The sequence below is a fragment of the Primulina eburnea genome, chromosome 11 (genome assembly GCF_022965805.1).
Source record: "Primulina eburnea isolate SZY01 chromosome 11, ASM2296580v1, whole genome shotgun sequence".
NCBI classification, from domain to species: domain Eukaryota; kingdom Viridiplantae; phylum Streptophyta; class Magnoliopsida; order Lamiales; family Gesneriaceae; genus Primulina; species Primulina eburnea.
In genome coordinates this window covers 5,840,515-5,912,603 of record NC_133111.1, presented here as the reverse complement: position 1 = coordinate 5,912,603, position 72,089 = coordinate 5,840,515, and the positions used below count along the sequence as shown (strand labels likewise).

The 72,089-nt window shown below is 35.2% G+C and overlaps 4 protein-coding genes, 1 long non-coding RNA gene and 2 pseudogenes across 16 annotated transcripts; 5 read left to right on the top strand and 2 right to left on the bottom strand.

The window, feature by feature from the left end:
* The first annotated feature begins 19,110 nt into the window (after positions 1–19,110).
* On the top strand, positions 19,111–26,221 carry LOC140804861 (calcium permeable stress-gated cation channel 1-like). 5 transcript variants are annotated; one of them, XM_073161022.1, is made up of 12 exons: positions 19,111–19,500; positions 20,276–20,519; positions 21,324–21,482; positions 21,721–21,856; positions 22,357–22,458; positions 23,101–23,220; positions 23,374–23,454; positions 23,883–24,223; positions 24,712–24,957; positions 25,048–25,372; positions 25,451–25,684; positions 25,768–26,221. In XM_073161022.1, the coding sequence occupies exons 2-12, from the start codon at positions 20,449–20,451 to the stop codon at positions 26,005–26,007; spliced, it is 2,055 nt and encodes a 684-aa protein (XP_073017123.1). In that variant the 5' UTR covers positions 19,111–19,500; positions 20,276–20,448; the 3' UTR covers positions 26,008–26,221. The 5 variants fall into 5 exon arrangements, with proteins under 5 accessions (XP_073017123.1, XP_073017119.1, XP_073017120.1 ...); XM_073161018.1 differs by having other exon boundaries at positions 20,179–20,519; XM_073161019.1 differs by having other exon boundaries at positions 20,176–20,519.
* Positions 26,222–26,466: 245 nt separating this feature from the next.
* LOC140804862 (transcription termination factor MTERF4, chloroplastic-like) lies at positions 26,467–29,324 on the bottom strand (annotated as a pseudogene).
* Positions 29,325–31,959: 2,635 nt separating this feature from the next.
* LOC140804860 (C2 and GRAM domain-containing protein At1g03370-like) lies at positions 31,960–40,330 on the top strand. Of its 7 annotated transcripts, XM_073161013.1 has the most exons (10): positions 31,960–32,859; positions 33,168–33,245; positions 33,333–34,523; positions 37,257–37,439; positions 37,564–37,847; positions 37,954–38,070; positions 38,338–38,600; positions 39,027–39,267; positions 39,466–39,738; positions 39,836–40,330. In XM_073161013.1, exons 1-10 carry the CDS (start codon positions 32,511–32,513, stop codon positions 40,028–40,030), a joined length of 3,174 nt encoding a protein of 1,057 aa, XP_073017114.1. In that variant the 5' UTR covers positions 31,960–32,510; the 3' UTR covers positions 40,031–40,330. The 7 variants fall into 7 exon arrangements, with proteins under 7 accessions (XP_073017114.1, XP_073017116.1, XP_073017115.1 ...); XM_073161015.1 differs by lacking the exon at positions 33,168–33,245; XM_073161014.1 differs by lacking the exon at positions 33,168–33,245 and having other exon boundaries at positions 33,285–34,523.
* Positions 40,331–42,894: 2,564 nt separating this feature from the next.
* LOC140805195 (uncharacterized) lies at positions 42,895–43,740 on the top strand. Its single transcript, XR_012112289.1, has 2 exons — positions 42,895–43,111; positions 43,520–43,740. It is a non-coding gene; the product is annotated as an uncharacterized lncRNA (long non-coding RNA).
* LOC140805194 (ATP-dependent 6-phosphofructokinase 2-like) lies at positions 43,297–47,224 on the bottom strand. Its single transcript, XM_073161424.1, has 3 exons — positions 46,563–47,224; positions 44,077–44,930; positions 43,297–43,604 (listed from the first exon to the last, which is right to left on the bottom strand). The coding sequence occupies exons 1-2, from the start codon at positions 47,148–47,150 to the stop codon at positions 44,085–44,087; spliced, it is 1,434 nt and encodes a 477-aa protein (XP_073017525.1). The 5' UTR covers positions 47,151–47,224; the 3' UTR covers positions 43,297–43,604; positions 44,077–44,084.
* Positions 47,225–48,748: 1,524 nt separating this feature from the next.
* Positions 48,749–58,536, top strand: LOC140804574 (probable galactinol--sucrose galactosyltransferase 2; annotated as a pseudogene).
* Positions 58,537–61,760: 3,224 nt separating this feature from the next.
* LOC140804358 (probable galacturonosyltransferase 4) lies at positions 61,761–66,094 on the top strand. 2 transcript variants are annotated; one of them, XM_073160323.1, is made up of 10 exons: positions 61,761–61,810; positions 62,123–62,265; positions 62,438–62,472; positions 62,575–62,616; positions 62,712–62,838; positions 62,931–63,175; positions 63,619–63,890; positions 64,191–64,548; positions 64,792–65,367; positions 65,541–66,094. In XM_073160323.1, exons 2-10 carry the CDS (start codon positions 62,157–62,159, stop codon positions 65,814–65,816), a joined length of 2,040 nt encoding a protein of 679 aa, XP_073016424.1. In that variant the 5' UTR covers positions 61,761–61,810; positions 62,123–62,156; the 3' UTR covers positions 65,817–66,094. The 2 variants fall into 2 exon arrangements, with proteins under 2 accessions (XP_073016424.1, XP_073016425.1); XM_073160324.1 differs by having other exon boundaries at positions 61,773–61,810; positions 62,094–62,265.
* Positions 66,095–72,089: the final 5,995 nt, after the last annotated feature.

Here is a 72,089-nt window from a genome sequence, read left to right as displayed (position 1 = left end):
GCTATTAATGCAAATAATATCTTGCTAGAGTAAGACATATAGATTGTGGAAATTTATTTTCTTAGCTACACATATCATGTCACTATTATTACTCAAATATACATCACATTGTTATTAAATTCATAAGCAAGTCTTGATATACCAATTATTGTAGATTCGATTGAGATATATAAGTAAAAATGATCGTACTGTACGATAACCATAACTTACTGGTTATGTAGGCATTATCAGTAATACCTAGGAGATCATGTGGTGATTCTACTACATGTTCTTGCCATGATCCGATTGGTGTAATTAGACTTGAGTTCTGATGTTCTTGATCAAGTGTTTGATGAAAAGAAAGAGGCTAATTAGGATAAGCCTGAATAAGAACAAATTTTGTTCTTAATCATATGATGTTGTGAACTCACAACTAACTGTATCTCTGAACTATTGAGGATCACACAAGTTTGGATTATGTGTTCCCGTTGAGATAGTTGAATTCAATGAATTGAATTTGAAGATTGTAATTTGATGGAGAACGAATATATTGCTTATAAAGAAGTTTATAAGTAGATTATGGAAATTATCTTAACTATTAATTAAGGAGGATAGAACTGTCCACTTTAGTGAAAGAGTTCACAAAACTGACATCTCAAAAAATGAATAAATAGAAAATTTTGACCTCCGAAATTTTCGTTTTTTTATATGAACAAGATTTGTATCATCAACACATTGTCACTGTCTGATCATTGATCGAGATTATATAAGTTCACAAATATTTATTTAGTAAATTAAAATATATTAATTAAATAATAAATTTGTGATAGTGACTACTAACTATAAGATTCTCATTGAATATTCCAGAAGGGTCTATTTTAATTAATCTTGGTGGGATTAGAATATTGTTTTTATTAAATACATGATACCAAACGGTTGAAAAAAAATAATAATTAACACAACAAGAAAATCAAGTCGAGATTTTCTTTTATCTTCTATTTCTACCATACGATACTCTACCACCACCTTGTCCAAGGCTCACAGCTGAGCACCATCAATACACTACCACGACGTTGCCACTCTGTCGCCATAGCGCTGCCGTTGCCTCGCTGTGTTTTCAATTTATGACAATTGGTCGATTTACTCCCATGGCATAATTTCGTGTGAATTTCTAGTGTAAACCACATGAAAAACAAAGTTTCTGATCGTGGATCTAGTTAGAATGTTGAAGAAAGGTTACAGGGAGTTACAAGAATGACTCACTCTGTTAATCTCGGAATGATTTGGTTTTCAACATTATTAAACACAAAGGTAAATCAAATCTCAACACCATCTGAATAGTTTAAATAATCTGACGCTCAAGAAAGTTTTGAATGTCAAAACAAAAAGAAAATTAAAATTTTCGTTATGTCTTAGGTTTTAGAAAACGGTATTCCAACAGTGATATTAGAGCCTAGGTTTCTCAATCCTATGATTTTTCTATTGTTTGAAATAATGTCGAACAAATATAAGAAATCCAAATGAATTCCAGGGTCCTAAAAATTTTTGAAACAAAAAAATAAATTAAATGCTTTGCCCGGAATAGTGCACTAAGAAACCTATGATTTTTCTATTGTTTAAAATAATGTTGAACAAATATAAGAAATCCAAATGAATCTCAAGGCCTTAAAAATTTTTGAAACAAAAAAATAAAATAAGTGCACTGCCCTAAATAGTTCCAGGCAATGCACTATTCCGGGCAGCACACATATACAACGACTGCCTGTGGGTAGCCAATGCACATATGGAGATTAATTCCCAAAAGTTTTAATTAAAAATTTTAAAAAATTAAGGGTTGTTTCGAGCAAGGTAGTGTGTTGCCCCTAAGCGAAACGCAGTTGCTAAGAGAATTTCGGGCAGCGGGTATGGTAAAAACATGGCTGCCGAGATGATCCCGAGCAGTGTCTGTCCCATGGGCTCGAAAATTTTGGGTTCGAATGGGATTTTGTGATTTTTCAAAATTATATTTTATGAAAATTTGATAAATTAGCCAGTAAAAAATAATTTTTAATGAAATCATGAGATTTTCTTATAAAATAAATTTAAAATATGATTTTTATTATTTATAATATAAGGTGTTTTAAAAGAATTTAATTATTAATAAATTGGATAATTGAATAAAGGTATTTATTTAATTTTAATTTATTTTTTATTATGACGGTTAGTGACATATTTGGAACATAAATGATTTAATAATATATGATATTATGTTTTTATATAATATATGAAATTATATTGTAAAAATATGATCGAGAGTTATGATCAATTTGTTATGTGCATGTTATGTTATTTTACTTATAATATTTTTAATTATTTGATAATTATTAAAGTGGATCTTTTTGTACTTCGTTCCTACCACTTAAATTTGTATTTCAATATGTCATGAAAATTTAATGTGAATATTAAATTTAGTGGGAGATTAAGATTTAAAGATGGTGGGCACAGATCCTCAAGCTTTTTGAAGTTCGAAGACAAAAAATATTGGAAGCTTATATAATATTGCATTTGCATCTATACATTTACCTAGATTTCGGATTTGGATCCATGTATTGCTCTCACAAATAAAATAACTCTTGGTTATCGATCATCATTTATTATTTATAATGTATATGATATATTATAAATAATCAATATCTGTGTTATTATTATTACATTAACTAAAATTACATGAATCTCACAAACATACAAACAAACTTAGCACAATTTTTTTATTAATTGAGGAGACAAATTTTCGAAAATTAAAATCCTTCATTTTTTAATAAGATTCGAAATTTATATCAATCTCATTAAAAATTTAAAAAAAGTTTAATATATTATTGTATTTCATCAACAGTGGTTTCATGATGAATGTTACTCGCGATTAATACATGGGTTAGATAATTGAGGAAGTCTGGATGCTGGAAAGATGTGATTTCTACTAACAACTTGATGTGATTACGTGAATCTTCCATGACTTCGGCCTAGATAATTAGGGATCTTATGATGATCGTTCACAAATATTTGACATCGATGGGTCGGGCTCGACATGTAAAGATAAAATCATATTATCATGCCCTTATCAAACGTGAAGCAAAATACCTAAGGGTTGCATAAGGTTGCAATTGAACTCTATCTTTTTCAAATTATGATTGGCCGAGATAATTCGAGATCATAATTTGGCAATTGAACCCTGCATACTCACTGAGGAAATATGATTTCTCGTTTTCACTAGAGGGTGATGAAAATGTCAAAATAGAGGAAAACAATTCATAAAACCAAAAGTTCATATTTTATGTCTTATAAAATATTTTAAACAGTCGGTATCATTTATCTTTTCATATTCAATATATTTACAATTTTGTCACGTAATTCACTATCTATTACACTCGATTAAAGACAAGTTAATCAGATCTAATTTTCAAGATTGGCTAAGAAAACTAAAGATTCTTCAGGCATTAGAAAGAAGTGGCATACACAATTATCGGGTCTTCTCCAAAGAGAAAACCTGAAATGTCAGTCTTGCTGAACTGAAAAAACATGCGAGATAGTGGGATTATTGTTGCGATTTTTGCACAGTGGACTCCACCAACCACACCACATTTGAATGGTGTGTTAAACCGTTGTAAACAAACATTGATGGATATGGTTCGATCTATGAAAAGATTCACTGAATTGTCGATATATTTTTGGGGTTTGCGTTATAGACTTCGACAATGTTGTTGAATGATGCTCATACAAAAACAATGAATATCACTATACTATATATGGGTGGGAAGACCTCCCAAATATTCTTTCCTAAGAATATTGGGATGTCTTGTTATGTATAGCAGACTATGAAAGATAAATTGGATAGAAGATTCAATTTTTGCTATTTTGTGGGATATTCAAATAATTATGTTGGATATTATTTCTATGATCACAAAGAAACAAAAGTATTTGTTTCAAAGAATGTCACATTTTTGGAGAAGTTTTTATTAGATAGAAAAGGATGGATAATAGAATTCGAGGATATTCTAGAAACACTTACCCCTGAAATAATAGAACTCACACACCAACAGCCAGTCGAAGAGTTATAAGATCATAGGAGATCCAAAAGGGTCTCAAGTTCACCCAATAGGATAAGCCTGCTATTTGAAGATGGCCAAGATGAGCTCGTTCCTAAACGTGATCCAAGAAACTTCAAAGAAGCATTGTCAGATGCAGATTCCTCCAAATGGCTTGAAGCCAAACAGTCTAAAATTGGCTCCATGTATTCGAAACAAATTACCTAAGGGAATTTTTCCCAAAAGAAGCAAATATATTTACAAAAAGAAGCTTGAAGCTGATGGGAATGTGAAGATCATCAATGCTAGATTGATAGAAAAATGATATACTCAAAGGTAATGAATTGACTATGAGGAAACGTTTTCTCCAGACACGATGTTCAAGTCTATTAGAATACTGATTGCCATAGCAGTATGGTATAACTATGAAATATGGCATATGGATGTTAAAGACAACATTCTTTAATGATGATATTAAAGAAGATATTTATTTGTCTCAACCCGAAGGATTCATATCAGTGGGAAGTGAGCATAAAATATGCAAACTTCAGAGATTCATTTATGAACTCAAACATGCATCGAGGAGTTGGAACCTTAGATTTTACAACAATGTCGAAGAGTTTGACTTTGTTAAGAATCCTGAGAAACCTTGTATATACAAGAAGGTTAGTAAGAATGCAGTGACATTCTTATTACTTTATGTTGATGACATACTACTCATTAAGAATGATGTAGGAATGCAGCAATCTACTAAAGTATGGTTGGCTAGTAAATTTACCATAAAAGATAAGAGTTAAGTATCATATGTATTAGGAATACAGATCTATAGGGATAGATCAAAGATGATGCTAATGTTCACCCAATCCACTCATGTCGATATCATACTGAGGAGATTCTCTATGGAAGATTCCAATAGAAAATACTCAAAATGTATCATGGTGTGACTTCATCCAAGTCTATGTAGTAGCCCGAATTCCAAATTGGGTAATTAACGGATTAATGGTGATTAAGAAGGTTTAATGTGTAATTTTGACCGTGGTCATGATCGGACGGACCGAAGATGGTTCGGTAGCACCGAAGAGTTCGGACGATCCGAAGTGGGTTCGGTGGATCCGATCATGAGGTGTCAAGAGTTGATCGACACGTCAGTTACATGCAAGTTCGGATGATCCGAAGTGTAGGTTCGGTGGATCCGATCATGAGGTGTCAAGAGCCGATGGACACGTAGGAGTTCGGATGATCCGAAATGGGTTCGGTGGATCCGAACATAGCCTATAAATAGTGCTCGGATTTCCTCATTTTGGATTGCAAATTCTTGAGTTGTGTCTCATATTTGAGAGGTTTGGAAGGTTTCTAGGGTTAGTTGTCGGTCGAGCGATAGCCAAGAGCTGCCAGGATTGGTAGCGTAGCGACGCCTGAGTTACGAGGCAATCGACATCAAAGGGCTGTCGACGGACGAAGGTAAACCCTAAACCTTTGGTAGTACTGGTTTTGCTAGTTGAGCATGGTAGTATTGTTCATTGGGTATGCTTTTGATGCGTAGGCTTGTTCTAGACCTGATTAGCGGTGTTGCGTAAGGCTAGGCTTGCTGTGATAGAGGTACGAAAGTACTATCCGAGATATCCTGGTCGAGTATACATCCTTATATGTGTTGCATGCTGGAATATATATTTTGAGTTGTTCTGATTGGGTTGTATAACTATTGTCGTCGGCCATATTTCCGTTGTTATCTCTGATTATTATTAATTAAGTTAATTGCATGCTTAGTTCTTGATTAGTAGGTGATTCTGGAACGGGTCACTACATTTATGGTATCAGAGCATGCTTACGATTTTGGGATATAGATTCTGTTTTGGGATTTTCGTTGACCATTTTACCATTTTCCCCATTCTATCTTGTAGCGATGGCTGACCACTTTGGTGATGAGAGTAGTCAGGGAAGTGTAGGTCGTTGGGGTGACCAGGACGATCGTAGGCGTCATCGTGAACATCGTCATCGTCAGGATGGTCCTAGGCGTTTTGATTTGCACCGTTTCATTCAGATGGGGCCTAAGCCTTTAGTCGGCGGTGAGACTCCCGATGATGCTGAGGATTGGTTAGAGCGCATGGAGAGTTGTTTCCGTGCATTCCAGTGCACCGAGGAGCAGAGGATGGAGACCCTTAGTTTTCTTCTCGAGGGCCGTGCGCGCAAGTGGTGGCGATCGACTTCTGCGCCGATAGTCCAGTCCCAGGGTAGGGTGACTTGGGCCGATTTCCGTGCAGCTTTCATGCAGCTGTATTTTCCTCCAGCCCTTCGCCAGGCAAAGACGATTGAGCTCCTGAATCTTAAGCAGGGGAGTATGTCTGTTGATGAATATCAGCAGAAGTTCTTCGAGTTGTTACCCTTTGCCCCTCATATCAGTGGCAGTTCTGAGGCCAAGTATGACCATTTCCTCCAGGGTCTTAACCAGGAGATTTTTGATCGAGTCACTGTCTGTGATAATCCTACTTCTTATGATGGGTTAGTGAACCGGTGTCGCCAGGCAGAGATCAGTCTCCAGCGTGGTAGGGCTATTCTTTCTTCTAGACCTCCGAGTACTTTGAGCCCTCGATCTCAGTCTTTCAAGAAATCTGGTTCTTCTTCTTCTGGATCTGGATCACGGTCTAGCGGTGTTTTCCGCTTTGGTAAGAAGAAGGTTTCTTGTGTGCATTGTGGGAAGAACCATCCATCGGAGCAATGCCGATCAGCCGCGGGAGCTTGTTTTCAGTGCGGAGAGATGGGTCATCTCAAGAAGAATTGTCCTCAGTTGCGAGGTGGAGCAGGATCTGGTTCCGGATCTCAGACGACTGTTCAGCAGAGGAGGCAGGGTCAGGCAGTGGGTAGTTCAAATCTTCGACCTCGTGCCCAAGGTCAGGTTTTTGCGCTGAACCAGGATCAGGCTGCAGATGAGACAGAGAGAGTCATAGCAGGTACTTTTCGTTTATGCGGTATTCCTGCTTTTGTTCTTATTGATACCGGAGCATCACATTCATTCATTTTTGCACGATTTGTTAAGCGTCATAAGTTACCGTATGTTTCTCTAGACGTCATTCTTTCCGTTTCTACCCCGATGGGTCATTCGGTGTTAGCAAAGCGTCTAGTGATGGGTTGTCCCTTAGATTTTGAGGGTAACGAATTGATTGCGAATCTTATGATCCTGGAGATGGAAGATTTTGATTGTATTCTAGGTATAGACCTATTGACTACTTACCGAGCTACTGTGGATTGTTACCAGAAGCTTGTTCAGTTTCGTACGACTGAGAGCTCTAGTTGGTTTTTCTATGGTGAGGGAGCGCGACCTCCGATGCCAGTGGTATCTGCTCTGAAAGCCTGTCGTGCTTTAGAGGCGGGCGGGGAAGGCTACCTCATCTATGCGATTGATTCCTCCACAGGTAGTGTTGGTATAGATGATATTCCAGTGGTTTGTGAATTTCCTGATGTTTTTCCAGATGAGATTCCTGGTTTTCCTCCGGTTAGAGAGGTGGAATTTGGCATTGAGTTAATGCCAGGGACTGCACCGATTTCTCGTGCCCCCTATCGTCTTGCTCCGTCAGAGATGAGCGAATTGAAGCAGCAATTGCAGGATCTTCTTGATAAAGGTTATATTCGCCCGAGTGTTTCACCTTGGGGAGCTCCAGTCTTGTTTGTCAAGAAGAAAGATGGATCTATGCGATTGTGCATTGATTATCGCCAGCTGAATCGTGTGACGATAAAAAACAAGTATCCATTACCTCGTATCGATGATTTGTTCGATCAGCTCCAGGGTACCTCTGTTTACTCCAAGATTGACTTACGATCGGGTTATCATCAGATGAGAGTTAGAGATGATGATATTTCCAAGACTGCATTTCGTACTCGATATGGGCATTACGAGTTTCTAGTTATGCCATTTGGATTGACGAATGCGCCAGCAGTGTTCATGGATCTGATGAATCGAGTCTTTCGGGATTTTCTAGATCAGTTTGTTGTGGTTTTCATCGACGATATCTTGATTTATTCTCATAGTGTGGAAGAGCATATCCAGCACTTGAGGATTGTGTTGCAGATTCTTCGCGAGAAGCAATTGTATGCTAAGCTGAGTAAGTGCGAGTTCTGGATTGATCGTGTAGTATTCCTTGGTCATGTGATTTCCAAGGAAGGAATTTCTGTGGATCCTAGCAAGATTGAGGCAGTGCTGAATTGGTCACGTCCTACGACGGTGGCTGAGATCCGTAGTTTTCTAGGTCTGGCAGGGTATTATCGTCGCTTCATCGTGAATTTCTCTCAGGTAGCTAGACCATTGACGCAACTTACTCGGAAGGATGTTCCATTTGAGTGGTCATCTGAGTGCGAAGATAGTTTCAGAGAGCTTCGTCGACTTCTGACTTCTGCACCTGTTTTGGCGTTACCGTCAGGATCTGATGGTTTCAGTGTTTACACCGATGCTTCTTTTCAAGGATTAGGGTGTGTGTTGACGCAGAATGGTCATGTGATCGCTTACGCATCCAGGCAGTTAAAACCTCACGAGGAGAAGTACCCTATTCATGATCTAGAATTAGCTGCTATTGTGTTTGCGCTAAAGATCTGGCGTCATTATTTGTACGGGGTTAAGTTTGAAATCTTTACTGATCATAAGAGTCTGAAGTATCTGTTCACTCAGGCTGAGTTGAACATGAGACAACGTCGTTGGATGGATCTACTGAAAGATTATGACTGCGAGATCAAATACCATCCAGGCTCTGCGAATCTCACAGCCGATGCTCTTAGTCGCAAGGTGAGAGTCTCTGCACTTCAGACCAGTGCTATGATTAGTACTATCCAGGATTGTTGTTCGTTGGGATTTAATTTCAAACATCGGAAAGGTATGGAGAGCATTCGTGTTGCTACCATTTTATCTGAGCCAGCTTTGTTCGCTCGGATTCGAGATGCTCAGATGTCTGATCTCAAGACTCAGAGATTAGCTCGGTTGGCTGGTGGAGATAGCAATTTCCATTATCAGTCTAATGGTCTTCTGTGTTTGTCTAATCGGGTTGTGGTACCAGAGGATGATACTTTGAGGGAAGAGATCTTGGCTCAGGCTCATCGAAGCAAGTTGAGTGTCCATCCGGGAAGCAACAAGATGTATAAAGATTTGAGGACACGATTTTGGTGGAAAGGGATGAAGCGCAGCGTTTATCAGTTTGTTTCCAAGTGTCTTGTTTGTCAGCAGGTTAAGGCAGAGCACCGTCGACCGGGAGGATTATTGTTGAACTTACCGATTCCCGAATGGAAGTGGGAGCATATCGCGATGGACTTCATTACTCACTTACCATTGTCTTCGAGGAATAGTGATGCTATTTGGGTAGTGGTGGATCGACTCACCAAGTCTGCTCATTTTCTGCCATATAACCGTGATTTCACTTTCGATCGTATGGCTCGATTGTACATTCAAGAGATTGTACGTTTGCATGGGGTGCCAGTTAGTATTGTCAGTGACAGAGATCCTCGTTTTACCTCACGATTTTGGGGTAGTTTCCAGGCGGTATTGGGTACGTCCCTAAGTTTAAGTACAGCTTATCATCCAGAGACCGACGATCAGACGGAGAGGACTATCCGTACACTTGAGGATATGATGCGAGCTTGTGTGATGGATTTCGGAACCGCTTGGCAGGATCATTTGCCTTTGATTGAGTTCGCGTACAACAACAGCTATCATCGTAGTATTGGTATGGCACCATTTGAGGCGTTGTATGGGCGACGTTGTCGTACTCCATTATTTTGGGATGCAGTTGGGGAACGACATGTTGAGGGACCGGAGTTAGTCCAGCAGGCTATTGATAAGGTTGCAGTAATCAAGAAGCGGATTAAGATCGCTCAGGATCGACAAGCTAGTTATGCGAACACCAAACGTCGACCTCTTTATTTTCAGCCAGGTGAGAAAGTGTTTCTCCGAGTTTCACCTTTTCGCAGGATTTTGAGATTTGGTCTCAAGGGTAAGCTGTCTCCGAGATTTATTGGTCCATTTGAAATATTGGAAAGCGTGGGAGATTTGGCTTACAGACTTGCATTGCCGCCGTACCTATCAAGTATTCATGATGTGTTCCACGTATCTTTGTTGAGACGATACATAGCAGATAAGTCCCACATCTTGCATCCCTCTGAAGTTCAACTAAATTCGGATTTGTCTTACGTGGAACGACCAGTGCGGATTCTCGATCGCAAAGACAAGGTATTGCGGAATAAGATAATTCCTCTTGTTTTAGTTCAGTGGCAGCGCAGAGGCACTGAAGAAGCCACTTGGGAGTTAGAGAGTCGTATGCGTTCAGAGCATCCAGAGCTCTTTTGAGTTGTGATTTGTATATGTTTGTGTTTTCAGTTGTAATCGAATTATCAGTTATATTCAACAACAATTGAGATGTAATAACGATGTTGTTATTTCGTTTTGTTCATCCTCTAAGCCTGATTTCGAGGACGAAATCTTTTAAGGGTGGGAGAATGTAGTAGCCCGAATTCCAAATTGGGTAATTAACGGATTAATGGTGATTAAGAAGGTTTAATGTGTAATTTTGACCGTGGTCATGATCGGACGGACCGAAGATGGTTCGGTAGCACCGAAGAGTTCGGACGATCCGAAGTGGGTTCGGTGGATCCGATCATGAGGTGTCAAGAGTTGATCGACACGTCAGTTACATGCAAGTTCGGATGATCCGAAGTGTAGGTTCGGTGGATCCGATCATGAGGTGTCAAGAGCCGATGGACACGTAGGAGTTCGGATGATCCGAAGTGGGTTCGGTGGATCCGAACATAGCCTATAAATAGTGCTCGGATTTCCTCATTTTGGATTGCAAATTCTTGAGTTGTGTCTCATATTTGAGAGGTTTGGAAGGTTTCTAGGGTTAGTTGTCGGTCGAGCGATAGCCAAGAGCTGCCAGGATTGGTAGCGTAGCGACGCCTGAGTTACGAGGCAATCGACATCAAAGGGCTGTCGACGGACGAAGGTAAACCCTAAACCTTTGGTAGTACTGGTTTTGCTAGTTGAGCATGGTAGTATTGTTCATTGGGTATGCTTTTGATGCGTAGGCTTGTTCTAGACCTGATTAGCGGTGTTGCGTAAGGCTAGGCTTGCTGTGATAGAGGTACGAAAGTACTATCCGAGATATCCTGGTCGAGTATACATCCTTATATGTGTTGCATGCTTAGTTCTTGATTAGTAGGTGATTCTGGAACCGGTCACTACAGTCTATGTGCCCCGAGGCTAGTGAGGAGATAGAAACTATGACTCGCATTCCATATGTGTCTGCCACTTGTAGCATTATGTATGATATGATATCTATTCGACCTGATATTAATTGTGCAGCGAGTGTTGCAAGCAAATATCATTCGAATTTCGGTCCATTGCATTGGAAAACCATGAAGGATATTATTAACTACTTCAGAAATATTAAGAATTTGTTCATGTTCAACGAGAGTGGAGAATTAAAATTGAAATTACATTGATTCTAGCTTCCAATCAGATGTGGATGATTTGAAACAAACTCTGGATTTGTATTCATGCTCAATTATTGTGTTGTCTTTTGGAAGAGTTCCAAGTAAGACACCACAATATATTCAACCACTAAGGTCGAATAAATAATTGCATCAGCTGCAACAAAAGAGATTGCTTGGGTGAGGAATTTCGTCCAAGAATTGGGTGTCCTTCCTAACAGAATTGGTCCAATCCCAGTGTATTGTGACAATACCAATTCCGTTGCGCAAGCAAAAGATTTGAGGTTTCATCAAAGATCCAAACATATACTGAAGAAGTTTCACATTATTCAAGATATTGTGTAAAGATGTGACATATCAGTAGAGAGGGTCGCTTCTGTGAATAACATCGGTGATCCACTTACTAAATCCCTTCCATGACCAGTTTGGGAAGCACTGTGAAGCAGTGAGATTGAGTCTATGGGGTATTTGGTTATGGAGCAAGTGGGAGTTTGTTAGAGTAGGTACCCAACAAACCTCCTTGTGGCTTGAACTTTATTTACTCTTATGTAAAAAAAAAAACAATATTATTTTAATAATATTTTACTGTTTTATTCAATTATGACATTTAATTTATTTGTATACTCATGTAAGCTGTATATATAAAACTCTTGAATTTACAATATGTATGATAAGGTCTACCTCGTAACGTAAGATCATGGAACTTATTAGAAAGTGTGCAGTAAATTTTAAATTGGTTCCTACTTGATTCATTCGCCTAAAATAATGATAAAGGTCGCTTGAGTTTGAGACTAGCATATATGATGTAAACGTCGTGTTTCATCAGTAAGGACATGGAGATGACTATTCATATAGATGATGCTCATTTGATGAGGCGCTTGACAATCTTCCATTGGAATTTCCAAATGGTTATCACTTATCGAGTGGATTAGTCTATGGTTACACTGCGTTTGGTAGCTAGGATACATTAGGATTGTTTTGTTTTGTCCATGTTAATCCATTGTTTGGTCAATTTTTTAATAAGCCCATCTAATCTCTTCTCCAAGGGACTAAGTTGTACTGAGTAGGTTAAATTAAACCCACACATCAGCCCATATTATTAATCCTTGTCTCTATCAAGGCTGAAATTTCCTAAATTACCCTCAAAAACCCCAACAATATATCTTCCTCCATTTTACGAACAACGAAGAGAGGCGATGAAGTAGGTTTTCGGTCTGTGCATTGAAAGATACAGAAATCAGGTAACCAGTCTTCGACCGACTTCCTTTGATTATTTGAAGTTGTTGTCCAATTTAAGTTTTGGTAGGATAAGGTTTACTGGTGTGACCATCGAAAGATTGAGGGTTCGTAGGACGCTGTCACTGTGTCGGTAAATGACATTTCTTTACTTATCCTGCTTCCTCAAATCTGTTGTTTGTTCAATTTTTTTTTGGTTGCCATTGTTGAACTCAATTTTTTGTTCTTATGTGTTTAACTGTATGTTTTTGAAGCAACACTTGTCTTCTTGTTTTCTAATGTTAATCTTCTGCCGAGTTTTTTTTATTTCATGTGCGTAACTTCTTCAAAGTTGAAGACAAAATCAGAGTAAGCATCTGTGAATTTCGTACTTGATATGTACAGCGTTCAATGTACAGTGTTGAGGGCTAGGGTTATCTTGCGAGAAGGTTAGGGGATGAAATGTGTGGTAGCAGAAATATGTATGAAATTGATAATTTTAATAATATAGCAAAGGGTATTTTTGGTACTACACATTAAAAAAGTTTCTCAATCACACCCATAAAAATCTCACCAAACACAACAAGGACGTAAGCAAACCATACGAATCTTTCTTTATCATTTACTTAATCATTTTCATATTAATCATTTCATTTGTCCTATCATTTCAACCAAACACAGCCTTATAGTTGTATACTATTAGTCCTTAGACCCGAGAGAACATTGAGGCTTTGTGTACTAGCATGTACGTTGATTCATTTACCAACTCTATTGAGGGTCATTAGGTGGCGATATTGAGTGTAATTTCGAATGCATTGTAGTTGTGGATTCCCGCTCACCTACGGGTGAAGATATCATATGTGATCTGATGATTTATTCGTGTAAGGAATCTCTGGTCAGAATAAGACACGTGCATTACAAGAAGGTGTTTCCTTAGTTTCTCTTACCATGTCACTATTATTACTCAAAGATACATAGGATTGCAGATTCAATCAGGATACATGTGAGGACCCGGACGCTAATTCATTTCTTAATCATCTTTGGGAATAACTTGATCAATTATAATAAACATAGTCTAATTTTTTTTTTAAATAAAAATACGGAACGTAATGAAATCACTCTGATATACATATCAAAAGTAAAGTACATGTCTTGTACTCAATACATTAACATGAACTAGGGTTCAACTACTATATATCAAGTGCTGAAGCCTATCTACTTCTGATCCGGATCTCCACGCTAACTTGTCCTCTCTCATCCTCTTCTTGACCATGATCATGTCCCACCTGTTGTTATGCACACATACAAACACAACAACAGCCGGATAACTCCGGTGAGAATATAATCCCAGTATAAATAACGTAAATATGCAATCATATAACAGATATAAAAGCATGAAACAGATATCAATAATATGTATCAAATCCGAAAACATGAATGATATAAAACTGTAAATCAACTAATGACTCGTCATCTCAGACTCGACTCATCTCTAATCTAGGGATCTCGGTTCCTGGACATTAGCACATATATCGAATCTCAGCGATAGGAGTCGATCTATTCCTAAGCAACATCGATATAAACCAAACATTCAGTGTCTCGGCATATCCGCCAAAGACTTGGCATATCCGCTAATGACTAGGCATCTCCGCCGATGACTCAATACACGCTTTGCTATAAATCAATAGACTAAGCATATCAATTTCATTCAATTGCAAACATCAATGCAATAAAATAAAGTATGTGATTTTTGAGAAACTCAAGTCCAATCTGACTCAAGTCGATCTCCCGGTTAACATTGATTTATACATTTCTTTCTGTCGATCTGACGAAGTCGATGTCTCGAACTCAAAGCCTGTCAATACTCAATCTGGCAATGACAATCGAATATACTGTATCAATATTCAACTCAAATCAAGACATCTCAGTCTTATCAAATTCTGACGGTACAACAGTATAATTTCCAAAATACCGGTAATACAAATCAGTATATACCAATTCCAATAACTCATAATAAATAACAATATAACTCTGATATCAAATCTCAATCAAATCCATTCTGAAAAATCATAACAATTTCATATGATATATGTTCTTCAATCCGGTTTCGATTATACGATGTTTACTATATCAAGAACATCATATATGAATCATATCCGATTCTTTCAATATCATAATTTCACATCATATCAAACCGTGGTAAAACTTACATCCAGTTGAAGCTCTCGTCGATAGAAACACGGTATTGAAATCGGACTGAAAATCGGACGGACGGATATTTCGTAAACTTCAAATTCCTAAAATAAAAGACGTAAAGATTTTCCACTTCCCTTCCTCGGTTCTTTTTCTTTCTGAATGTGTTGAATAAATTGCAACACTTATACACACACACACACACACACACACACACACACACACACACACACACGTTGCATGATGAAACCAAGTGTCGATTTTCCCTTATGCATGCCTCGCGAATATGCGCGTCTTAGCCCCGCGCATATGCGCGAGACTTACTGTCTCGACATGTAACCTTCTCGGCAGCTCGCACATATGCACGCACCATCTCCACGCATATGCGCGAGGCTCTCTGAACTCGGCATTTTTCCTTGCACACGCTCGCGCATATGCGCGTCCTTTCTCGCGCAAATGCGCGAGGTCCTCTGCCTGCCTCACGCATATGCGCGCATCGTGTCGCGCATTTGCGCGAGGGGTATTGTCCTCGCACATCAAATCTCACATGCAAACTCAAATCAAGTCTCGGAGCGATCATTCATAATCATATCGATTCAAAGTCAATAATAACAAATTAACATGATATAAAATCGCGGGCATTACAATACATGCGTAGAAGAGACTGTACTATAGACTAACTATAATTTATTGGTTCTTGCAAGAACTATCAATTATACCTAGGGGATCATGAGGCAATACTATTAGACGCTCTTATAATGATCTGATTGGAGCAATCAGACTTGAGTTCTAACGTTTTTTATCAGGGGGTTAATGAAAAGAATAAGGCTAATTAAGGTAAGCCCGAACAAGTACAAATGTTGTCCTAGATCACATGATGTTGTGAACCCACAACTAGTTATATCTCTAGACTATTGAGGGTCACACAAGTATTGGATTATATGTTCTCGTTGAGATAGTCAAATTCAAGGACTTGAATTTGCGACTCTAGTTTGATGGAAATCAAATATATTACTTATAAAATAATTTATAAGTAGATTCCATTATTTAAATTTGTGGAAGTTAGCTTAACTCCAAATTAAGTCAGGAGAGTGGAACTGTCTGTTTTAATGAAGGAGTTCACAAAACTGACAACTATAAAAAATGAATTAGTGGAAAATTTTGGCCTTGTTTTTCATTATATAAACAAAATTTGTACCATCGATACATCGTCAATATCTGATTGTCGATCGAGATTATAATGAGTTCAAAATAATTAGTTTAGTGAATTTATAACATGTTAATTAGATAATAAATTAATGGTAATGACTACTAAATATAAGATTCTCATGGAATATTTTAGAATAATCTAGAATTAATTGATTGATTAATAATTAATGAAATTATAGAATCCTAATTCGAGTAGAATCCTGGTGGAATTGGAATATTGTGTTTATTAAATACATGATATAAAAGGATTGTAAAAATAATAATTAACACAACAAGAAAATCAAATCGAGATTTTCTCTCACCTTCTATTTCTCCTCTACGATACTCGACCACTACCTTGTCCAAGGCTTACAGTCGAGCACCACCACAAAACCACCGCGACACAGTCGTTGCCTCATCGGGATTTTGAATTTTCGATGTTTGATCGATTTACTCTGAACGCAAAATTTCATGTGGATTTCTAGTGTAATCCACACGAAGAACAAAACTTCTGATAATGAAATTGATTAGAATATTTAAGAAAGTTCATAAAAATTTACAAGAAGACCAACTCTACTAATCATAGATTGGTTTGGTGTTTAACATTCTTAAACGCAAAGGTAAATCAAATCTAAACACCCAATTAATGATTTAAATCATAAGACACCCAAGAATGTTTTGCACATCAAAACAAATTTTTTTAAAATTTTCTCTGCGTTTTGGGTACGAGAATAATGTACTATAACACCCAAGTGGTAACTTAGATTGTAGGGTATGGTGAGCTCCTACCAAAAAGTCGTGATTCAATCTCTCATTATCTCTGTCATTTCATCTTTGAGTCTACCACACATAACTTGCTTAGTATAGTTTATCTGGTTGACTAATTTGTACGCTACTACGTTGATCCTTTGTGTTTAACCAAAGTGCACCAAAGATAATGGTTTATGGTTCCCAAGGTTAAAAAAATGATTTTGACACCACCACATGTTTCTTTACATTTGGCTTCACATGATAAAACTCGGGAAATTATAGTTTTGATCATATATATTTATTTCTTTATGATTTTGATTATCTATATTGTCCAATTTCAATATCAATTCTAGATCTTTTAATTTTTCATAATTTAATCATTTTTCATATCAATACCGATGTATTGATGTCGGTATTGATATGACATATAACATATCAGTGTCAAGTCAAAGTCTCATTTTCATATGTCATATCAACCTTACGTATTAAAAAAATAAAATTTCAAAAATAACAAAGATATCGAAATAAAATCAAAATTTCATAATATACAATAAATATTGCAATTTTCTCCATAAAAGAGCGAATACCGACAAAATGGAAAGGTTCATGGATTCAACTCACCAAGACATACACATTCACATAAAATAGTCTCATAAATAAATGTATTTACGCTAATCTCCGACGGAAAGTTGAATAGGTGTCTCACATTCCATCTTTTGATACAAAATATATAGTATAAAATTAAAGCAACATCACCAAAATTTCCCCTTTTTAGGTAAAAATCAACTCCTATTTATTTATTTATTTATTTAATTATTTAAGCGTCACAAATTAAGAACGTGGCTCATGCTCCCATACCAGCTAAAGTAAAAACTCTACACATATCTTAATAGCTGCTTCTCGATAATTTAGGAAGCTGGTTACACAACCGACGGAGAACCCCCTATCAACTGACCGAACCGAATCGAATTGAACCGAATTGAACCGAACAGACGAAGAAATAACAAGACCCTTCTTTGATTGTTGAAAATAAGTTTTTTTTTTAATTACAAAAGTGATGAATGTTTTTCGTCCCAGTTAAAGATCAGCTTCAAGTTTCACATGGTTAAACAAATTTAGAATGAGATTAAGCGTAAAAACATGTTTTAAATTTTTGGTATAATTTTAATTAGATTAAGCTGATTAATAGATTAAATAATATATAAACATATAAATTTTAAGAATAAATACATAAAAGTCATAAAAACATATATCTTAAAATCACAGTTGTATGAAGTAAAATTTTTTTGTGTTAGATCCAATATCATATCTTAGTCACACAAAAAAAAAAAAAAAAAAGAGAATAGTGCACGTCTTTCTAATTTTTTTAATGCACGTGTTTCTAAGTTTTTTTTTCCTTAAAAATAATTTTTTTTAATACAATTTTAAGAGTTAAAATTAATTTAAAAAGTAAGAATTATTTTTAAATTCTATCATAAAAAATTATGTTTTTTTTCTTTATTTCAAGTTTTTTTTTTCATATTCTTACACGATTAACACAATTAATTGACTATTTTTTCCAAGCTAAATATTTTGCGTTTAAAATGCGCTTTCCGCTCTTTTTAAGAGCTCTAGTTCTGGTTTAGGCAAAAAATTGTGTGAGAAGGTCTAACGAATCGTATTTTATGAGACATATATCTTATTTGAGTAATCCATGAAAAAGTACTATTTTTTTATGTTAAGAGTATTACTTTTTATTGTGACTATTGGTGAGGTTGATTCGTCTCACATATAAAGATTTGTGAGACCGTCTCACTAAAGACCTACCCTCCAATTAATTAGATACAACAACAAATATAAACGATGTCAAAAAATATCCAAAATGTTTCGAACAGCGAACTATTTGAATGACAACATCGTACCCAAAAAGAAGGGAATCGAGGATCCTTCCCCTTCCGACTATTCCAAATAATAATAATTATGAATTGATGGTGTAAACAATTTTCATGCGGACACATGGATTATCCGCTTTCGGTTTCTTATCCTTGTATATTCAAGTTCCTAATCATCACGCGCCTGTGTCGCGTGACGTCGGCCAGATGGATACCATCTATGGCCCAGGCGAAAACTAGCCGTAAGGATGAACACGTGGCGATTTACAGCATGATACCCAGCCGAAGCGAACTTTACAGATCATCATCGTGAAGAATCCGATTATTTAGTGACGAATTACTATAATTCTTTAACCGGCCTTTCCTGTTTCAATCATATCAGTCATTTGGGAGTGGATTCTTGACAATATCTGTCACAAAATCGAAACTTTACCCTTTAATTCTGACACTCATTCAATTTTGCAAATAAAATACCGCGAGAAAATCGCGACTATTTATATATATACGCATACATCGGTCCCGCCCCTTTTTGTTGTTGTTCATATACATGAGTTTAACTACATTCATTGCATGGGTGTTTCAGACTAAACTTTATGAAAGGGTATGAGTGCGAGTGTTTTTGGGTTTTGATTTGATTCAACTGTGAAGACTTTTTTCAATTCAGTGTCATTCAATCGGGGACCTTTCGGCTTAATCTTCTCGATCATTTTGTTCTTCGTTTTCGGTTTTGGGAGTTCATACGATTTGACTAGGACTCAAGGCCGAGGATTAATTTCCCGCCGGTATGTTTTCCCTTGGTACTTTTCTGCTTCTTATGTACAATTTATAGCGACTTTTTGTTTTCTTGGGGATGCTTTAAATGGGCTTAGTGTTGTGACGCTTTGATGACAGTTTGTCACTTTCTGTGAGAAGTAAGACAAAAAATATCGGTTGTTCTTGGCGTAGGTATAGAAATTTGTTGCTTGATCCTTTTTTATCAATTTCTTGTGGTGGGATTTTTTCTGGTTTAGCTTAGTTGTCATAAGTCATTAGTGCAGAATTACTATTACATATATGGCACATGATGAAGTTATTCACTTATTTGTGCTTATTCAATAAATTTTAATGTCCGAATCGAATAGCGACGATGGAGAATTTGGTCAGTGAGGTGGTTGTTTGAGAAACTTTGTAAAGGAAATGAACTGAGATTTTTACTAAAGCTATGGTTTATAACTGGTTGTAGTAGTTCAGGATGCTTAATTTCATTGTTCGTTGTTGTCCTTGAATCAGCTATTTTGCAGATGCATTAAATTGTAATTCTTAAATGTTTTCATATTTGCGGGTTGTTTACTTTATATGAGATTATTAATATGGATACTCTACTTAAATTTCACTTTACATGCCATAGAAATCTTGCTTAGTATATGTAGCGCATAGCCGCATATTTTATCGATATATATTCTAATTTCTATTTATAGCAGGAAGTTGGCTTAATACTAGAGGGAGGGATGGCTACATTAGGGGACATAGGGGTTGCAGCAGGCATAAATATACTTTCTGCTTTGGTTTTCCTTGTAGCATTTGCCATCCTTCGGCTGCAGCCAATTAATGACAGAGTATATTTTCCAAAATGGTACCTCAATGGTTTGAGAAGCAGTCCCGTGCAGTCAGGCGCTAATGTGAGCAAATTTGTTAATTTGGACTGGCGATCGTATGTTAGGTTTTTGAATTGGGTGCCAAATGCTCTGAGAATGCCAGAGCCGGAGCTCATTGATCATGCTGGGCTGGATTCAGCCGTCTATTTACGAATTTACTTGCTGGGGTAGGCATTATAATGCGATATTCTTTACCTCGTACCAATGTGTACTTAACTCTCGTTCATATTTTCCATATACAAGTAAACTTGGAATAATATTCTTCCATTGTCTGGAGCACATAAAGCTGAGTTGGTTAATCATGAATCAAGAAGTTATCTGGTTGATTCCTCTTAAGCATCATCCTGTTGATGGTTTTCAACTCCTTGTTAAGTGGTCTTGATAGGTTATATGCATTTGGACACAGTTGGAATTCATTGCTGGATGTTAAAAAATAAAAAAAAAAATAGCTACACAATATAGGATGCATGTGGTTCGACAATTAATGCTTAAGTACACATGACATCTCAATAAAGGGGTGTAACCCATATTAATCTATATGTTACAAAGGGATACATGCACTTCGACGAAGTTGGTATCCATCTACTCCTTTGATTTTGTTTAATTTTAAAAAGAAGAAAGATAGCAACTGGAGTTATTAATATAATTTGGATTTGTGTGGATCAGCTACAAAACACAACAAAACTATATAAAAAAACTTGTCATAATTTTGATAATATAAAATATGATTCAAGCCTTTCATCTCTAATCTTAACAGACTTTCTTCCATCTAATTACTGAACATCGAACTATCTGACAATTTGTATAATTCTGCATTTTTTTAACTGAAATAAACTTTTTACATATGTTTTTTCTCACTACATTGCATCGGTCTATGTCTATATCCGTGGTGTTGGATAGAAAAACTAAGAAATAGCATTTTAAGTTGTCGTTCTTGATTGCATACTGATTTTGTGCTGATTTTCATGCAGACTAAAAATTTTTGGTCCCGTAGCATTGTTAGCTTGGGCTATCCTTGTGCCAGTAAACTGGACGAACAACGCCTTGGCTATATCTGAAGTTATGGAAAAGCTAGAGTATAGTGATATCGACAAGCTTTCTATTTCAAACATTCCATATGGATCAAAAAGGTTAAGAGCTTTTTCCTCTTCCATGGATTTTTATGATGATTTGCAATATCATCTATGTTGATTGCTTCATAATTGTAATCCTGAATATTTGACTACTTTTCTATACCAGGATTATAACTCTCCTTTCCTGGGGCTAAAACTAATACATTATTTAGTATACAAAGAATGGCATTTTTTATTGTACAGATGTGTGTGTGATGCATGATTTATTGATTTATACTTCATGTTACTTTAATAGGTTTTGGACTCATATTGTGATGGCCTATGTCTTTACTTTTTGGACATGCTACGCTCTAAAAAAGGAGTATGCGGTCGTTGCAACAATGCGCTTGCACTTTCTTGCTTCTGAAAGACGTCGTCCTGATCAATTCACGGTATGAGGCAATATCCTGATAAAAAGTAGTTTGTTGGGGGATTTTTTTTTTTTTTTTTGCAATTAGAAAATAGGTCTTATTTAACCCCACAAATTGATAATGTCTAGTATCTTCTGAAATCCTTCCGATTCTCTCCAAGAAAATAAGGTCAGCGAAAACTCATTCTCTTGGCTGTATGAATGTACTAGGAATTCCCTTTATTTTCTGGAAATATGCTATATATTCCTTACAAGAAATCCTTTTAACTTCTCTGGCTAGTTCGACATTTTTTTTGGTGCTTGTGTGATCTGATGTATGTGCTTCTCTATGTTTCTTGGGGACAACTTGCGTTTAGGACATACCAGGTTGTGCAACTTTCTGTCTCCATTGATAACTCAATTGGTTATATACCTAATTATTCACTTAAGATGCATATCTATAGTGGCTGCTGATGTCTTAAATTTGGTATCACGGGCCAACTATGTTTTCCTCTTTCAGTGCTGAAGCTTAATTTTTCACAGGTTCTGGTTAGAAATGTGCCTCCTGACCTTGATGAATCAGTGTCGGAATCTGTGGAGCATTTTTTCTTGGTGAACCATCCAAATCATTATCTGACTCATCAGGTTCTCGTTTTCCTGAAATTGCCAACTGTGTCTATGTTGCAGTCAGTATGATTTGGTTTCTATTACTTTAGAAAAATAATTTCATTCTGAAACCTTGTTGTTTCCAATTTTCTTGGACCAATTCAGTTTCATGTTATTTCAAGACAATTCCGATAGTTTAGAAAAGAAAAAAAAAGGAAATATATCTATTTCACTATGCATTTATGTGAATGAAGATGAAGATGTGATTTTGAAAACCAAGAATGGTTAAACTATTAGCGGGAGAACATAGGTAAAGGGAATCGAAGGGATTAATAGTCTTAAAGAAAGTGGCAGTCTTAAACTTAGTGTGCCTTATGTAATCTCAATCGTTATCTATCTAATTAACATGCTTTTTATATCCATCGGCCGTGTTTTCTTTGCTTTTTCATATCGCAGTAATGCCTCTCTCTCTCTTTTTTATCATTAAAATGTCTTTATTATTAGCATGTAACCTCTTTATAAATTTTTTTGTCTGCCTGTGATGTTCGTTCCATTTTTTGCTTCTGTTTTGATGTTTCTTTGGCCGAAGTTTTGTCTAGTATATTCATATGGTAGACATTGTACATCAAGCTTTATTTTTTGTTGATGTAGCATCGTTCTTAGTTTAGACAATTTGTGCAGGTTGTTATTAATGCCAATAAACTTGCTAAACTGATCAAGAAGAAAAAAAGCAAGGAAAATTGGCTCGACTATTACCAAATAAAGTATTCAAGAAATCAATCACAACGACCAATGACAAAGGTATTGCTATGTATTTCAACTTATTTCAAGGGTTGAATCTTGTATCAATTGTCATGAACAGTCCCATGTTCCATATTAGTGCAACTTCAAGTCAATTATGGGAGGCATTTGGTTTAGAAGTGTAATGAATAAATTAACTGTTTAAAATTACAGACTGGTTTCTTTGGCCTTTGGGGAGAGAAAGTGGATGCAATTGATCATCAGACATCTGAAATTCAGAGACTGTCAAAAGAAGTAAGTAGAACAACTCAAAGTTTCTTTTAGATTTAAAAGGCTTTTCCAACAGACCTGTACTTACAGAGTCTTGCATTTAAAACAAATGGCTATCCACCGATTTTACTATTTTTGGATTCTGAAAACACATTTTTATCAGAAAATATATTTTGGGTGCTTTTTCTGCCATGTCCGTGATAACTACAAACTAAGAAGATCCCTGTACAAACAGAAAACTATGTTCAATCGTCTAAAAAAATTTGTCTTAGTATTTTCATTTATTGCTAAGTTTTTATGTGAGTTTATGCCACATATTTGATGGATGTAATGATTCTATAAACTTCTACTGCAGTCACAAATGTCTCTTTGCCTCTTGCCGTCCCTGAAACTTAGTGATGGATTGCTATTTCTTTATTTATTATCTAAACACAGCATTCATATTTATGCAGATAGATGAAGAGCGGGTAAGGGTGAAAACTGATAGTGATTGCATTATGCCAGCAGCATTCGTCTCCTTCAAAACTCGTTGGGGTGCTGCTGTTTGTGCGCAAACTCAGCAATCAAGAAATCCGACTATGTGGTTAACCGAGTGGGCTTCGGAGCCACGTGATATCTACTGGAATAACCTGGCAATACCCTATCTTTCACTGACTGTTAGGAGGCTTATTGCTTCTGTTGCTTTTTTCTTCCTTACATTCTTTTTCATGATCCCCATTACCATTGTGCAATCTCTTGCGAATCTTGAGGGTATAGAGAAAATAGCACCATTTCTCAAGTCGGTTATTGAACTGTGAGTATGCATTTTTAATTAGTATAACATAAATACTATCTATGATAATTGTAGTGGTCATTTGCTTTTTCTTTAATCTTTCTTGTACTAAATTGTTTTTGGCAAATTATTGGCACTGTGGTCTTCTCATTTTGTGTCTTTAGAAATTCTGGCATCCTGTTGGATTAAGGTGGACATTTGGAAGGGCAGAACCGAATGATCTGTTTACTGGGTTTTCCTGTAAATCCAAAAATTTGCTGAAAAGATTTCCATAAGTGACGGACGCATGGGCCTTAGTTTCATTACTAAAAAAATTACAATATTATCTTTTGTGTGATCCTTGTTGTGAGCCTCAGTTACCATAAGTTATATATTCACCAAGTGTTTACCCAGTCTATGTTATTGTAGATGATATTTCTTCTAGTTTCCTTTGTTTTTCTTACTAAATATTACTAGTTCTGCCAGACATTTAGTGTTGGTTTTTCTTACTAAATTATTATTTGTGCCAGCCATTTTATCAAGTCTTTAATCCAAGGTTTTTTACCTGGAATTATTCTGAAGATTTTTCTCATTGTGCTGCCATCCATATTGATGATAATGTCCAAATTTGAGGGATTTCTGTCCATTTCATCCCTGGAGAGAAGATCAGCATTGAGACATTATATCTTCAACTTCGTGAATGTTTTCCTTGTGAGCGTAATAGCAGGAACTGCTTTTCAACAACTCAACAGTTTTCTTCACAAGTCCGCCAACGAGTAAATTACTTAAACATACATCCCACAATGATCTTGTGAATACTCAAAGCCTTTTACTCAATTATGTATGTGATGTCGTTCTTCTTGCAGAATTCCTAGAACAATTGGTGTTGCAATTCCTATGAAAGCCACTTTCTTCATCACTTATATAATGATAGATGGATGGGCTGGTGTAGCGGGAGAAATCTTGAGATTGAAACCTCTGATATTCTTTCATATAAGGAACTTTTTTTTGGTGAAGACTGAAAAGGATAGAGAGGAGGCAATGAATCCAGGGAGCATTGGCTTTAATACTGGTGAACCTCGGATACAGTTATATTTTCTTCTAGGCCTTGTTTATGCTGTTGTGACACCAGTTCTGCTTCCATTTATATTGGTTTTCTTTGTGCTGGCTTATGTCGTATTCCGGCATCAGGTAGAATTGAATCTCTCTTCTCTAATGCTTAAGCATTTAGATCAGGTCGTGTCATGATCATTTGTCTTGTTGTTGCAGATCATAAATGTGTACAACCAACGGTATGAAAGTGCTGCGTCCTTTTGGCCAGATGTCCATGGACGCATAATATCAGCTCTGGTCTTCTCCCAGCTAATGCTAATGGGATTACTGAGTACCAAAGGAGCTGCTCAATCCACTCCATTCCTAATTGCACTTCCTGTGTTGACCATCTCATTTCAAAGATACTGCAAAGCCCGTTATGAGCCAGCTTTTGTGTCCTACCCTTTACAGGTTCTGATCACTATGACCAATTTCATCTCCTTAAATTATATAAAGCTTATGACTGGTTCATTGCCTTTTCTTGTGGATCGTAGGAAGCAATGATGAAAGATACTTTAGAACGGACACGAGAACCGAACCTGAATTTAAAAGCCTATCTGCAATATGCTTATGTCCACCCAGTTTTTAAAAATGACGAGGGCAATGAAGATTATGATGATGTATATGATGCGAAGTTAAATGAAAGTGTTCTAGTGCCTACAAAACGCCAGTCTCGAAAAAATACACCAGCGCCGAGCAAAACAAGCAGAACTTCCTCGTTGGATTGTCCCTGATAACACGTACATACCATCTTATGTTTGTACATGGTACTAATACCGTGGTGGCTGGGAAAGTGATTCTGTGAATTAGAAGAGGAAGTGGGAGAAAACGAAAGTTTTGTATAGGATACTAGCTATGCTAAGAATTGCTTGTGGTTTTTCCAACATTTGACTCAGAACGGTCATTTTAGAAGATTGTGTATATCGATGGCTTCTTTAGACATGGTGGATGAGAACTCAAAAACTTAAATTCCCCATGGTGTGGATTTACATTTTTCTTGATTTAGAAATGTTTCTGGTACGCTTCTGATGGGAACTTCACATTTGCATCTTTCACTTCAAATTGCCATATTTAGGCGGTCTTTAGGATGATATCATTCGAAGACATCGACAATAATCGCATAATCAACCTCTAACGTTGAACCTTAAGAGCTAACAATCCTCCATCAAACATGGCACAAAATCGTCAAGAGCAGCACATAAGCCGACAAATTGGTAGCACGTACGACTTCTTGACACCCCTACCCACCCCCGTACAAGGGTTGATGCCAGGATTGCGGGTCAAGATAGGTTCAGAATCAGATTTCAATATGATTATATTGTTTAGGACATTCATCCATCAACACTGTCATCTTCATAATCAGAATCCGAGTCTTCACTGACCGGTTGCATCAAAGTATTGAGGTCAAATGAAGAAGAATCGGGTTCTATCTCTTCAATGTCGAATGAGTCATAGCTCATCCTTTCTTCGAATTTCTCGTCTGAACAATTAAGAAGCCAAGAAAGAGAGCACTTGAATCCCTTACTTGCGAGCATCTTATGCCTGGGCTTAATTGTTGAAGCAAGTCCATACGTGAAGTAAGCTGGGAAAGAAACCAAATCATCCAGTGGTCTATTCATAGTGGGTTCAAAGAACTCGAAATTAAGTTTCATGATGTCGATATTCAAGGCCAACAACTGTGGACACCCAACAACCATCGTTTTCACTTGTTCTAAGGAGAATTTGCATTCTTTGAGGAAATTCACATGCCTCACTATTGCTTCGTCGCTTAGGCTGACAATCTGCGGCATCTTCTCTATGACTCTTCCAAAATCTTTCAGACCCAATCCAATAATCCTTTTTAGAGAGCTCTGTTGGCTGAGAAGTTTTGTGTCAAAGTCAATTCCAATGATTTCGGGATATTGAGCGATCACACCACCAAGGGACTTTTGGCTAACATTATATTCCAAAAGGAGTTTGCCGTTTGTTTTCACCCGCTCATTTAGTTCAAAACCAAGAATGTGTGGGCTTTTCCCGATTAATCTAGTGACAGCTAAGCTTGGTATTCCCATGCTTCCCAGGTATTCAACGAAAGGTTTGATAACTCGTCCTACTCGCATGCCCAATATCTCTGGATATGTAGTTAACACCCGACCAATCTCTCTCCTATGTACTCCGATTCCAACCAAATAAGCCACAGAGGTACTCATGGTGCCCTCAAGTTTAAATCCCAGAACTTCTGGATACCTCTCCAGCACTCGGGGAATGTCATTAGGCTTAATGTCCATACCTTACAGATACTTAACAACTGGTGCAAGGTCAACAACAACACTAGCATGTAGAACTTGTGGGTACCGACGCAGAAACTCTGTGAAAGTAGATTTTCGTACTCCCAATTTCCAAGGTAGTCTAGAACTGGAATCATGTTTTTCTTTACACTGCAGCCAAGGACAAGAGGGCAATTGGTAATGTCTTCGATCGAAAGCCCTAAATTCTGAAGGAAGTTCACACATTCTTTCATGACCTCAGCAGAAACAGGAAGTTCTAAACCATCAAGCTCATCTGGTATAATCCCGATGCCCCTCAAAAATTCGTAAACATGGGCACGGTTTGCTATCCTCTCATTCTTCATCTGCAATAAACTAGGATGTGTATAGAATGAAGCAGGATTAACTTCTTTCTCGAGTTTGTTCTCCTTGGAGGAAGATAAATGTAAGGCCTTCGATGAAAGTGCTGTACCAGCTACAGAGGCGTTTGACCTAACCAACAATCCACATCTCTTGGCATAATAGCTTGAAATTGTTAGGGATGAAACATAACTTAACTGGGGTTGGTTAAATGTAACGGAGTGCACTAGCAAAAATGGGGGTTTTGCAATGCTTGTAAAGCTAATTATCTTCATGCCCTTTAACAGATTGTGCAATTAAATTATCTGCACGCACAAAAAATAGAATAAGAATCCAAAATTTCCTGAATGTTCATGCATGGTATATAAAAATTACCAACTGCCTGATTAGCCTTTTTCTAGAACACAGCATACATCATACCTGTTGAGCACTCATTTTATTTTTACCAGAGCTTTCCAAGAAATCTACAGCATCACGAGCATTGTTTGTTTCATGGTTACTTATACCTCCAGAAACTATGAGGCTTCAGACTAGCAAACATGGAACTTCGAAACTCATGCCAAAGTACACAAACATACATACACATCATCAATAGCCTTGAATTATATCACCTTATTTTTCTAATGCAAGCTACAAAATTAATCAAAGCTTCTACTCCTCGCCCAAAACTCAAACATCATAAGCGAATATACCGAACAAAACAATAATAATCATGACGATAAATCCATCTAAAGAAACAGTAACAAAAATGCAGTTACACACATTATATACGTTTCAATAGATTCGAATATTCGCGTTCTTGATGAGACAACCAAAGAAAAGCACAAGTGAAAGAAAATGAAAAGAAAATGTGATAGAGGGCCATATCATCAAAAAAATCAAATTCAATTACTCACGATCCGTAAAACCCATTTATAATTTACAGCTCAAACTTCAGAAAGTGTAAGCTAAAACACGAAATCAAAATTAAAAAAGAAATATTTTAGAATATCATGGCTTGGGGAGGCTGTCAAGAACACCGCATAATACACATTCGGTCCCCAAAAATTGAAGTTTGGATAATGAAAATGAGCACAAAAGAAGGGTTTTTTATAATTAAAAAAATAAAACTCACGTTATACAAGATTCCTAATCCAAATCCACCGAGGTCATCTTAACAAGCGAGAAACCAGAAAGTTGTCTCCATTAAACAAGAGAGAAAACAAACATAGATCAAAATTAGATTAAGATTGAGTTAGCTCCAATCTTGACGGAGAGAATGCGGCTAGGATGGCCGAGACGGCAGCACTGCCGTTGGTGGGTGATGGATGGACAGCCGCCGCAACAACAATAAACATATATGGTTGGTGAGGGCTCCCATAAAAGGCTACGTTCAGAGTGGCTGTTGGCGGCGGTGAAGAGCGGCGGGGATAAGAATGGACGGCGTTGGCTTATTTAAACCCGGCTCCTTAATTTTAAAATTGTTATTTCCTTTATAAAAAAAAAAAATGTAGGTGTAATGTGAGACAGTGGATCTTAATCTATGATACGGTCAATCCTACCCATATTCACAATAAAAAGTAATACTCTTAGCATAAAAACTAATATTTTTAATGAATGTCCAAAATAAGATATCTGTCTCACAAATACGATCCATAAGATCGACTCACACAAATTTTTGTCTTTAAAAACGTATTTACATTTCTTATATTTTTTGTTATTAATTAATAAGATATTGGTATATTTACACATGTTTTGCGTGGTTGTACAATTTTTCATAATTAATTTGTTTATATTCAAACAGAGGTGATATCATTATTTTTTTTTTTTATATTTCTTATAAATATCAAATCAATATTTCTTAAATATGTGTAAAGATGGGAAAAAATATCGAAATACCGAAAAACCGTACCGAAAAAAATACCAAATTTACCGAAAAATTGGTATACCGAAAATTTCGGTACCGTACCGTACCGAAATTTTCGGTATCGGTATTGGTACGGAATATTTTTTTTCGCGAAATTTTTTTAAATTATTATTTTTAAAAAAAATTTGAGTTCGGTATACCGACAAAATTTTCGGTGTCGATACGATACCGGTATGAACTTTTTTCATACCGAAAATTCGATATATCGAATTTTCGGTATCGGTAACGATATGAAAAAATTCCATACCGATATTTTTGGTACGGTATATGGTACCGTAGTTCGATACGGTATATCGTACCGTACCCACCCCTGAGTGTGTGCCTAAAATACGAAAACTTGCATTAATTATTATGTGATCTATTGTTTTTTTAAAAGTTCACATTAATTGTATGTTATTTGATTTATGTTGTCCACATTCAAGGATGGGCCAAAATTATCGATGGTCCTAACAAATTGATCGGATTTAATTTGAAATCGGTTGGTTTGATAAGTAGAATAAAAATATAACAAAAACACTCGTGAGAAGTCATTGAGAACGTTCATATATCAATATTTTGAGATAAATTTACGACTCAATTTATATATTAAAAAAAAACATGACTTTATGACAAAATTAATGTAGAATGAACCTAATAAAAATCTCAATTATTTTGTTTTAAAATGTAGAATAAAATGAACCTACCAATTTATTTGTTGACATTACCATGGAGTTGTTTAAATTTCATGAAGTTGTTTAAATTTTTTGCCTGCTTATGATAGTAATTACATTCACTCTATAATCATTTTTCATATTTTAGAAACCATCAATTTATCCAGCCAAAATGTTAGGATCGTTTAGGGAAGTTACGGTGTTTATATAAGAGGTTGAATAAAAACTTTGGCTTTTTGGATGATTTTCTAGAATGTTAATCAGTTCTTTAACAAACTGATATTAGAATCTTTTTTTGTCGATATATATCAGTCAACTAAAAGGAATAAGATTGAAATATAGATTGAATACTTAGTATAAATAAAAATAATAATTGAAATTAACACGAGAATTTTTATGGATATTTGGAGACTTCAAATGGTCCTACGTCATCTTTTCTATCACGAGGATATGATTTTAGCTATTTGAGTCTTCGTTGATCACTTTTCTTTCTCGCTTTTCTAGGTTTCGGACTTAGAAACTTTGATATATTACAAATTGTAATAATCCACTTCAGTTGGTCTTCCACACTGCAAAACTAAAAATCTTAGCCAAACAATTCTTAAACAGTTATAAAACAGAAAGATTCTCTAATTTGCAGTTTAAATGCTACTGATAAATACAATGATTGTGGAGCTTAAAAATGTGATCTCTAAACTTGAGAATATGCTCGTGGAGTGTATCGCCATTGATTGGTTTGATTGCTTCGTGTGTTCGCTTGTTCTTAGTAACTATATATATATAGTCTTCGATCTAAACGGTCATATTGAATACATTTAATGACAAATATCCATTGGATCGTCGTGTAGTAGCTTTATCTGACAGTAGTACGAGGTATTCAGACTGTTCTGTTATGATACAATTGTTCTGCTTTGGTATGACCTGTCAGACTATCTGCTGATCTTTTAACTGATGACATGGCCAACTGATTGAAAGTCAACTGATCAGCCGACCAATTCAGCTGGGCATTATTAGTTGTAACTAATGTCATATCAGTTACGAAAACTTCAGTTGATAAGATTTTTCAGTTCAGCTTAAAACGAAGTCTTCAGTTGCTTCTTGTTCAATAAGTTGGATTCTTCAATTCTTTCAAGAATTAATTTGTCAAACTTTGAAATCTACAACATTCCAACACAAATAAAATCAAAATTACTTCAATTAGTTTGATTTTTTTAATACAAATCGATATGTTTGGTTCACTTAATAAAAAAATAGTTCAATTAGTTTGTTTTTGTATTAAAATAAAAATAATAAATGGGAAATTAATAAATTTACTAATATGTAAACGAAACTAAATTAATACTTGTTAAGAATCTTATTTTCTTGGAATTGTAATATTAAATAAATATTTTTATTAATTTTAAATTATATTACTTATTTCATTACTTGTAGGCAAAATATACCGCGAGCATATGTTCCATTAATTAATTAATAATAAATGACTTAATTCCAAAAACGGGCGCGCTGATGAATTCCCAATTTTTTTCTTTTTTCCAACTGCATTTCCCCCCTTCTCTCCCATTCTTCTCCTACAAAAACAATTACGAAAGAAATAGAACTGAATTAAACCAAGAGTTACCCATAAATTATATTCAAAAAATTCTATTTTCTTGGGGTTTTATAATAAATATATGATCTTTTTTTCCAAATTTCAGATTAGATTTTAGATAACAGCCTTTGTTCGTGTTTTGTTTTTTTTTTTTGTTTTTGTTTTTAATATCGATTTTGCAGTTTCCTCAGGAATTCGTTTTCGCCGTTTCCCGTTTCGTATTTTGCTCCCAATTTGCAGTTTGGCGCTTTTATATTTTATACCTTTTGATTTTCTTGATATTTTCTCAAAGTTTCTGTTTCTTGAACGGGGATTTTCAATGCGATTAGATTCATTTTATGATTCTGTGAAATAAAGGGTTTGCATTGAGGATCAAATTATCTCTTCTCCCCAACTTCCTGGACAATTCAATTATTGGATTAGATTTTTGTTACTTATTCAAGACTGCCATCATTGTCTGTGTGATGAACAGAGGATTTTCCTAAACATGAAGCTTTTAGTAAGAGTAATTGAAGCAAGAAATATACCGGAAATGGCCCCAAATGGATCGAGTGATCTATACGTGAAACTACAGTTGGGAAAGCAAAAGTGCAGGACCAAAGTTTTAAAGAAGTGCTTGAACCCATCATGGTGTGAGGAATTCACGTTTAAAGTTGATGACTTGAAAGAAAAGCTTCAAATATCACTTTTAGACGAAGATAAGTACTTCAACGATGATTTTGTTGGGAAAGTCAAAGTTCCCATTTCTCATGTTTTTGAAGCCAAGGACCAGTCCCTTGGTACTTCTTGGTATACATTGCGGCGGAAGAGTAAGAAGGCCAAGAACAAGGACTGCGGTAAGGCGTGTAAGCTCTATTCTTTTCCTTTAGCCTGTGTTAACTCTCTTGAACACTCAAGAGTGGATGCCAAATATGGAATTTATGAGTTTTTTTTTCGGGGGCAAGGGAATTTATGAGTTCTTGGTGTAGGAGTTTTGATTAAAGATTTGGGATTAGTTATGATAATTTATTTACGACTTCAATGCCTTAAATGAATTATCCAGGGAAAGTAATGTTATTTGTTTCCTGTTTTTCTTATTGTGTTGATTTCTTGGACATGTCTGTGATTCTGCCTGACGTGCATGCATGTTTTTACTGAATGAAAGAAAGGGAAGGGCCCAAGTTTCACATTGGATTGAGTATGCTTTTAGATGGCAGTTCAGATAATTTATGTCATTGGGAAGGTTCGTTCTCCTATTGTAACTCCTCTTGCATTGTAATAGGTGAAATTCTTCTCACCATATGTTTCTCTCAAAATAATACAATGCCAGACCTGCCACCTATGACTGATCTTGTAAATCCAAGAAAGTCTGCTGATATGATGACATCAGATTTAACATCAAGATCTTCTCCTTTAAGGTCATCTTCTCGTATGAGGTCAGAAGAAGAAGTCCTTTCCAAGGAGGAAAAATCATATGCACCAACATTTGCTGGTCGAATTGCTCAAATTTTTAACAAGAGTGTGGATTCAGTGTCTGTAAGTTCTAATGATACATCTGATATATCAGATTTACCTGAAAGTTTAAATGCAGTGGGTTTGGAGGACAAGACTGAAGAGCGATCCTCATCAGTTGATTTTGAAGAAATAATGAAAACAATGGAGATGAGAGAACAAGGAGATGAAATTCCAAGTAGTTTATCGGGAGGGATAGTTTTAGAGCAGTTGTATGGTATAACCCCACGAGAATTGAACTCAATGCTCTTTTCGCCGGACTCAAATCATTTGAAAGCTTTAATTGATATACAAGGATCAACTGATTCGCAAATAGGGCCCTGGAAATTTGAAAATGGTGGCGTGATTCTGAAAAGAGTGGTTTCATATACCAAATCTGCTAGTAAATTGATTAAAGCCTTGAAAACTACAGAGGAGCAAACGTATTTGAAAGCAGATGGGAAAACTTTCGCTGTTTTATCCAGTGTGAGCACCCCAGACGCACCATACGGGAAAACTTTCAGGGCAGAAATACTTTACTGTATTACTCAGGGGCCCGAGCAGCCATCTGGTGAACTGTCTTCTAAGCTTGTAGTTTCTTGGAGAATGAACTTTTTGCAGAGCACCATGATGAAAGGTATGATCGAAGGTGGAGCAAAACAAGGTATCAGGGAAAGCTTTGAACAGTATGAAAAGTTGTTATCTCAGAATGTAAATCCAGTTGATCTCAAAGGTTTTGGTTCCGAGAAAGATCAGCTGTTAGCATCTCTTCAGGTGGAACGTCCGTCGGATTGGAAATTGGCAGTTCAGTATTTTTCTAATTTTACAGTCATTTCAACAATTCTCATGGGATTTTATGTGCTCACACATGTATGGCTGGCCATGCCCAACACAATTCAGGGTCTTGAATTTGTTGGTTTGGACATGCCTGATTCTATTGGTGAATTGATTGTGTGTGGAGTACTTGTTCTGCAAGGGAAACGGGTACTGGAGTTGATTTCTCGATTTATGCAGGCCCGAGTTCAAAAAGGTAAATCTAATATATTATATTTTCTCACCTAGAGAGGGACGCTATACCGGTGAAATGGAACTGGTCTTTTCATTGCTCACATCACAATTGTTGATGCATATAAATGCATATCCATGTACATTATAAACACATGCTGCGTGGTTCTAGTTTGACACAAATAGGGTTTTATTTTGTCATATCTTGTAGATTTCATGACTTCAATTTGAGCAAAGTTGGACTGTCTGTCAAAGATAGGCGTTGAATAAATTTTTACAGGGTTAATATGGTTTATTTGTGAAATCGAACAGAGAGAGATGGAGGGATCGGTGGAAACATTCACCGTAATTCTCATTATCAAAGTGATTAGGTTACAATGCTTAAATAAAGAAATAAAGCAATAAGATAATCCAATCCTAGGAATTTAAAATACAAAGATAACATAATAAAAGTTCCTATGTAACTAATAAAAGATAAGATGAGATATGTTGGTTAAATAACAGATAAGATGAGATATTTTGTTCAACACTCCCCCTCAAGGTGGGTCGTATAGATTTATCATTCCCAGCTTGGAAGATAATTCAGCAAATGAGGGGCGGAACATAGCCTTTGTCAGTATGTCAGCTAGTTGAAGGTGAGAAGGAATGTAGGTGACAGTAATAATTCCATCTTCAATCTTCTCGCTAATGAAGTGACGGTCTACCTCAACATGTTTCGTCCTGTCATGGTGTACCGGATTCTTCGATATGCTGATGGCTGCTTGATTGTCACATAACACTTCAACTGGGGAAGTTTCTTCTACTTTTAACTCTGTTAACAATCTTTTCAGCCACATCCCCTGAAATTCAGCTTCAGCACTACTGCGGGCAACATGTTGTTTCTTACTTCTCCATGTCACTAGGTTTCCCCATACAAATGTACAATATCCTGACGTCGAACGTCGGTCTATAGTGGAGCTAGCCCAATCACCATCGCTGTATACCCTAGTTCTTCGGTCGGTAGTCTTGCTAAATAGAATTCCTTTACCAGTAGACCCTTTGAGGTACCTCAACACTCGATATGCAAATTGACTGATAACACTAACCACGAATCCAATATCTGGTCGTGTATGTGCCACATATATTAATTTGCCCACTAGTCTTTGATATCTTCCTTTGTCTACTAAGAGATCGTCCCTTTTGTCACCAAGTTTTACATTCGGATCCATCGACGTGTCTGTAGGCTTACACCCTAACATTCTTGATTCTTGCAGAAGATCAGTAACATATTTGCGTTGACAAATAAATATTCCTTCAGAAGATCTGGCTACTTCCATTCCCAGAAAATATTTTAGATGTCCGAGGTCTTTCATCTCAAATTCCCTACTGAGGAGGAGTTTCACATGATTGATTTCTTCTTTATGGTTCCCTGTGAGTACATTGTCATCCACATAAACAATAAGAATTGAACTTTTACCTTCCCCAGAGTGCTTCACAAATAAGGTGTGATCGGTCTGACATTGTCGATAAAACCAAGCTCTAGGAGATTGTTTGAGTCCATACAGGGACTTTCGCAGCCTGCACACCTTGTTAACTGGTATTTGAGATTCAAAGCCAGGAGGTATTTTCATGAAGGACTTCTTCCTCAAGATCACCATTAAGAAATGCATTGTTGACATCAAGTTGGTACAATGGCCAGTCGAGATTAACAGCAAGTGATAGGAGAACTCGAACAGTGTTGAGTCTAGCAACAGGGGCAAAGGTTTCTTGGTAGTCGATGCCGTATGATTGAGTATATCCCTTGGCTACAAGTCTAGCTTTTAATCGTTCTATACTCCCATCAGATTTATGTTTGACTGTGAAAATCTACTTGCACCCAACCGGCTTTTTACTTGATGGAAGATCAGTGATGTCCCATGAATTAAATGAGGAGAAGGATAAGTTTCTAGGAGAGTCTGGATGGGAGTTTTAAATTGCAGTATCCTTGAGGGCATTTTATTTATGAGGTAAGTGGCAGTTAATATCGCATCACCCCAATGGTAATGAAGAACATTTGAGGTAAAGAGTAATGCACGAGCAACCTCAAGAAGATGGCGATTTTTACGCTCAGAGACTCCGTTTTGTTGAGGGGTATACACACACGAGCTTTGGTGAATAATCCCATGTGATTGCAGATAACTCCCCAACACAGACTTGAAATAATCACGGGCCCTATCAGTGCGTAGCACACGAATATTAGACGGAAATTGGGTTTTGATCATTGAATGGAAATGTTTAAAGATCTGAGTACTTTCGTATTTATTTTTCATTAGGAAGACTCACAATAGTCGTGTGTGGTCATCGAGACCACAGATAAAGAGCCTGACAGATTGAGACCACTGTAAATAATTCTTGCCATTCAATCGATGACAAGTGATTGGTACCGACGGGAAATCAATTGCCGAAGGATTGGATTCTGGTGGCAGGGATATTTTTTGGCGTTGCCATGCCGTGTTTGGTCATCTATGATTCGATAGCTCTGATACCATGAAATCGAACAGAGAGAGATGGAGGGATCGGTGGAAACATTCACCGTAATTCTCATTATCAAAGTGATTAGGTTACAATGCTTAAATAAAGAAATAAAACGATAAGATAATCCAATCCTAGGAATTTAAAATACAAAGATAACATAATAAAAGTTCCTATGTAACTAATAAAAGATAAGATGAGATATGTTGGTTAAATAAGAGATAAGATGAGATATTTTGTTCAACAATTTGGTTAATGTTGATAACAGGTACCGATCATGGAATCAAAGCACAGGGAGATGGTTGGTTGCTCACAGTTGCCTTAATCGAAGGAAGAAATTTGGCGGCGGTTGACTCAAGTGGATTCTCTGATCCTTATGTGGTGTTTACTTGCAATGGTAAAACAAGGACCAGCTCTATCAAGTTCCAGAAATCAGACAGTCTTTGGAATGGTATGATATTTGCTATATTTGTATTCTATTGTCGCTTGCCAAAATGAATGATGATTTTCCTTTATTTCATCCGAGAAATCCATGTTGGGTTAATTACTTCATTGAGATCGATGATCCCTTGCAGAAATTTTTGAATTTGATGCAATGGAAGAGCCTCCATCTGTGCTGGATGTGGAAGTTTTAGATTTTGATGGGCCTTTTGACGATGCCACATCTCTCGGATGCATTGAAATTAATTTCTTGAAATCTAATATATCAGACTTGTCTGATATCTGGGTTCCCCTTGAAGGAAAATTGGCCCAGGCATGCCAGTCAAAGTTGCATTTAAGAATTTTCTTGAACAATACCAGGGGTAGCAATGGCTTTAGAGATTATATAACTAAGATGGAAAAGGAGGTGGGAAAGAAGGTACAGGGTCTCCTTTTCAGCTCGTAGATTTCTTCTATGAGTTGGCTCTCAGGTTTTTAAATCTATGTTTTATCGCTATTTAACATGGTCCACGGAATGTTTACAGATTAAATTACGTTCTTTTCAAACAAATTCAGCATTCCAGAAGCTCTTTGGGCTTCCTCCAGAGGAATTTCTCATCAATGACTTTTCATGCCACTTGAAACGTAAAATGCCGCTCCAGGTACTTAATTTCTTGTATTATTTGTCCCCCTCCTCCCTTGTGTGATGTTTTCTGTCACTTACCTTTTAAAGCCATTCCCTTCGTTCACATACTGTTGGTGACTTTCCACACTCTTGGTGACTTTCCATTCAGTTGGTTTCCTCCTACCTTACTGTTTTTGCAAAAATAAGCACTTCCCAAGGCTCGAGTGATGATGTTTGGAGCCTAGTTTCTTGTTCATGTATGGGGTAAGAGTCTAGGAAACTGATTTTATTGCCCCCGTGGCAGGGCCGTCTGTTTTTGTCAGCAAGAATAATTGGGTTCCATGCTGATTTATTCGGTCACAAGACGAAGTTTTTCTTTCTCTGGGAAGATATAGAAGACATTAAAATCATTCCTCCTACTTTGTCATCAATGGGCAGTCCTGTTGTACTCATGACACTAAGGCTTGGAAGAGGTTTTGATGCACGACATGGAGCAAGGACACAGGATGCAGAAGGCAGGCTGAAGTTTCATTTTCACTCTTTTGTGTCTTTCAATGTGGCAAATAGGTTAGAAATTTGGTTCGTCCCATCTTCTCTAGAGTTCATCTTTCATACTATGGACTATTTCGTTTCATCCTTGAAGAATTTTTGCACTGCTCTATGCATGAGCCTTGTGCGTACCCCAATTTTTGGTTTATTTGTCTTCAACATAGTAATTATCTGCTAGCCTTATTGTTCCTCTATGTAATGATGCATAAAATTTGATCAATTAAAGTTATAATTAAGAAAGCATTTAAGTTTTGGCGATTTTGGTAAAAGGTGAAATGGGGTGTCTATTTTGCTGGTGTACCTTGTCCAATTTTGTATGGATGTTTTACAACTATATAAATTGCTTCCAAGGTTTAGATCACATGACTTAAATAAGTTTCTTTGATTGTTTCTACTCTACTGTGGTTTTTTAAAGAAAATGTCTTGCAAATGTGTATTCTGCAGAACAATAATGGCTCTGTGGAGGGCAAGAGCCTTGACTCCTGAGCAGAAGTTACAAATAGTTGAGGAAGAATCTGAAGCTAACAGCGTTCAGACCATTGAAGAGGAGCCCATTGTCAACAATCTCCCTGCTGCCGAGGAAGATGTCGAGGCCAAAAGCCTTCAAACCGAGGAGACCGAGTCCTTTCTCGGAATTGAGGATGTTAACATGTCGGTTATGTACTCTTCCACCTTGTCTGTACCTGTAAGTACTTTTCTAGCCCCTAAAGATTCTGACAAACCACTCTTCACACAAATGTATTGACTTTTGGTTGTGGATACCTGCTTATTTCTCATTTACCGTTTTTGTACCATTTGTCCTCTGAATGTGTCTCTTGGGTTGTTTGCTTTTGGTGTCATTTTCACGTGAATAACTTGAACACTTCTAATTTGTTGCTCTCAGACTAGTTTTTCTATGGAGTTATTCAGAGGGAGTGAGATTGATCGAAGGGTTATGGAAAGAGCTGGATGCCTAAACTATTCTCACAGCCCATGGGAATCCGAAAAACCAGACGTATATCAGAGACAACTCTATTACAAATTTGACAAACGTATATCCTGTTACAGAGGAGAAGTGACTAGTACTCAGCAAAAGTCCCGTCTTTCGGGTAAAAACGGTTGGCTTATAGAAGAGGTCATGACCCTCCATGGAGTACCTCTTGGCGACTATTTCACAGTACGTAGCCTGCCATTTGTCAGTTGTCTCACTGTAGAATAAGCTCAATCTCTTTTTCTGCAGTCTTTTCACTCGTAATTGATCATTACTACTGCAGCTTCACTTGAGATACCAGGTTGAGGATTTGCCTTCAAGATCTGTAGGTTGTAATGTTCAAGTATACTTTGGAATCGCATGGCTGAAAGACACCAAACATCGAAAAAGAATCACTAAGAACATTACTCAAAATCTTCAGGAGCGACTTAAAATCGTGTTCAGTGTACTAGAGAAGGAATACGTTTCAGGAACATAGATCGATCTAGCCAACTTCAATAAACTCTAGGCGCACCATGTTGATAGCTCGAATAACACTCGACACAGCGCCTCTCAACCTTCATGAGTTTCTGAATTTTGGGTGAAAATCTGAAACACAAGGAACCTTGGCATATGGAGTGTAGCTAGGCTGTAGTATAATAGAGATATATTTTGTGACAGTGGTAATACCAGTTATAACACTCAGATTTTTTGTCCATGCTTAACTCATTCTTGTAAATTCTTTGTAATCCAAGATTTGATCCCATTTTTTCATCACTTCAATGTACCCATTTTTTACCTTAAGATGTTTTTTTTCTAGAACAAGTGCTTAGGCAGTGTTTTTTCCTTCATTTTCTTGAGAATTTTGAGCATTTTTTAGAACATCATATACTTTTTGAAAGTAGGTGCGTTTGGAAATGTTGGATATTATGGAATAATTGTGTTGTAAATTATAATGTTTGAAGAAGGCGAAAAGAAAATTTGGTTGGTCATCAGTGTTTTGGAATTTATGTTATCTCAGCATTATTTCCAGGGTATTGATCAACTGGATTCCAATTGTCAACTGAATTGCCATCTTTATTTTTTAAACGGTTGGATTCTTGGAAGAATCAACTATATAATATTATTTGTATCATATAAATTTGTAATAGCTCGAAATTTAAAGGGGTCAATGGTTAAAATCTCTGTTTTGTTAAGATTCAGTCTTCATAGGAATTTATTTCTTCTAAACTATTTGCCTGCTTTGTGTTTTTGACTAATTTGAGTTGGGATTCAAGACAAAAACATTATTCTCGCTTCTATATTTTTCTTGTCAACAATTTTTTTTTAATAAAGTGTTTGATTTATTAATTTCTTTAGTTTTATATTGATATTTGTTTTTATTATAAATACAACATACAAGATGGTGATATGTATAAATAGAAAGTATCAATATGTATTGTTTCATAAGTGTAGTTCAACTTCAAATATATTTTATATTGAAATGATAAGAATAGTATAATATATAAATTTGGTATCATTAACCTATAATGAAGCTAGCTTTTTCTTTTTAATGAAGAAACAATGTACTGTATTTTCTTTATTTGAATTTGACTAAAATCCAAGGTCCAAATGGATAGGGCGTTTGAAATCATGTTGTTTCTTTGTTCGAGTTTCCCAAGCTCGTTGAATTTTTTAAAGTTGTAAATGATTATTGTTTTTTTAGGCCAAGATGGAGAAATTAAGACACCCTCTCAGAATTGCTTTAGACGATCTGGTGCATTGTGGTCAGGTAATTTGCTTCTGAATCATTTCATCTTGTTTTTACATATGAGTAGGTCTCTTGTGTGACGGTCTCACGAATCTTTATCTGTAAGACGAGTCAACCCTACCGATAGTCACAATAAAAAGTAATACTCTTAACATAAAAAATAATACTTCTACCGATATTCACAATAAAAAGTAATACTCTTAGTATAAAAAGTAACAATTTTTCATGGATGACCCAAATAAAAGACTCGTCTCACAAAATACGACCCTTGAGACCGTCTCACCTAAGTTTTTGTCTTTAGATATTCCTTTATGTTGAAACAAAGAAACGAAAAGATCTATGATTTATTTACATTTAATGAAGGTTGGATTTCATGCTGATTTCTTTCGCAACACATTAACCTTGATTGCCACTTGCTCATTGAATCAGGTCTTTCTGTTTTTAGGGAAGCTAGATGTTTGCGTGTGGCTCCATTTGGGAAGCAATGCAGACCCCAATTAGCCAATGGCAGCACATGCCATGGCATGTATCATCACTGTGGCTTCGTAATTTTCTGGCAGGAAAATGTCTGTGAATCTATTTTGTACTTGGTTCAAAATTTTCTTACTCGTAATTTTAAGTCAGCTTTGCCTCATGTAATGGAAATTTTATACAACAACGACACTCTTATTTTCTGCTCCACCCTCGTGAATTTCTTGTTCTCAAGATATCCGGCTACTGGAATGTATTATCAGGAATGAGAAAAAATATCTAATTTTCAGTATATCGAGATTACCACACCGAAAAAATACCGAATTTACCGAATTTTTGTTATACCGAAGATTTCGATAACAATAAGGAATTTTTTCGGTACGGTAACGATATATAATTTGAAAATTTCGGTATATATCGGAATACCGAAAAATATATAATATTTTAAAACAATAAATTTATAAAATTAAAAAAAATATAAAGTTTTTTCGATATAAAACCAATCGATACCGTACCGAAAAAAAATCCAAGTTCATTAATGATTCGTATGTAAACAACTTGCAACGACAAACAAGTCTGGGCCAGCATAAAAAATGCGAACAAACTGAGTCATGTCAAGTCTTCGCACTAGCTTACATTTTTTTGTATGGATCCGTATAATGGGCGGCGAGATCTGTCCTTTTGGACTTTGAACTAAGTATATTTTACCACTCAAAAGTAAGATGCTATTTCCCTAAATATATCAATTCATTAAACCAAAGTAAAAAAGAAAAGGTAGCTGTGGCCCTTTCAAAACCTTGGAAATGATATCAAGATATGATTCTTTAAGCTAATTTATATATAAACAATCAATCTGATAAAAATTTACTTCAACTTTCCAACTAAAACATTTTCGAAGATCATTTAAATACCAATATCAAATCTTCTGAATCAAAATAGTAGAAAGCTCATGTTAGTCTTCCCCTCCCCCTGGAACATTCCAAACTCCCACTGGTGTGACTGATGGAATTCAACCATAACGGAGTCACTCACTACCAACTTATGAAATGATGGATTTGAGTGTTCGAAGTCAACAATAGCAGCAATGGATAATCCAACGAAACCCCATTTCATATCTATTTGGTCCAAAATCACAGTTTTTTTATTACATCGGGGGACGATTCTCCTCTATAAAAAAGGCATCAAGAAAAGGGATTTATCATACCTACATTTTCTGATCAATTTCAAAACTGAACAAACTGAAAGAGATGGTCAATGCAAAATCTTTGATCAGCACTGTGACATGGCTACTTGTGGTAGCTTTCCTCGTCGCTTGGGCAAATGCAGCAAAGGTGCAGCCAGGCATGGTGCATCCCCAAGGTCAACTACATTAGTTCTTCCTTCCATTTTTAACGTCTCACCTCTATCTTAGAGATGATCGTTTTCCCAAAACATCTTTCACTTCCGGAAATGGAACTAAACGGGTACCACTTCATTTTGTTAGATTCCAATAAAAACCGATTTTCCCATATTTTATATATTCTAGCCTAAATGATTTAATATAATGAATAGAATATGTTATTTATTAAATGATATGATATATACATCATACAATCTCACTTTCAGAACATAAAGAATACATCATCCAACACCACATAATATAAATCATCTTCGAAAATGTTGAGGTTCAGCACATTACCGAAGCATTAACGCATGAGCAATAAATCACTAGTCTTGACGAACTCGGCGTTGATAGTAAAATGTTTTTCTTTGTTCTTGGTTTTGAAGGTTGCCGATGCTGTTTGTTTGATTTCTCCAAGCCTCTGATACGCTGCGCAAGAGTGTGCTGTGGACCAGACTGCTGCTAAACAACCTGCATCAACGTGTTGCTGATATTAAATCTTCTGTGTCTAATGTTTATGTTCAAAAGAATCGAGTTTCTTTATGTTTCAACTAATTTTGCCAGTAGGTTGAAATGTCTAGTTTCGTTTTCTGGTCTGTCTCTAAAAGGGAGTGTTTCATAAATTTTATCAGCAACTAAAATATCATGTTCAATAATTTGCATGTGTTCAAAGCATCAAATGGACTCGATACTGATCAAATAATTCTCACCAAGTCACCAAATAATGAAGCAATTCGAGAGTCGTCCCACATATTAGATGTGCAACCTTTTACTTCTTAAAAATATTGGTCATATTTTAAGGTAGTTGGGACTTGTTTTTGGTAGAGAAAGGAGAAAACTACTCCTTCCAAAATTTACATTCAAAAGTGTGGGGCGACCAATAAAACAGATTTTCTAATTCAAGGACTGAAAGAGCAGCAAGTATATATAGAAGAAATCCAACCTGGAAACTCATATCCCACTCTCATCAGAGCATCTTAAAAAGTCAGGCTGGTTGGTGACAGATCTAACCCAAGCCCACTTATGATTTTTAATATCCACCCGATTCTTTGCTTGAGCCACCTCCTCCACCGGAATATACCCGTAATTCCCATTAATTGGACCACAGACAAACCCCGTGTATCCAGCCATGGCACCGTGAACCGCTGAGTGTGCTAAAAGGGTACAATACAAATTATCTGTGGCATTCGCAGGAACAGCCCTTATCATATATGTGGGATCTATGTACTTGATAGTGATAAGCTCTTTTGGATGGTCCCTATTCCACCAATTTTTTAGCTCGGATTTCAACCAGCCGCCTACATCCAAGAAAACCGGATTCCCAGATTCATCTTTCTCTTGTACATGGGATTGATCACCAGTTTTAGGTATGACATCCTGTCCAGCACCCTCAGCAACAACCATAACCGCGTGCCCATTATTTTTTAGCCTGCTTTCAATAAATTCAAACAGTCCGCCTTTTCCTTCCAAGTAAAAATCATTTTCTGGGATCAAGCAGCAATCAACGTCACGGCTACTTAAGGTTGCGTGAAGGACTATGTGTCCTGTGCTGCGTCCCATTAGCTTGACTAAGCCAATGCCATTTACGGCACTCTCAGCCTCTGTATGAGCTGCATTGATAGCTTGCTGTGCCATCTCCACTGCAGTTTGGAAACCAAAGGATCTGTCGATGATGCCAACATCATTGTCAACTGTTTTCGGGATTCCAGCTACTGCGATGTTTAGCTTCCGTTGCTTGATTTCATTAAATAATGAGACCATCCCTAGCATAGTGCCATCTCCACCAATTATGTAAAGCTGCATATATATTTGTCTATGTATTATGATGACAATCAAAAAAGCAAAAATGGAGGCACAATATGAAACTAAGACTTGCCTACTTATTTATCAAACACTCTTACCTTAAAAATTTTCAGTCAAAAAATCAATGAACTAAATCCGCTGTAACTTGACAAAACTGTCGATTTTCAAATATATTTTTAAGATATAAACCGTATCCACCCCACAAAATGGATGATATAAATAATTTTCTACTCAAATCCAGTATCAATTAATTCGTTCACAGCCCATAAATAAAATACATGTTTTAATATTTTAATAAATATTTATACGCATATGATAAATTACACGATTACAAGTACACAAGCCCAAATTAAATCCGATCATACCAGAGGACTAAATAATGTCAATGGGGTCGGGTCTCGGTTCAACCCGCGTAAATTTTTTTCCCCAACCTGAACTCGAAGCAACCCGAAAACCCCCAACCCAAACACGAAGCCGTCTAACCCGCCTAACCCGACTTTTATTTATTTTTTAAAAAAAAATTAATGAAAAAGATTCGAAAAAATAAAAAAAATAATAATAATATATCATATCTAACATTTCTTAATATCCTCACAAGTTTCTCATTAAGAATGTGTAATATATTGATTGTGTGTAATAAAATTTTAGTTGTATGTGTAGTATTAATTTTTCAACACAATAATGAGATAAATATTCAAAACATATAATGATAATAATAACATTTAATTCAAACATATAATAACAAAAGCTAGTCAAAAAGTCTTCGAACATAACAAAATAATTTCAACTTCCAAGTGATAATAATCAATAATCAAGTCTTCAAATATATTAATTATATATATTTTTATATTAATATATAAAAGACTTCAAATATTAATTATATATTAATTATTTCAACTTCCAAGTGACAAAAATAATCAAGTCTTCAGATATATTAATTATATATTTTTTATATTAATATATAAAAGTGTTCAAATATTAATTATATATTAATAATTTTCAACTTCCAAGTCTTCAAATATAGACAAAAACTTGTGTAAAACGGTCTCACGATTCTTATTGTATGAGATAGATCTTTATTTGGGTCATCCATGAAAAAAATATTATTTTGAATATCGGTAGGATTGACCTGTATCACAGATTAAGATCCGTTAGACGGTATCACATGAGACCCACTATCAAATATATTAATCAAGTCTTCAAATATATTAATTATATATTAATAATTTTCAACTTCTAAGTGACAATAATCAAGTTTGAATATATTTTTGAAAAAAAAAATTAAATTTTCAGGTCAACGAACCAACCCAATCCAATCATTTTTTTTGGGTCAATTATCGGGTCCAATCCGATCTGACCCGAACCCAAAAACCCCAAACTCAAACCTTATTTTTATGAGATTGAACCGTGTTCGTGTCTGATTTTGAAATCCCTAACTAAATTTAAATTCAATAAATCAACTAAACTTCAAATCGAGCCAAACTCAGATTTAATATATTTACTTTTTGAGCTTCACGTAAGATAAAATTTAAAATGAAAAAGGAAAAAAAAAAACCTATCCAGTATTCGATCGTGCTCGATTTGTTAGCATCCTAGATCAAATTAAAATAGAAATGGGAAATTCACCTGGTTAAAGCCATGGTCTTGAATGGAATTCACTATCTTGTGAAGATCGAACCCACCCCTGGAAGTCTCAAGAACAGTGCCACCCTTCTTGTGCCAACCATGCACCATCTTCGGATTCAACGGCACCGGCTCATAGGAATAAAAACCTCGGAACCCGGCCCTTATGCCGTAAATCTCGCGCACACCGTATTGCTCCCACAGCCCCACCACCAGCTCTCGTATCACCGTGTTCATGCCGGGGCACAACCCCCCGCACGTCACAATGGCGGCCCGAACCTGACCCGGGTCGAAGTATATGGCCTTCCGAGGCCCCGCCCTGTGGTACGCCAGGTGGGGTCCCGGAGACGAGAACTCTCCGGAAAGATCGTGAAGGATGTGGCGGAGGATGACGTCAGTGCTGGTGATGTAGAATTCCGATATGGGGTGGAAGAAGGGGCTCTTGTCGAGCGGGTTGGGGTAGGATTTGAGGTCCGGGAGGTAGTCAATGAGGTGGGTTAAGCTCTGAATCTTGACGTTCGGGATTGTCAAGTTGGTTTCATCCAGGTGGTTATTGGCGCCGGCGCCGGAGTTGCTTGTTGTGAAAGCCATCTGTGCACAAACTTTTTGTTAGTGATCGATCTGACTCGGGAAATGGGAAGCTGGAATAACAACAAATTGTAGTACACAAACACCTATAAATAATTCTTATTTCATTGTATAAATTAATTTCCAACCTGTTTCGATTTCGATCTCGTGACATCGATTATTTTTTATAAAAATATTTAATTATTTAAATAAATAATATTTTTTATTTACATTTTAAAAATTCACAATTTATTTGATATATTAATAATCACGATCATTATTTATATATATAACAATTATTATTGACAAAAATTTGTGTAGACGGTCTCACAGATCGTATTTTATAAAACAGATCTCTTATTTGGATCATCCATATAAAAATATTATTTTTTATTCTAAAAATATTAATTTTTATTGTGAATATCGTTAGAATTGACTTATATCATAGATAAAGATTAATATTCGTTGTTATTTTATATATGTATATTGTAAACATCATTCATTAATATGTATATTTTATATATATATATAAAATATTTGTGGAGGTGACAAATGGGCACTACGTGGTGACACTGTACGAAGTTGGTCATAAGTTTTGGTGTGGTGTCAACTAAAATATTATTATACTATATTATTGATATTGCTAGGAATGCAGCAAATTATGATATTGTTTCCCTCAAATAAATTATTTATTCTGGGAGTTTTATTTATCTACGGTTCGAGCCCGTATATTCTTTAGAAGTTTAAAATTAAAAATTGAATTCTAAAATTTTATGCCACTTTGGTTATTCACAAAAAATTATATAAGACGGTTTTATGGGTCATATTTTACGAGACGAATATTTTATTTAGGTCATCTATGAGAAAATATTACTTTTATTGTGAATATCGATAGTATTGACCCGTATAAAGATTGGTGAGATCATATTATTGGTTATTTTATTCTTGTTAGTGTAAGAAAGATTCAAATTATATTCCATTCTTTTTATTTAGTTTATTATATTACAAAATTAAGCCCATTTAATTATTGCAAACTCTGCCATCAATTCTACTCCTACTGATTTCTCGATTTCCTTTTTATCATTTTATTTAGATCTTCTTCTGCTTTTCTTGATATTTTGTTAATAAAAATGGGAAAAAAAATAGAGATTGATCGAATAAATAATAAAACTGCAACTGCAAAAGGTATTGAAGAATATTCTTGGTACACACTTGTCAATCCCTAAGTTGAGTATTTTATAATATATTAAAAAATGTAATTACGTTGATTAAAAAACTACTTTATTTTTTGGGATTAAAAAAATCTAAAATTCATTAATCAAGTTTGTGATTGGAGTAAATGATTTGGATTAATGAGGTCTTTGAAGAGATGATTCGAAATGATTTTATATAGAAGATAATTTGAAATTCATTCTGATGACTAAAAAAATAACTAAAATTATTTTTGGATAGATGAATTGGATTTCGATTATATTTTTATTATTAATAATAAAATAATAGATAAAAATATTAAATCAATACTTTACTTATTACAAATTTATAAAAAGTAAAATAGATTTTAAATGTCTTTATTATTAGGTGGACCTAAAATATTTATTCATTACATTAAAAAATATATAAAAATGCAAAAAGATATAGCAATGGACTGCATGGAGAAGTACCGATGTTGGAACGATTGATCCTGAAAATGTATTTGAATTTTACGATTCAGTCGATGCTACCATCACGAGCACTATCCCAGGCACCCGAAGGTTGACATGTGGCAAATAAATTATATTTTAAAAAATACATGAATTTTTTTAAAATATAATTTATTTGCAACTTTTTGAAAACCCAACCATGGTTGAGCTCCTTTTTTTTCCCAAGTCCGCATAAGCTTTTCCCCATTTCAAGCACAGAAGGCTCCATTTTCACCATTGCTCAACTAAAGTGCAGAAGAACTGAAGACTCCATTTTCACCATTTCTCAACTCAAGCGTAGAAGAATTCGACGGATACTCGTACTCTCGAGAAGAAAGGGAGTTCTTTCCCAAATCCGAGTTAGCTTTCCCTTCGAGTTCTATGTTTGTCTTCGTAATTTTATGCCCTTTTTTTTAATTAATCTACTGATTTACAAGATTTTGTCTCCTATGTTTGTCTTTTCTTTCGTTGATGGATCTATGTTTGACAGATATATTTTCCTTCGTTTACTAGATTTAGCTCTACACCTGCTTGGAGAAATGTCCCGTCGATTTAGCTCTACATAATCTAAATGCTAGCATGGGATGAGTGAAGAAGCCACTGCTGGTTCTTTAATTTGCGTTTTTGTTTTAAATATTAATAATGCATTGGTTTCACGAGAAAATGTCGTTTTAGGGAAGCAATTGCCTTTTTTAAAAAAAAATGATGGTGGAAGGGTATGCAATTTGTGGTCTTTTACGGCCAAGTGAGGCTACCTTTGTAAGCATCTTCTCTGCTTGTGCGAATTTGATAATGCTTGTGCATTATGTTTAGGGAAGCAAGTTCATGGATACTTGTATCGGAATACAGAGTCAAGTGCTTTCCTTGGAACATCATTGATATCCTTTTACGGAAAAACAAGTTGTTTAAATTATGCTATCAAAATTTTTGATTGGATGACTATAAAAGAGGCATGTACTTGGAAAGCGATTATTTGTTATATGTAGTGACTCTCTACTTTTTTTGTTGCAGTAAAACAAAAAAACAATTTGGTACACCATTAATTTCGTTTACGGTCAGAGCCTTCGTTTTTCAAATTTTTTCTATAAATTATATTAATTCTTTATTGTAAACTTTTTAATGTTCTTTTATGTTTCTTGTGATGTAGAGGAAAACATATGTAGTTTTCATTGGTTGTAAACCTGGTGTATATGAGACTTGGAAGAGGCACAAAAACAAGTTAATAAATTTAGCGGTGCGTCTCACAGGTCATTCTCCTTTAGGGATGATGCATTAAAAGCTTTTTGTTCGTATATGGACATTCAATTTGCAGCTTCTTCCTCTATCCCTAGTGTTGAAGAAACGTCATATGCACCTTCTAGTGCAAGTGCAAGTGCAAACGCAAGGTCAAGGGTCACTCAAGCGGAAAAAGATAGTTAAATTGGAAGTTGTACTTTCAAATTTAGTAGAGATGACAGAAGAGATAAAAAACAAATTGAATATCTGAAAATTAATAGTGATGATTATATATTTTTTCTCCAATCCATTTTCTCATTTACATCTTAGACCTACTGGGATGGTTGTGTTTTTCTTCTGTGTATCGTATGGGGAAATCCTGATGCTATTTTCTCATTAAAATGTTTGTTAGTTCTCTTGCCTCTGATCTTGATTTATGTGATGAATTTTGAGAAGATGCCCCAAGAATGTATACCGAAACCGAAGCCACAGTTGGACTTCGTACTTTTTGCTGCCTCCTTGTGTCATATCTTGTTGGGTTGTATTATTTGCATATACGCTTTCAAGCATCAATGCTAGTCATGGAGTTTTCTTTTAAAAGATTAAATTCATATTTGAAAAGTCAATATTACATAAAGTAGAATATCATTCTTGTGTGTTTTAGTCCCTCATATGCATGCAAACTGAAGGTGTAATATTAAATAAGCCCCACATGCATTGGTATGAAATTGTAATGTAATGATGCATCAAATGTTATCCATACATATTCCAGAAAATGTTACTTATAGATATTCCAGAAAAAATGGTGTCTGCAACTTCAAAAGCATTGAAGGATACGAACATCCCCCCACCCACATTATCTTTTGAAGTTACATCTTTGCAGGGTAAACTTATTTAAATTTCCCATAATATGGCCTCCTTGAGCTTAAATTTCACGTCAATGATTAGATGTCCTGCTTTCTTCACCAATACAAATCACAGACGAACAAAATGTTAAAAATATTTTTCTTGGTTAACCTAAGCCTGAGAGGGCAGGAAAAGAGTTCTGCCATAGCGTAAAAACGACATCCATTGATTCAATATGATCGGTATATATGTCCAACAGAATTACATGAACATGTCCACTTTACAATTTGACTACCATCTTTAACAAATAAAATGACTATTTTTGCAGTTAGCATAATTTTTACAGCTAACAAAAGTCAATCAACATGCCCCAATAAAATAAATATGATCTAACAAGCAATATCGAAAACTAGCATAAACAAAATTTATAGAATACAAAACACACCAAAAGTCTGGATAAATATTCGGAAACATTGTCTTGGAGTGGAATTACATAGACATGAGAATACAGAAAACAACATGATACTACTGAAAATATTGTCTTGTCTTGGTGTTCAATTACAAATCAAAAAAACACGAGACTATAATATGACACTACTAAAACGTTGTGCAAGCACAAATGGTCTTCCTCCAATTACCATGTCCCTGAACAATATTAAAACATTAATGAGAAACTATTTATAAAAAAGTTCAAAATTTTTAAAACAAAATTCCTTACTTGTGATGAATGAGGACTCCCAAACTGATAAGGAAATAAATTCAATTGATCACCTAAATAGATGTTTGCATTACCCTCTTGTATCTTAAGCAGAAAAAATATATATAACATGTAAACATATTTTTCTTCAACAATGAATTTTTTTTAAAAAAATGTTTCCATTTGATTTGACGACTGAAAGAAATGTTGAGTGTTTCCAAATATGGAAGGAAAATGCGATAATGTGAAATTTTAGTGTTATGATGAAATTCCATAACTCATTTCTCGTGTGTTGGTCGTTCTTTGTGAACTTTGTCCCCTTTTTTTCCTCCTTTAGTACCTAGCAATTTAAACAAAGTTACAAACTTAGTACAATATGGAAATTCAGTAAGCAAAACAATTCAAACAAGTGTGCACACTTAATTGAAAATATGAAAATTTATTTGAAACTTCTGTTTTCTCCTTTCTTTTTCCTTTTCTTTTTTTGCTCTTAGTATCCCAATGTCGTGTAATATTAACATTAGTAACTCCTTTGGCTTTAGCAGTAAGTGCGTTACATATGCATACTCCATCACTTCCAATATCATCACATTGTGTCTCATCTTCTACACTTAACTTTGATACAAGGTTGGAGATTTCATCTTTTGCTGTGTCAACCAATCCATATAATATTTTTCTTGCCTCCTCACTAGATTTTCTCTGTTGAGTTAGATCATAGATTGATCTCATTATTTCGTTGACAAACACCACTTCAGATACATGACCAGCACCACCCCTGCCACTTTCGTCAAAGTTCGATGTAACTTTATTTCTTACATTCTTCATACACCTCTTCAAAATATAACATTCGGGTATGACAGTGACATCCATAGAATTAAACACTATCAAACCATGCTTACATGAAATCCCATTGTCTCAAACTTATGACAACTGCAATTTTTTTTTTCATGATTTTGCTTATTGAACACCACATGAAGAACCCTTGAGTTTTCATCATGATATTTTACTTTGATTTGAATCTAATTCTAATCATTACCAAAACAAGATGGTGGTTCAACTGATTTGCAATTCAAGGAATTAACCAATTCAACTTCGAATATATGGTATATAGACATCGTATAAATATTAGTAGCATGAATTAACAATGGATGATTTTTCAAAATCTATGCAATATTACCACGACGACAACGAGTATCTTCAGTCGTCTCCCTTTCCCGCCAATTATTTTGAATCTTTGCATAATTCAGCACAAAGTCATACAGAGAACTCATTTTGTTACGTGCCTTTTTTTAAAATCATATTTGTGACTTCACTTCTCGAAGTAGCCAAAAGTCCCGCACTAAACCTTCCATTCATAAAACCAGTAGACCATTTCTGCTTAAGCTTGTACATCTCATTCAACCATTTATGACCATCCAAATCATATATTTCCATGTGCTCTCAAATTCATCTTCAGAATCACAATTATTCATGCATTTATACCACAATCCTTTAAAAGCAGAATCAACATTTAAACCCCCAAAGTGTGAAAGAGCATTTTGATTATATGCCATTGACATAAACGATTATGTGAAAGTGGAAAAATTGTTTCAGTGACATCTCCATTCTCAATTTGGTATGTTTTTTCAATCGACTCATATGGTCATATGCATCCTTTCTAATAAAACCTAAATTTTGTGGCCCACATGCTATATTTTTATAAAAGAGATATCATTAGAAACGGATATTCCAGTATTTACCATAGCTTCTAGAGTAGATTTTTTTGCATGTGATATATTGCGTGCCGATCTTAGCAAGTGAGCTTGATTAGGTACAAACATCTCATGGTTATGCTCTTCAAAAAATCTACTCATCTTCCATTCACACCCTTTTTCCCTTTTAATCTTCAATTTGACTTGACATTGTTTTCTAATGGCTGACTTTTGATAAACTGGAATCCTTTTACTAGAAAATTTCTCATCTTTCAAACCTTCACATGAACAATGAAATTCTTTTGATTGAAGTTCATTGGTATGAGAAAAATATCGTTGATCACCCTTTCTCACACTAAATCCCTTGGCATGCGCATATGACAATACAACAAATAAGCATCTTCAACGCAGTTCACAACCTACCCCATTTCCAATTTACTCTCCAAAACATGGACAAAAGAGTTTTCATTTTGTACCTCAACATTTCCAGCTTCTTCATTGTAGTCTCCTTCCACCTCTTCATGTGACAGTTGATTGTTATCTTCCATTTTCAAGCAAGAAAACAACTGGATCAATTCAAAAAAAAACAAACAAACTAGATTAATTTAAATATTTACTATAACACAAGGAAAATCAACTTGATATACTAGAATGAAATTAAATTTTACCAGCAAATTGGTCTACTGGAATCAAATAAAAAAATCTGATCATCACAAATCATCCACCATTCTGCCAAGATGCTTCATACCCCTGCAAGTAAGATGCAATGTACACAATTTGATATCTGCCACAATCAAATATGAGAAATCACTTTGGGAATAAAAAATAAAGGAGCAATGTACACAATTTGATATCAACTATTGCTTCTTTCTCGAAGGGCTATTCTAGCTGTCATTTATTTATTTATGTAATTTAACTCTTATCAACTATTTTTTGAATAAATAAATTGAAGCATTTATACGGAAGCCTAAATGAATTAACTTTGCTCAATGTGCCTCATCATTTCATTTCTATATGTTCGGGGTTCAGACGAGTGAGTACGATCGTGAACAAGAATATGAGATGGGCTAATATGTCGAGAGAGGTAATTAAGCTGGGCAGTTTGATTTTGATGGCGTAGAACCGTGGTAGAGGAAACTCATTGCTTACTTTTTGACAAAGAAATGGGAGGAGGACTGATCAGAACTTGAAGCTATATATGAACCTTTACTTAACTTTGCAATAATAATAAACACACACACTACATAAGAAAATAATGGGTATTTTCATGTTCTACAAATTTTACAAGAAAAGTAGAACACATAATATTGTTCACGAACCTGGCTTTTGCGTCGTAACGGTGGATTTCGGAACCGCCGTGGTGGAGGACGGTGGAAGATTTCACTTGTGAGAGAGAGAGGAGGTGAAGCTTCGGAAAGAGGACTTCAAAAATTTGAAATTACGAGACCCCAAGTGTTGAGAGAGGAATTGAACAATTTGAAATTACCCAACTATGGTTGAGCAGCTTGGTAGAATAAAAAAAAAATTAACTGACACATGGCAAAATATTATTGGATGGGGGCAGTGCCCGTAATGGTAGTATCGAGTGAACCGAATTTTACGATGATTTACACAGATACCTTGCTTCCCAGGAAGTCGATGGAGTTAAGGTTGATGTACAGAGCATAATTGAAACTTTAGCAACTGGATCCGGAGGTCCGTGTCTCACTAACTAGACGTTTTCAAGAATGACTCGAAAATTCGATATCCAAGAATTTCCAAGAAAATTGAATAATTTGTTGCATGGCTCACAGCACTGATTCGTTTACAGGTAATGGATCCAATGCTTGAATTTCCAAGAAAATGGCATATTTGTAGTTTGTCGTAAATCATGTCATATTTACTGTAACAGTTCCAAGAATAGTACCATAACATGTGCCCAGATGATTACTACCCCCAGAACCCAAGGACTTAGCGCTCCATATAGCTGTTGTGGCTTATAACAACCAATTATTTGGAAAAATATTTGTACCAGATTGGGACATGTTCTATGTACGAGGCTCGTTTTTTGGGTATAGTTTATAAAATTTTGGCAAGGACTTGCGTGGTACTGATTTATATATCTGTTCCAACATGGCAGAGCTGCAATGATGCTGCTAAGTTTCACACAGTTGCCCGGGCAGTTGGAGGCTGTGGAATCTATGTTAGGTACACAAATTAGTTAAATCATAAAATGTAGAGTGTTGTGTACATGTTGAATGAGAGGTACTTTTTTTCGGTTAACCCTGGTTGATTCCACTATCAGTGACAAACCCGGATACCATGATTTCGAAATACTCAAAAGGCTTGTGTTGTTTGATGGCTCAATCTTGAGAGCAAAGTACATTGGAAGGCTGGCTCGTGATTGTTTATTCAACGACCAGTCACCGATGGGGAATGGTATATAACACGAGCTTGGCTGCATGGACAAAAAATGCACGAACACCGAGTCTGGTATGTGTCGAAAATGATACATTGTGTCTTTGAAGTGTCACTGCATCATAGGTTGAAAATCACTCACTTGCACCAGTCTGATAGGTTACTATATAATGAATACTTTAGTATGCTAAATGTTGTTTCAATTATGCCTAAGCTTGATGAAAAATTGGAATTTGAATAATCTTACGAGAGTTGTTGCTGTTGTATCAATTTTATTTATTGGGCTTATGTGGGGACCCGGGCTCTAACTCAATTCTTTTTGGGATTAATTGGATCTTTGTTCAAAAATGTGTGTCATAAAAAAATTTCTTTTTATATTAAATCAGATGTATATAAATCATACACAAACAACATCTTTATTCATTTCCACATAATTAGATACAAGTCTTATTCCATTTCCATAGTACAAACTAGAGTTCACAACATATTACATATCAAAAGTAAACATTCCTAGTTCCTCTTCTTGGCCCGTGATCTCCACGCTACCTCGATCTCTCATCTTTGTCTCGACCCAGTTCCTGTCCCACCTGTCGTTATGCACACATACAGACACAACAACAGCCGAAAACTCCGGTGAGAACAAATCCCAGTATAAAACATGTCATGCGATTGAATACAAAATCATAATACATGAATCGGTAATTATGACACATTAGTGAAGATAGATAAAACAATCATACACATAATCAATAGCAATACGTCCCATAGTCTATGAAACGTAATTCATATAATTCAAACTCATATTTTGACTCGACTCGTATCTAAATCTAGGGATCCCGGTGTGAATAAGATGTAACAGGTCTCCCACCTACTCTCCCATTCAGGGTAGCGTTACATCTTATTCTTAAACTTCGGTCCTGACTGTATCGAATATCTACAATCAGAGTGATTCTGATCCGAAGCGTCCACACCACCGAACGTCTAGTTATTTGGAGAATCTACCAAATGACTCACTTATCTTAAAGGCTTGAATATGAATCTACAAACAAAGCATAAGCATTCAAAATATAAACATCAATCTAGTATGTGATTTTGTTGGGAAACTCAATTGAATCTCCTTTGAGTTGTGTCTTCCTAAATCAAACATGAATTATACCTTTCGTTATTAAACCTTTATCGATGTCGAGGTGTCGATGTCGAAACATGACAAGATGAATCTGAAATGGCAATGTTGAGATGTCCAATATCAATCCACAACTCAATTCAATACATATACTAATCAATAATCAATCTCGATACATTTCGACGGCATGACGGCGTAGTTTCTCGATACCGATCAACTCAAATAACATCAATCAATAACACTAACTCACATATCCATCTTAACAAGTCAAAGTCCTCAAGAATACAATATACCATGCTGAAATCTGCATATTCTTAATCACAATACATGCTGAAATTAATAACATTAGCATACGATGTCCGTTCTTCGATCCGGTTGCGAATAAACATTCACAATAATCATAAGAACAAATATTAACAATCAAACTCTGATTTCCCAAATCATCTCAACTCCAAAACATACTGGAAGGTGATAATACTTACATTCTTTGGTAGTTTGAAACAAGAGGAGTGTAAACCTAGTCTCGGATCGAAAATCCGTTGGCCGGATTGCACCAAAACCACAAATCTAAGCTATGAAGAACTTGAGGAATTCTGAAGCTTTTCTTGTTCCTTTCTCGACCATATGAAGCTGGAAATGAAGACAACTCAATATATATGCATGGCAAAGACAAGTGTCTTGTTCTTTGGTCTGCATGTCTCGCGCATATGCATGACACCAACCGGTGCATATGCGTGAGACCTACTGTCTCGGCATTTTCCATTTCAACACCTCGCGCATATGCGCGCCTCATCTCGCGCATATGGCGAGGTCTTCTGGACCCCTCGCGCATGTGCGCGTATCTACTCGCGCATGTGCGCCAAAGGTTCTGGACATTTCGCGCATATGCGCCGGGCTGAGTGGCGCATATGCGCGAGAGCTCATCTCGCACATACTTTATATCTATTTCCTCGCCTTTTCCGGTCCGATACGATGCGTCTTCAATCACCTTAATTATCAACAAAATATGTCTGATTATGATAATCAAATTCTCGGGACTTACATTTATATGTGAATAATTATGTGTCGTGGGTTGTCTATTAAGTTAAGCCCAAATAAAGTTATCAACTAAGGTTTCGCGTTATTGAGCTTTAATGTATTTAATAGGTTGTGAGCCTTTAATGTGTAGATAAATGTAACTTTTGTTTTTATGATGAGCTAAAATAGAAATATCAGAAGATAATGATAAACATTATCTATATATATGGGTCATGATCCCCAGATCTCGCGTTATCAAATTTCCTATTCTCTATTACATTAAGAAAATAGTTTAGAAGAGAAAACTAAAGGTTTCTCTCAAGGAAAGAGCACATAGATCTGGAAGATCAAGATACGTTTTAAAGAATTCATAAGTATGACTTCAAGTACGCTTCTGCTTAAGTTTCAAGTCAAATTCTTATGATTTAGCATAACGGATTCTGCGGTTTAAGGGTTTTCCCCAACAATTGCCGCATTCAATTGTCAAGGATCAGGAACATAGCCTAGCATTGAGAATAATACTATAGCAACAAATGCAGTTGTGCTCTCCAGAAAGATATCCCCTGCAGATATTGATAATATTGACGAAATTTCTCCCTAGACAGGGGATAGAGATTTTGAAATCTTCTCCTTCAAATCAGGATCTCTTACCCGGCTTTCGAAATATAAAGGCCTCGATATTACCTTAACAACATTAGAAAGTGATGTCTTCGCAGTATCTCCTATCGAGGTAGTTTGTTGCTAGTTATAGTTGATTTTTGTTATTTTGCGGACACACATAGTGTTAGAGTAGATGTCCTGTAAGCCAACTGTTGGCTAGAGAATTTATTGACTCAGTTGTAATAAATAATCTTTATTTTAATATAATTCATTATTTCATGGTTTGTTATTTCTTTTATCTGTATACACATGTGATCAACATAGATAAAGACCTTGATCATACTTTAATACAAATGAATCGTAATTCGATGTGGAAACTAATTTGTAAACATTGTATAATCTAAATTCGTTCTTAATCGATTCAGCCGCCTAAAACATGGATAAATGTCGCTTGAGCTCGAGACTAGTATATGTGATGTTATGTACCGCGTTTCTTGGTAAGTGCATAGAGATGTCCAAACATACAGATGAGTTTTCATATGATGATTATATCGAACTGTCATCCCTAGGACTTTCCAAATGTTTATCATATATCAAGAGGATAAGTCTATGGTTGTAATTGTACACCATTCGTCCTTACGACTCGAGACAACATCTGAGGCTCTATATGCTAAGGCTTGTACTTTGACTCGTTTACTGACTCCGAGAGGGTCTTCAAGTGGCAAGATTGGGTACAATTGCGACACATATAGGAGCCAGACAGCCAGTGCATTGTAGTCGGGAATTCACCGCTCACCTACGGGTGTGGATATCATATGTGATCTGATGAAATAATAGTCTATGAAATCTATGGCTAGAGTAAAAGATGTACATTAGGGTATGAGTTCTCCAATTGTACATGTGATGTCACTTTATATTATCAAAGATGTGTCACACAGTTATCGAATTCTTATGCAACTCTCGATGAACCAATGGTTACAGATTCGATCAGGATATATGAGATGAAGGGATCGTACTGTACGTTAATCATAACCGACTGATTCTTGCAGGCACTATCAGTGATACCTAAGGAATCACAGGGCAATGTTACTAGACGTTCTTACCATTATTCAATGAGTTTAATCATAAATATAATTTCTGAGGTTCTTATGATCAATTTTTGATACACAGAATGTGGCAAATTAAGGTAAGCCCGAATAAAAGATTATGTACTGAATCACAAAGAGTTGTGAACTCACGGATAGCTGTATCCCTGAATCATTGAGGGTCACACAAGTACTGGATTATTTTGTCCACATTGAGATAATAAATTCAAGGAGTTGAATTTATAGAAAACGTTGAGAAATAAATTCAAGGAATTGAATTTATGACTATTAAATTTTGGAGATGATAAATTCATGGAGTTGAATTTGTCATTCAAATATTAAATTCAATTGTTGAATTTATATATAAATGATTTAAACTAAATGTAATAGTGTATGTATTATGGGCTTGTAGGAGTACAAGACCAACATACAAATTATTAAGGTTCTTAATTGGACTTTAAAAAGATTAATTAATTAAATTAGTTGGATTAAAATAATTAATTGATTAAATCCATTAAGTATTTAATTTAATTAATGAGCCCTAAACTTATATATATGTGTATTAGGTTTAGGGCTAACGCAATTAATCCATGCAAATTTCGAAACCCTAGCCTCCAAGTAAGGAATTACGAAAATCCTCCACTCATAATTTCGGCCTACACCTTTGATTTTTCAAAGGGTTTTGAGCATTCTCTTGTTTGATTAATCTCAACATAAAATATCTTCTAATTTTCTAGTGCAAGTTAGAAGAAGAACAAGTAATCCGGTCGCGGACCTGCTTTGAAAATAAAAAAAGGAGACTTGAGGAACGTACATAGGATTTACAACAAGAGCTATATTCGCTTATACCGGTGTAGTTGGAGCCAAGTGAAAATTAAATAAAGGTAAACATTCAAACATCCTATGTATGTTTATTCAATCCAAACCATACGAGTGTCCAAATATTTTGATTGTCAAAATAAAATAAAAAAATTTAAAACTTTCGCTATGTTTGGGCACAAAAGAACACGAATCACAACACATAGCAGCATACAAATTAGTAACATTTATGTGATTATATGTCTATGACAAGAAGATCCAGTTTGCTCCTATTGTGTTGGTAAATACGTATAATTTTGGAGGAGCCCTGGAATCTATCGAGGTCTTTGACGAATTTTTTCGCTACGGAGTTCGAATCAAAGGAAGGGGGGAAGGTGTTCTTGGAGCCTATGCAGGCGTATAGCCGAGCTTGTGCTGTGTGAATATGAAAAAGGGTGATATTGAGTACTCAAATGAGAACCATTTTTTGAAAGTCAATGTTCCCTTTGTAGCAAATGCTTGGGAACTTGATGCATACTTTTGAGTAGATTTTTTCGAGAGTAAAATTTTATGACTGATTGTGGCTTTTTTTTTTTTGTGCATTTTCATCTCAAAGTAATTATTTGGCATGTGGTGAATTATGTATTACACATCTTGGTCCATGAATGAAAAAAGAAAAATCAACCAATTCCTCTTGTATGTATGTTTAGTTGTTATCATTAGGGATATAAACGAACTAAGTCGTTCGTGAATTATTCGGGGTTCGGTACAATAAAAAACTCGTTCGTAAAACTTATCGAGCCAATTGAGCTCGACAATTTTATCAAGCCGAGTTCGAAATTAAGGATATTCGGCTCATAAGCTCGCGAATAGGTTGTAAGCTGACGAACCTGTTCGCGAGCTCAAGTTTGACTAGTTTGCTGGGTCTTGAGTGTACAATAATAATTTACATTGTCCAACATCAAAATTTTGTGTAACAGAAGTTATTGAAATGTTATAAAATGAGAAGTCTACCACTTAGATTTTCAGATCTTAGTTGACATTTTTGGTTAAGAATGCTCGACAAGCTTGAAAACGATATTATTTAACGAGCTCGAAGACGGAGCCCACTTAATGCAACGAGATATAGCAATACTCGTTAAATATGATAAACGAGTTGTTAAGGAGTCGAGCTCGAACTATTCGTGAAATTAATATTTAAAAATGAGTCGAGCTCGAGCCTCATGATAAAAGCTCGAATCAAGCACTAGTCGTGCTCAAACTCATATATATCTTTAACGAGACGAGCTCGAGTATGATACTATTCGGGTCGGCTTAATGACATTGTACAAATTTATGTATTAAAGTTTGATGATTTGTGCTTAAAAAATGATATTTTATGAAATAGGAAGTAAAGAAAAATGAACAAAGAAAATAAATCATCATAGATTATATTATATGTTTAATAATATAAAGGAAATCAAATGGTCTTTGATTAATGGTGAATTTTCGACAACGGGAGCGTCCCACCCGACTCACATCCACATCAAGAAATATGTGAGCTTTTTCTTTAGGTTTCATCTCGTTAATACATCTGGTCTACTTGTTTTAACCGGAATTTTTCTGATTAGAAGCTTGTTTTTTTACCCGGTTCATGGGTTGTTTCTGTTAGTTTCGACCCTGTAATTTGTGGGTTGTTTTCCTTCCTATGGATACACTCCATTTACGGACCCCATAATCAAGATTTACAACAAACTTTCTGGGTTTTGTGGTGTATAAATCCAGACGTTTATATATTTCTTCTTTCTGGGTTTCGTGCGATTCCCTTCGCTGTTGACAGATTTGATTTGGAATCTTGAAATTTCTCAGTTGGTGGGTGAGGTGCGGGGAAAGAGCTTACAGGATGAAGATGAAGTTAAGAAAATCAGTGATTTTCTTTCTGTTAGTGACAGTTCTTGCCCCTATTGTTCTCTACACCGACACTCTCGGCGCCTATTTCACCGACTCTTCTTGTAATGTCCCCTTTTCTTCTTACTATTATTGCTTTGTTTACTTTCTTTCTTCTTTTTTTCTTTTTTTTTATTTATAATTTTGAAGAATGACTTGAATTGTTAATTTTCTTGATATCTTTTATTTTGATTTGACATTTTGATTGATTGGAGCTTTCTTTTACTTGCTGTGCAGCTAGAAATGAATTTGTGGGAGATGCTTCGGCATTTGTAAGTCTTTATTATCTACTCGTTTGTATTTCGGAAATTTTCCTTGATTTTTTTTGTTTCTTTTGTGGGGATAATTCAAATTTTGGAATTTTCCATTTACAGCCATTTGCTGGTGATGTCAGGCCTTTAAATGTGCTACCTCAGGTATAGATTTCTTGATTTTTAGTTCTCCTATTTGGGTGCTAGTTTTTATGGAATTTTGTTGTTCTGTTTTTCTGTAATGGCTATTTACATTATAGGAGTCCTCTACCACATTGAAAGAACCAACAGGCATAGTTTATTCTCAAATCTCGTCCGGATCTGGCTCGAATACCTCAAACTCTGCATCTGGAGAGAGCTCCCGAATTACAAGACAGCTGACAGGAGGTTTATTTGTTACGCAATTGTCTTTTTTTCTGTTTATCCTTTTTCGTTGTATGCTTGGATTGTTAATTTATTTTCAAACTGAAATGATGTAGAAACAGCGGAGGACCAAACCACCAAATCTCTCACTTTGAGCAATATTGGAGGCAACCAGCAGTTTGATGAGAATCCAATAAGACAGGTGATTTATACAGCCAAAGAGGCAGAGATGGGTGAAGAAATTTCAAAAGAAAGTTCATCGTTCGAGCATATTGGAAAGGGGGGAGCAAATACTGATACGAAGGAAGAAAATGATCGGCCTATTTTTCAGGGGACGTCAGACAGTGTCTCCAATAAAAAGGTCAGATTATGATTTATGACTAAATAAATAATTTTATCATGGTTTTGATTTATAACATTTCCCTTCTATCTTGTTTATTGCATCTGAAATGTACATATTATCTCATCTTAATCGTACAAGGATTTGAGTTTGAAATTTGATTCTTGTAGGAATTCATAGATTGTACCAAAACATGGGTTTTGTTGCTTATTGTTACATTTTCACTTCCCGTATACACCATTGTAAAACTCAGTTGAATATGAAAAATAGAAACCTTGAACATCTGTTGAAGCACGTGAAATATGCATCTTAGATGCATGGGACATTGTTCCTGGACATGAAACCGTGAACAATGCAAGTTTTGTCTATTCTAGTTCATTGACCACTCTGTGTTAAACGTACACTATGCAGTATCTGAAATATTCAGACCCACCCATCACTTGATGTCTTCGTTCTTCTTCTAGGAACTTAAACCGGAGGAACAATCTTCTGAAGTATCTAGCAAAGATACGGGAAGAGTACAAATGAAGGCTAGAACAGAGAAACAGAATGGACAAACAGTTTTTCCAGATGCCCTTGTTCGTCAACTCAAGGACCAACTCATCCGTGCAAAGCTTTATCTTTCTCTCTCGGGAACTCGAAACAATCCCCAATTTATAAGGGAGCTCCGACTGCGTATGAAGGAAGTTCAACGAGCACTTGGTGATGCCACCAAGGATTCTGAGCTTCCCAGAAAGTTAGTATGTTATTTTGGTGTGCATAAGATTTAATTGTTTGCAGGATTTTGTTAAAAAACAAAAAATATATTTGGAATCAGATTTATATCAATAAGATTATGATATATCTTTGATATGATGTAGTGGTGATTTAAATACCAGAATGATTTCCTGCTATTTTTATCGTGTATCTTATCAAATATCCAATCTGATTTCAAATAATCAAATGTATTCTTCTATTTCAACATACTTCAGACATCAAATTCCTAGAGAAAATGGCATGTTGCTACGTTTCTCATTTGTTTCTGATTCACTTGTAGTGCTATGGAGAGATTGAGAGCAATGGAGCAAACATTACTCAAAGGGAAACAAATACAAGATGATTGTGCTGCCGTGATTAAGAAACTGCGTGCTATGCTTCATTTAGCTGACGAGCAGCTTCGAGTCCACAAGAAACAAGAGTTGTTTTTGACACACTTAACTGCCAAAACAATTCCTAAAGGGCTTCACTGTCTTCCCTTACGCCTCTCAACAGATTATTTCATGTTGAAGTCTTCTGAACAACAATTCCCAAACGAGGAAAAATTAGCTGATCCCAAGTTATACCACTATGCCCTATTTTCGGACAACATTTTGGCTGCTGCAGTTGTTGTGAACTCGACCATAACTCATGCCAAGGTAAAGAACGTTCTTATATATTTTGTGATCAACTGGAAGGCTGAAGCATCTTAAATGGCATTCTTATTACCAAGTTTATTAATTTTGATTGGTTAGTTTTGACACTCTTACACAATCTTATTGTATCTTGTTTGAAACCTCTATAATAGAAGCTAGAGTGGTTATGAAATGGACCAAAACTGATTTCACACTTTCGCTTATCTTTCCAATCTTGAAGTGAATTTCTTAGTTCTGTCTGGGCAGGATCCTTCAAAACATGTCTTTCATGTGGTCACCGACAGGCTCAATTATGCTGCAATGAAAATGTGGTTTTTGGCCAACCTTCCAGGGAAAGCTACGATACTGGTTCAGGATGTAGAGGAATTCACGTGGTTAAATTCAAGTTACAGTCCAGTTCTTAGGCAGTTGGGTTCTCCATCCATGATTGATTATTACTTTAAGAATCGACGGGCCGAATCTGATTCAAACATGAAGTTTAGAAACCCTAAGTACCTATCGATTATGAACCATCTCCGCTTTTACCTACCAGAAATCTTTCCGAAGCTGGATAAGATTTTGTTCTTAGATGATGATATTGTGGTTCAAAAGGATCTCACCAGCCTCTGGTCCCTAGATCTAAGGGGGAAGGTCATTGGAGTGGTTGAAACATGTGGAGAAAGCTTTCATCGGTTTGACCGGTATCTCAACTTTTCAAATCCAATTATTTCAAAAAACTTTGATCCTCGTGCTTGTGGTTGGGCTTTTGGGATGAATATCTTCGATCTGAAGGAGTGGAAGAAACAAAATATCACAGAGGTGTACCACAAATGGCAGAACCTGGTAAGAAGCAAAATACAATTTTTTCTTAAGCCTGAATGGTTAATGCTTTGTTTTTAACTTTCTCCGAGATCTTGCAACATACTTTCTTCCTGTGAATATTAATCTTTTGTCAGTTACTAAGCTAAATATGTCGGTTTCTAATTATTGAAGCACAAGTGCTTTTCATTGCTCAGAATCATGACAGATTGCTGTGGAAACTTGGAACCCTACCACCTGGTTTGATAACATTTTGGAATCGCACTTTTCCTCTCGATAAATTTTGGCATGTCTTAGGTCTTGGCTATAATCCAAATGTCCCTCGAAAAGATATCGAGCGTGCAGCGGTCATACATTATAATGGCAACTTGAAACCATGGCTCGAGATCGGCATACAAAAGTTCCGTAACTATTGGGAAAAGTATGTTGACTATGATAATTTGTATTTGCGAGAATGCAATATAGCTCCATAGATGCCATTCTTGAACCTCAATCCGGCAGATACAAGTCCTGGATGGTAGTTGTTTCCCATACAGATAGATTGCAGATCTGTTCAGTTCACCGTAGACTCACTTTCCATATGAAGACCACAGTTTTTTAGCAAAATGTTCTTTTAGCATGGTATACTAGCTTGGAAATTGTTTAATGCAATTATTTTGTTTCTTGATTTTTGGTGCAGAACTGCTGAAATGCACATGTATATGCAATATTTTTACCCCTTCCGTTTTTGTTCAATCCTGCCTTGTGACCATGTACTTACAATAATGAATTGATCTTTTTAGTTTGTTTTCATTCTACTTGCCCAAAAGTTATTTACTACCCTTTTATTTTCTGTATTGGAAGTACAAAACTGGATGAATGTTGGTCGCCAAACACCAATTAATTATTTATCTTATCTGCCACCCGACACTGCAAATAGGCGCGGGACAGGTTTATTTATTTTTGTAGAAATGAGGATGGTATCATTTGTTGTATAGAAAATGTGGTTTTGTTTTCTTGCAAAGTAGTGTCGGTAATGGGATTAATATAGTTGTCATAGGTACAGAAAGGAGCCAATACAAGGTCGGCTTTGAGGCGGATCCATTTACTGCAACTATGCAAACAATGTTACTGCAATGTTGGTTACAATAGTTTTTTTGATAATTTACAGGAACTGCATCTTTGTATTTTTCATCTAGTTTGACAAGTGATTGAAGAAGTTGTTACGAGTGTTTGTTTCTGTAAACGTCAAGAAATTACAGTGTGTCCACAAGTAAATACATATCCGGTTTGAGAACGTGCATTGTGTGGATAAGATAAGTACTCAGCATCATCAGAACTAATTATGTTTTGATTGGTATCTTTTGAATACAAAAAGTTTCAAATATGTCGTTCCTCGCAGATAACGGAATTTTATGCTTAAGTCCGTTTCAGTGTCTCTTTGTTGGATATGAGCTAAATATTGTCAATAAATTTACAGCAAAAGATATATCGGGTCTTGTACAATTTGCAAGATACATAAGGGCACCAATAACAATTAGATATGATATTTCTGGATCAAGAATAACTTCAACATCTTCACATGGACGGAATGAATCTTTTTCTGTGTTTAATGATCTAACAACCATTGGAATACCTAAAGAATTTGATGTATCCATATTAAAGCGTTTTAAGTACCTTTTCTGTATAATTTGACTGATTAACAAATATTCTACATTTTTTTTGTTCAATTTGCAAACCCAGACAATACTTTGTTTTTTCAAGATCCTTCATTTAAAATTCTTCCTTCAGCTACAACACAACTTCTTGAATTTCCTTATTTGTTCCAATGATGTTTAAATCATTAACATATGCAACAATAATTACGCATCCGGATGTTGTTTTCTTAATGAAAAGACAAATGCATATTGAATTGTTTACACATCTCTTTTTCATCAAGTGTTTACTTAGCTGATTATTTCACATTCGACTATATTGCTTTAACCCATATAATGATCTTTGTAATTTCACATAATAACATTATTTAGGTTTTGAACATTGTGCTTCATGCATCTTAAATCTTTCAGGAATTTTCATATAAGACGCATTTCTAAATTTTCAGATAACAACAAACTAATCAAATATCGAAACGTAATTGCATCCATAACAGGAGAATACGTTTCTTCATAATCAATTACAAGCATTTGGGAAAAAACATTATGCAACAAGTCGAGCTTTATATCTTACTATTTCATTTTTCTCATTTCGTTTCTGAATAAAAATCCATTTGTACCCAACAGGTTTTACACTTTCAGGTGTAAGAACTATAGTCCAAAAACGTTACGTTTATATAGCGAATCCAATTCAACCTAGATGGTATCTTTCCATTTTACCCAGTCCTGTCGATTTTTACATTTACCAAAAGATTTTGGTTCATGATATTCATTGTCATTTATGATGTCAAATGCCACATTGTAAGAAAATATCTCATCAATTTCTTTTATATCTTTTTGGTTTCATATTTTTCCAATATTAATATAATTGATAGAGATTTCACGATTCTCATCAGTTTAGGATACTAACAGAACATTTTCATCATCATGTATTTATGTCGGAATATCATTCTCTGTTTTGTTATCATCGTGTTTCTCTATGCTTTTTTCTTTTTCGAGGATTTTTATCCTGGAAACAGATTGGTCTTCCACGCTTCAAGCGTTTAATGATATCATGAGTGTCTTCGATTTGTTTCTTTGAAATTTCAATTCGAACATGGGAATTTACGCCATGTATATATTATTTAGTTACCCTTTTTGTGTCTGCAAATGCATATGGTATTTGATTAGCTATTCTTTGCAAGTGCAAAATTTGTTGTACATCATTTTCACATTGTTTAGTTCTTGGATCCAGATGTAACAATGATGATGTATACCATGTAATTTCCTTTTCGATATATTTCTTTTCTCCCCCTAACATTGAGAATATTTCCTCATTAAAATGACAATCAGCAAAACGTTCTGTAAACACGTCGCCTATCTGAGGTTCAAGATATCGAATTATTGATGGTCTATCATAACCAACATAAATTCCGATCTTCTTTGAGGTCCCATTTTTGTTCGTTGAGGCGGTGCCATAGGCACATATATCATACATCCAAAAATTCTCAGATAATAAGTGTCTGGTTCTTTACCAAAGGCAAGCTGCAATGGAGAATATTTATGATATACACTTTGTCTGATGCGAATTAATGTAGCAGAATGTAAAATTGCATGTCTCCGTATAGAAACAAAGAGTTTTGTTTTCATAATCATTGGTCTAGCAATCAATTGAAGATGTTTAATCAATGATTCAGCTAATCCATTTTGTGTACGTACATGAGCAACATGATGCTCAACAGTGATTCTCATTGACAAACAATAATCATTGAAAGTATGAGAAGTAAATTCATCAGCATTATCAAGTCTAATTTTCTTGATTGTATTATGGGGAAATTGATCCGCAATTTATTATTTGAGCAAGTAATCTTGCAAATGCCACATTTCGAGTTGATAATAAACATATATGTGACCATCTGGTGGAGGGATTGATCAATACCACAAAATATCTAAATGGTCCACATGGTGAATGAATTGACCCACAAATATCACCCTGAATATGTTCAAGAAACATTGGTGATTCAATTTGGATTTTAGTTGGTGATGGTCTTATAATAAGTTTTCCAAAAGAACATGCTTTGCATTGAAACTTATTATTTTGAAAGATCTTCTGGTCTTTCAGCGAATGACCATGTGTATTTTCTATAATTTTTTGCATCATTGTTGAATCAGGATGTCCTAATCGATCATGTTAATCGATTAATATTGAAGAATTATCAACTACTATGTTTGATTCAATTGAACATATATGTGTATAATGCAATACAGTAGGGAGCATTGGTAGTTTTTCAACTACATATTTCTTTCATGATTTATATGTGGTAAGACACATATATTTCTCATTTCTTTCATTTATTGTCTGAGTATCATACCCATGTGAATATATGTCATTAAAACTCAACAAATTTTCTTTCGATTGTAGTTAATACAAATCATCATTTATCAGAAATTTTGTACCATCAGGTAACAAAAAATGTGTTTTACCAAAATATTTAATCAAGTCTACAAGACCTGATATTGTAATCACCATCGTTTTTGTTGGTTTTAGTTCCAAGAAATATCTTTTATATCGGAGAATAGTGTGTGTAGTACCACTATCAAGTTGCAAACTTCCATGTGATTAGTTCCTTGTTTAGCTTTGTTCATATCAGTTTCCATATTCGAATTTCAAAAAAAAATATGCAATGAAAAAAATTACTGACAATACATATATAATTTATCAAAAAATATAAGGTATATCATAAGTATATAATAAAACATTTGCATATGAGCACATGAAAAATAAAATATTTTACATTTCAACTCCATCAATATATTGATCATTTTCAGATAAATCATTCAAAAAATCTCTAGCATCAAAATGAGTTGAATCACTCAAATGGTTACTGTGTTCAATGAAGTTGGTCTTTTTTTCTTTTCCCTTTATTGATTCTTTATAGAGCTTACAAAGGTGCTTGAGGCTCGACAAATATGAGATCAATGTCCCGGAGTGACGCATATAAAACAAGAACTTTCAAATAGTTTTAAGTGATTTTCATTAACATTCATGTTCTTATGATGCCTTTTCAGTGGATGGTTCGAGACGCCCTTTTTAGATGAGCTATAGAAGTAACTATCTCGATTGTTTTTTATGGTCGCGAGCACGACCACTTCCACGTCCATGACCTCGATTTCGACCTCGACCAAAACCTTGTCTTTGACTTTGATTTTGATTTCTAGGTTCAAATTTATTTTTACTTACAACATTTACTTCTAGAAATGTTGTTGATCCAGTGGGCCGGGACTGATGATTTCTCATTAGTAGCTCGTTGTTCTTTTCCGTCACAAGAAAATATGCGATAAGTTCAGAATATCTTACAAATCCACGCACTCTATATTATTGTTGTAGAGTTATATTTAATGCGTGAAATGTGAAAAATATTTTTTCAAGAATTTCTGATTCTGTAACCTTATGTTCACAAAATTGTTATTCCGAGATTATTCGATACATCGTCGAGTTGTAATCACCGACTTTCTTAAAATTTTGGAATCTTAACTTATTCCATTCATCACATGCGGTCGGAAGTATAACTTCCCATATATGTCAAACATTTCTTTTAATCATTTCCATAAAGCCACGAGATCTTTTTCAATGAGATATTCATAACCCTTCATCAAGATGCCGACGCAAAAATATAATAGCTTTTTGTTTTTTCTTCTAATGATGAAATACCATTTTCTTTAAGATCTCACTTAGACACAATGACTCAAGTTGTATTTCTACATCTAGAGTCTATGGCCTATATTTTTTCCCGTAATGTCGAGCACAACGAATTCGAGTTTTGCCAAATTTGACATGTTAATATTAGAAAAATAATAATGCATTTTATTGGTTAAGTTCTAAATATATTAATATAGCAATAAAAAGTAACAGATAAATTATAAGTATAAGCAATCTTAAAAGTAAAGAAAAAAGCGAGACGAATATTCTCAGATAAATACAAGATTAGTGAGTATAATAACCAAAATAATTATACAAAATAACCTTGAAAGAACCATCTTCTTCTTTTTCGAAAATTTCGATGAATAAAATTTTTAGGGAGGAAGAGTAAGCTTGGAGTTATTGAATGTATTTGTAAAATCATATTTATAGGGTAAAAACTAGTCGTTTATGACGTACAAATATTTAAAAAATAAATGTATGTATATGTAATTTTATGGTAATAATATAATGTATATAATGTTAATCATGTTTAAATAATTATGTATATCACATCACAATATTATAATGAGGTTTCAGGGACTCCTTTTATATAATACTGTGACATCATACAAATATATATAATTACTATATAACACAATAAAAATATATAAACAGTGAAATAATCATATCACATTATTATAATGAGGTGTCATAGACTCTTTTTATATAACAATATGATATATTATTCAAATATATATACAACAAAATTATATAAGTAGTGTAATAATATAATCACATTACGTTATTATAAGGGTAAATTATAGAAAAATACATCTGTGCATGATTTGTTTAAGATTCAGTACCCAACAGAATTTTTTTGTATTTTAGTACCTGACAAAAGACCACCTTAGTTTTTACTACATGTTTAATGTATTTTGACATTTTTACCCTTTTAATTAATAAAAAATATATAAATACTTATTTTTGTTGGACATATTTTCTTTCCACTCATCAATCCCGATGCATTTGGATGACATATATATTAAATTTAAATATTTTTTTATTAAAAAAACAAATTCACAACTAATTGAATTTTTTGAAATACTTAGTTTTGCTTGTAAAATACTTAATTTCAATTTTAAAATACTTGATTCAGTAAATGAAATACTCAGAATGTTTATTAAAAACTGGATATTCGAATATGCATTTAAAAAAAAAACAAATTCGCAACTAATTGAATTTTTTGAAATACTTAGTTTTACTTGTGAAATACTTAATTTCAATTTTAAAATACTTGATTTAGTAAATGAAATACTCAGAATGTGTATTAAAAAACTGGATATTCGAGTATGCATTTAAAAAAAAATAAGTTCGCAACTAATTGATTTTTTTTGAAATACTTAGTTTTACTTCTGAAATACTTGATTTAAATATTAAAATACTTGATTTAGTAA

Coding starts and splice junctions, on each gene's coding strand:
- LOC140804358 (XM_073160323.1), top strand. CDS start 62,157: ATGAAGATGAAGTTAAGAAAATCAGTGATTTTCTTTCTGTTAGTGACA. Junction 62,617..62,711: donor CTTTAAATGTGCTACCTCAG/GTATAGATTTCT, acceptor TTTACATTATAG/GAGTCCTCTACCACATTGAA. Junction 63,176..63,618: donor ACAGTGTCTCCAATAAAAAG/GTCAGATTATGA, acceptor TTCTTCTTCTAG/GAACTTAAACCGGAGGAACA.
- LOC140805194 (XM_073161424.1), bottom strand. CDS start 47,150: ATGGCTTTCACAACAAGCAACTCCGGCGCCGGCGCCAATAACCACCTG. Junction 44,931..46,562: donor AAGACCATGGCTTTAACCAG/GTGAATTTCCCA, acceptor ATATATATGCAG/CTTTACATAATTGGTGGAGA.
- LOC140804860 (XM_073161011.1), top strand. CDS start 32,511: ATGAAGCTTTTAGTAAGAGTAATTGAAGCAAGAAATATACCGGAAATG. Junction 39,268..39,465: donor CTTCCACCTTGTCTGTACCT/GTAAGTACTTTT, acceptor TGTTGCTCTCAG/ACTAGTTTTTCTATGGAGTT. Junction 39,739..39,835: donor CTCTTGGCGACTATTTCACA/GTACGTAGCCTG, acceptor TTACTACTGCAG/CTTCACTTGAGATACCAGGT.
- LOC140804861 (XM_073161018.1), top strand. CDS start 20,206: ATGGCTACATTAGGGGACATAGGGGTTGCAGCAGGCATAAATATACTT. Junction 23,221..23,373: donor CACAACGACCAATGACAAAG/GTATTGCTATGT, acceptor TTAAAATTACAG/ACTGGTTTCTTTGGCCTTTG. Junction 24,958..25,047: donor CTTCACAAGTCCGCCAACGA/GTAAATTACTTA, acceptor TTCTTCTTGCAG/AATTCCTAGAACAATTGGTG.